Source organism: Lipophrys pholis (assembly GCF_963383615.2).
Source record: "Lipophrys pholis genome assembly, chromosome: 12".
Taxonomy (NCBI): Eukaryota; Metazoa; Chordata; class Actinopteri; order Blenniiformes; family Blenniidae; genus Lipophrys; species Lipophrys pholis.
In genome coordinates, this window is record NC_137641.1 from 8,890,507 (window position 1) to 8,962,595 (window position 72,089).

Genomic DNA, 72,089 nt, shown 5'->3' on the forward strand with positions numbered 1-72,089 from the left:
AGTACAGAGTATACAGTGCTCTCCCATTCAAAACCTGCCTTCCTTTCCCCATCGCTCCAATGCTCCGTGTTACTTTTGCTCTCACAGGTTTCATGTGGGGGTTCCAGCAGATTTTGTGATCAAGAAACACACCCAGAAATGTATTCTCATGCACTCTTTCTGTTTCAACTTTATCTATCATTACTTTTACTTGCATATTTACTTTACGTTTTCCAAACAGCATAAGTTTGGTTTTATTTAAATGTAATGATAATTTATTCAAATCGAACCAATTGCATCCTGTCATTGAGTTTGTTTGTTTTGTTTTTTAATTCAATTTTAACATTTTTCAATCGCCTATCTCCAAGGCTCAACATTTTCACGGGATCAGCGTCTATATGGTTGTTATAATGTTGGGGCTGGTTGTTGACACACTTTACTTTGGAATGTCACTAGACCTGAAATAAAATCTTGCCCCACCAAGTATTTACATCTAGAAACGCCACTGCACGGAGGGAAACATCTTGGCTTCTTATAAACTGCAACCTTCTTATATAGTGGGTTTTTTGTTTTTTTTTGCTGTAGAATTCAGACAGCCAGTCACCATGAGCTGCCATGTGCCGTCTTTGCTCTTCATCCAGACTAATGTGGAGTCATTGGCTTTTCCAAGGACACTGAAACCTGAGGAGGAGGGATGAAGTTCAAGCCGCTGGCCTCGAACATAAAACTCTGTTACTCCATTTAAGTTTATTACCATAAATTCCCAGAATGCCATTTTCCCGATGACGTATTGAACATGTGGAACAGACGGAACGAAAGTGTGGAATAGGGTGGAGGTCAAGGGTCAAACGTCAAAGCACTCAAGAAGCAGATTGAAGCGCGCCACTCTCCATCAGTATAGAATACACAGTGTATTGCTGATAAAGTGTAGGATATAAACCATTCCACTGAAAGTTGGGAGCTGAAATAGATGAGCCCCTTCGGCATGCGATCGGAGGACTGGTATTCTCAGCCTGCTCGGCCATGCGATCCACTTTACATTCATGGCAGGAGGCGTGAGCTGAATGTGTGCGCCATAAAACTTTAACCTCAAGTAACACGTGGCAACAGTGAGCAACTTCAGGCTCAGCGGCATCGACAGCAGGCAGGAACAGGTGACGCAACATCTGCGCCTGAAATGGTCTGAGTGACGGTGAAGATTTGAACGATCCATCGGACACAGTTCCTCAGCTACAGTCCTCAAAATCATAGATCAGCAACCGAATTAGCTGTGAGTATGAATTGCAAACTCCTCAGAAGAGTCTTGTGTCGTACATTCAAGTTTAGGAGGGTTTTTATAGCACCAATCGCAGCCTTCCCAAAACAATCACACATTTTGATAACAATCATGACGTAACATGATAACATGATCATGACTAGAGCCCCGTTAACACGACAACGAATTCCAGTGTATCCGCAAAACTTCCTTCACTTTTTGGGGGGTCCGTTTACACGGCACCAGTTTGCGGATGCACTGTATCCGCAAAGTTTTTAATCCGGCTCCCAAGGTGGAAAAAAGATTCTTTCACGGCGCAAATCCCTCCTGCGGAGACTGCCGGAGGCAATAGAGCCTGTTACTGCGCATGCACACCTCTCCCCCTCCCTCCTGCTTATTCAGTTGTAAACAAACATGGCGGCCGCGTAGTGGTGCGGTCTATATTCTAGTTTTATCGTCCAGATCAGCAGTTTAATAGTTGAGACTCACCCGTGATATCATCCGATGCATCATCAGTCCCATGCGGATGTCGGGTTCTCTCCATTTTCTTCACGTTTACAGTGTGTTGTTCTCTGCACACCCGTCTGTGTAGTTTCATAACAAAATCAAGCAACAGCGCCCTCCAGTGGCCCGGCATACTAACTACATCGTTGTCTCTGTGTCCGCTGCTGCAGTGTAAAAGCAATTTATTTATTTTTTTTTGTGGATTAGGTGTTGTCATGTGAAACGTTGTCGTGTAAACAGGGCCTAGGTTAGAAAAGTTTCAGAATACAAATGAATCGAAATCTGGGTTTGTCCTGATTTGTCCTGATTTGTCCTGATTTGTCCTGCCAGGCCTCACAGAGCAGCCCTCAGCTGGACCAAGAGGTACAGACGATGGATGGATCATTTTAGAGAGCCTGTGTTGAAATATGGTATTGAAATACATGTTCAGGTAACGTGCGAACATTTTCTAAAAATCAGGAACATCTTCGTCAGAAACGTCTTGCTGTCGGAGGACACATGGGATTTTGTTCTCCTTATCTCTTCCTCTGGGGATTGAACAGGTCTGCAGCCCATGGCAGGACAAGCACAAAGAGACAAACAACCCCGCATTCCCACCTCAGGGAGATTTAGGCTCAGCAGTGAACCTCGCGTGCCTGTTTTTGGACTGCGGGAGGAAACGGGAGCACGCAGAGGCAACCTATGCACACACAGGGGGAACATGCAAACCCCACACAGAAAGGTCCAGGCCAGGCCTTCTCACTGTGAACCACTGCGTCACCATGCGACCCGCCAATAAACACATTCAAATGTAATTGGAGAATACGTCAAAAGATCATATCCGAGACAGTCATTGATGGAAGTTATTTTTAGGACCCCGTTCCACCCGAGCTCGATTCAGGCTGCTGATGGGACGAGGACACAACAGGAGACGTCCATGCCATGAGTAACCCAATTCTAACCTGATACTGTATGTACACAGTTGTGTCGCCCACTCCAGTCATGACATCTGTTCTGCTCCCTTTGCATGAACGTCATGTCATTGATCTGTTGTGCTCCGTCAAGACACTGATGTCATTTGTGATCGAGTGACCCACTGAACCACAAAACCTATAAAAATAGAAATAGAATAGAATAATAGAAATAAGACGTTATCAACAGTAGAAGACATCTTGACACTTCCAGCAGTGTGCAAGTTACTGAACACTTTATGACAGTTACTGATGACTTTTAAAAGGTGGTGGCGTAACTTTACAAGTTGCTGAAAACAAACCGAAATTAATCACAGAGGAAAAGTAACTCCTTCGGTTTGGTCTCCCTCTGGTGGGCCTGTGTTAATCATGTCTGTATGGAGAAAGGCTGTCGGGCTGCCAACACATGACATGGTGCGCACGGAGGCAACGCTTTCAGCAAACAAAAAGAGGAAATGCAACTCAACTCTACAACCCTTCGCATGTCCAACTAAAGTACAGGAAACTAAATCTGGTAGTATAACTGGTATGATAAATCTGTTACTGCTGAAATCATCGACTCAACAGTAAGAGCAACCATGACAGCGTTACACAGACCAATGGGGCACCAACGGTTCTCTAGTCCAGGTACACAGAAAGTACATAAACACACACACACACGTTGCCTTCTTTTCTGGTTCACACAATACATTTCTTAATTTATATTAATTCACATTTACTCTAGTTTTTTTTTACTCTTGCATACCTTTCCAGGAAGTAGAATTCAGTTCAATTCAAGGTGATTTATATAGCACTAAGTTCATCAGCAAGCCTAAGTGATTGTGGAAAGGAAAAACTCTCCCTTTTTTCAACAGTAATAAAAGAGAGAGCGCAGACTGGGAGAGACAAGTGTTTGTGACATGTCATCGTGAGTGAAAAAGGGAAAGAAACTCAGTGTAGGTCGTCCGGCCGTCTAAACCTACAGCAGCGTCACTGGGAAATGATCCAGGGTGTCCTGAACCAGCTCGACCTATAAGCTTTATTAAAAAGATATTTTTTCAGCCTGACCTTAAAAGTAGAGACTGTGTGAACCTCCATCACTGAACCTGGGGGCTGGTTCCACATGAGGGGAGCCTGAAAGCTGAAAAGCTGAAAGCTCTGCCTCCCGCTCTACTTTTGGGAAAACCTGTGAACCTCCAGGGGGCAGCACTCTGAGAACTAAGTGTTCTTTCTGGGTGACATGGGACGAACAGTTCTTTGAGATATGACGGAGCCTGGTTGTTAAGAGCTTTATAAGTGAAAAAGGAGGATTTTCAATTCTCCACTAGACTTGGCAGAAAGCCAATGACGAGAGGTTAATATTGGAGTGATGTCAGGATTCTCACTGCAGCATTTTGAACGAGAGCAATCAGAGATTTCTGACCTCTGCCAAGGGCGGACACGGACACATATTCCATATTTAGGATCCGGGATTGGATCTGGATCACCACCAAAATGTAATCAGTCAAAGACTTTTAAAGCAGCTATGAGGACACCCTGATAATAGAGAGTTACATTAGTCTGCTCTGGAAGTAACAAAGGTTTTTCAGCGTCACTCTGAGTCGACATGTTCCCGGTTTTAGAAACATCACGCAGGTAAAACAAGAACAATCAGAGATTTCTGACATCCGACAAAGGTTGACCTGGACCTGGGAATTTGGTTAAAATCTGTCATGTAGTTTTGATATAATCCATAAAAGCCTAAAAAAAAGAAAATCCTGATCCAAGATCTGGATGCAGATCTGAATCACTTCCAAGTTCTAATGGAATACAACTGCCTAATATCTGTCTGTGGTGAAAATTTTGACAAAATCTGTGCAGTATTTTTGACATAATCTTACTGACAGACATACAGACAGAGAAATAGATCTCTCAGATGTTTTGGGCCAAATATTTAAAAAAACTTCAGAAGTAGAAAATAACAGCCCACCCAGACTTAGATGTCTTTAAGACAAGCTTCTAATTCACCACGTCGATCAATATCATCATGTTTAATTGATAAATAGATTTGTGCATCATTTGCATAGCAATGAAAGTTAATGGAAGTTGAATTAAAGTTTAAATTTAAGTTGAAGTTAATGTGTGTCAGTTTTGAAACCGTGTCAAGCATCATGCACCAGTTTAAAACAGTCCATCATTAAAAAGGTTGAGTTTGGTAAGAGTAGGAATGTAGACGTTCAGCAGAAGCAGGGTGTGTGGTAAAATGAAGCATGTGTAATTTAGGCCGGGCAGTAGATCTTCCTATGTGTGTGAGGGTGTCGGAGGGTGTTTTATTTTTAGAAGGGCCCGCCCCTCCCCAGCAGGTCTCACAGTGACAGTATATAGGAGCGAGCCGTAGGCATCATCTGCACGTTTTCAGATTATCACTGCAAAGGTAAAGCTCCTTCTGCAAATCAGAGGCCTCCCAAAACTGGATTTAACGGTACTTGTTCTGTGTGTGTGGGTGCGTGTGTGCAGGGGAATCCGAGAAGGTTGAAGATGTCGATGGACAAGAACCCGGAGGTGGTCGGCTGCGACGCCTCCATCATGAAGAATGTGTGGGAGATCCGAGCGAGGGAGTACGACCAGAAGATGCTGCAGGAGACATCACGCATCGAGCAGAGCGCTCTGCCCTCGTAAGAACTCCACCTGTTCACCTGTGTGTGTGTGTGTGTGGGGGGGGGGGGGGGGGGGGGGGGTGCAGCTTAACCTGTAGATGATCATTGACAGACAGAAAACTCAGCTATCACATCACTTTACATATAAACCTTGTTTATCTGATGAACATACTTTACACACACACACACACACACACACACACACACACACACACACACACACACACACACACACACACACACACAAATAGCTGTGATTTCCACTTAACTTTTAGTGCAGAACTGAAAACAGGACCAGAAACCAAACTGGAGATTAAATAAACCCGTAGAATGGACCTGGTTGGTGGAGCAAACAACCTGATTGTCATGAGAACTTCTCTGAGTCTCCGTGCTGTCGGGTAGTTATAGAAAGATTCCCTCCTGCAATGATGCAAACATAATTTAATTGATATAATCAACTTGTCTTGCAGCGAACACACGGTTAAGCACTGTCCAACACACAATCGCTTCCCTCTGTAAGGCGGCACCATTACCTGGCAACAGAGCAAAACTTTAGTCTGTTTATTGAGCTCGGCTTCATCACGTTGTTACTCCGGTAATCGTTGATGCTGTGTGGTTAAACGTCGAAGCAGATATCCTCACAGCAGCTGCAGCTGCTTCCATCATAGAGCCACAGTGGCAACTGTTGGATGTGACTAGGGTATATATTTATTATGTCACAAATGACTTCAGCTGCATGTAAACGTTTGAAACACACATGCACTAAAAAAAGGAGTCATGATAACGCGGGGAAAAAAATGTAGGTTTCAAAAGGTCCGATGCAGCAGTGCAGTTGTTGCACCAATAGGTGGCAGCAAAGATACTTGGCTTCACGTTGTCAGCTGGGACTGATGGGTGACTTCTAATGGTTTGAGACAAAGCATGCACGAAGTTAAAATGTGTAGTTCTCTTAAATCACCAGCTCAAAAACGTGGAAACTATTACAAGTTAGGAAAGAAAAACAGAAAAAACAAAAACAACAGTCCTTAAGTAATAGGTCAATATGCTCATGACATTCGAAACTAAGCTGCTGCTTCTTTTCAGACAAGTTTTTACTGGATTCTTTCTAAGCAGGTGCAGCACAAATTTGTGGTTTAACATTTCAAACCGAGGTTCGTCACACAGGTATTATATTGATAGATATATCGTCCAACAGTTCCCCCCCCCAAAATCCATTATGGCCACATTAAATCACAATGTTAGTCAAATTAAATCCCTGCTTGTGTTAATTATCGTCAACCAGAAGCAGGTAGCTATTATCAGAAGTGACTGAATCGTTTGAAATATTGTGAAATCCTTTTTATGTGTCCCAAGTTCCAGTTCTGTGTCGGATGAGGCCTCAGTGCACATTAACAGGAACAGTAAAGGTCACATTTTGTTTTCTTCTTTATTTTATCATGATAAACTAGATTTCACATGGGCTTATTTCATCTTGTTACATCACTACTGCTCCATGTGTTACATGGTGCTTTCACGCAGTTTAGATATTGTGTTGTTTTGATACGTTTTTGGTAATATACTAGGATTATTATTATAACGTTTTTTTGTGTGTTTGTGGTATACGGAGCAGAAAAAGGCAAGCGGTTTACAATTTTCACCTTCGGGTTCAAAGTAAAAGTGAACATCTTTACGCCGGTCATCTTTGAAGAAAAAGGAGCGAAACCCTTCCTGGTGAACATTTAATGTTCAACCAGACGCATCAGTTTTGCTTTTGAGGATGTTAAACTCCACGTGTCCACCCACTTTCCATCCCGCTTCTTCCACAGTTAGTTAATATGAAAAAGGCTCCACATTTCGCATGGAGCAGCACGTTCCAGCTGTCGGAGTCCTCCAACAGGCTGAGAGAGCTGGGAATCTCCTTTTATATCATGTGGGACGTACCACTGGGCCCGCTCCGTTTATCTCACTTCTCAGTGCAGTTCATAAACATATAGTATTATTTACAAATTTAACATTTTGATCAGCATTTAAATGTTTTATTTAGGGGTTAGACATAATTGAAAGAATATTTTAGATATGTCATGTCCTACTTTCCCATACATGAATAGAGACCCACTTATAGCTTCTATTTTTATATCGACGTATCACTCTGTAACATTACCTCACACTCGCACATACATAAATAAACCTCAATGATCTCGAGGGATCAAAAATGTAATGGTGCATGTCAGGGTGTGTGTGCCGAGTGTACAGCGTGTACAGTACCATAGCTCGGTTAAGTTTTTAAAAAATGTATTTTTTAAGAAAAAGCCTCCTCCAAGCCCTCGCTCAGACCCCCCCACCCCCATTGCAAATCAAAGCCCCCCTCTATCAGGTGGAAGTTGCAGCACTGATCCAATGACCCTGATCTAAGATCTTACGTCATGTCAAGGTGTAAAGATGAGACGTGCTCAGGCCCCCCCTCGCCCAATCAGAACCTTTCTGGGATGTGCAGTTTAAGCTGAAAAAGATCTACACAGCTGATTAGATTATTATTACACTGAACAATAAAAATGTTTCTAATTGAATATAAATTGGAAACAGGACGATTTGTTCATAAATGCATCTCCACTGGTAAAAGTTGGGGATGCTACTGAACGAACTTGATTACATACGCGGCTTTGTGCTCAATGGGTTGGTTAACTGGGTTTATTGAAATGTCGGTGCTTCACTGCCCCCTGGTGTCTCAAAGAGGCCAGACGCTCCTCTTCATAACAGGAGAGGAGATTCAATGGGAGCTGGATGTTGCTGTTCACAATGAGAAAGCTTTTTCTAAATTTGTCTTAACTAGCTGTTGATAAATCTATTCATTAACATCAACTCATATTCACACACAAATGATTTTCCACCAACTAAATCCAGCAGGTTGACCACTGACCAGCTGCAGTCTCCCGGGGTGACGCCTGGAAAATGTGGTGATGGCCTCTTTCATATTCAAAGAAATCTCTTGGTGTATGTGAAGGATGGATAGGCTGTTGTCGTAGTGGAACGGCAGGGAGGTTTTTTTGACGTTTCAGTTCACTGAATGATCTTTCCGCTGTGCATGTTGTTACTGGAAGACGTCTGAGGATCCGAAGGCGGATTGCAATGTTGAGAAAGATCTTGATCGTGTACTTTAGAGCCTCATGAATGTTGCTGCATACTGTCCACTTCTGCTTCCAGCAGTCAATCGCTGCTGCCAGGGGCATAGGGGAGGTGACCAGGACAGCCGGAACCTTAAAAACAATAAAATAGAATTATTACACTTTTAGAATGTAATATTTCTTCCATTGTTACTTAATGTTAGTGACATGATATTAATGTATTTTTTACAAGAAAGTTCAATATCTGGACAATTATTAGATTCAACAATACACACTGATATTACCAGTGCCGCTCCCTGAATAACCTTTGAGTTGTAGAGCAGCTGGGATGAATGAAAGTGGGTGAAGAAAACTATGATGACTATGTTTCACTGATCTTTCAGTAATATCAAAACAAAGTTGCTCGGAAATTAGAATGATTATGTTTACATCTAAATTCAAACTTTATACATATTGAAAACATTTGAATCTTTAATGTGAAATATGTTATTCTCTGTTGTTATTGTCAACATTGGAGGCTAAAATCATGAACCCACCTCTGTTAAATTTGGTGGTTCGCCTCATTTTAAGATTACAACCCCAAGTTGATGGGAAGGTGAATTGCTGGGAGCTTCATTTAAGGAAGTCCACAGCCTCGCTATAGTTTATCAAAGGGAGGTTTTTCTCCAGCACACTATCTAGTGGTAGTTCCTGTGGCCAATCATGTGAGTCTAACATCTGTACCAGTCAACGTCTCGCATGTACTTTTGTGAGAGGAAGTTGTGGTATAAAAAAGGGGTCAGAACATAGTAATTTTCTTTTCCTTAATACATTTTAAGAATTGATTTGAAGACAGTTTAAAAGACACTGGATATGTGAGAATACCAAGTGATGACTTCTTTAATCAAGTTATAGTTGCAGGGGCTGGAATTAATACAAGGGGAAAGACAGGCTACATTATTGACGTCACAAAGCTACTTGTTCTTCTGAAATGAGATGATTTTCATTTTAATTAACTTTTTTTCACAGTTTCTTTAACTTTTCTTTTTCTTTTTAAATGTGTTTTCACAGCATTAACCAGGACTGGGCAGGCCGCCTATCTGCCAGACTTGGAGGACACAAAAGAGTGGAGGCTAAACCCCGTCAGCGCGTGGAAATTAAGGCAGACGACATCTGGAAGAGCAAAGAACCCATGAACTCTCCTCGTGGTGCAGGTCAAAGTCCACTTGGAAGACCAGCGGGATCACTCGGTGCAGGTTCAGGTCCCCATGGAAGGCCAGCAGGTCAGAGCAGAAGCTTTTCCACTGCATCTCCAAGCTCCAAAGAGAGAAAGGTGCAGGACAAGCATTTCAACAGGCTTCAATTACTGATGTCCATCGCCCAGAGTCAACCTTCTGCCATGGTGTGGGGGAAGTCATGGAAGTTCAACAAAAGTTTGCCGTCACCAGCAGAGGGCTCCACAGCTGGCTGGGGCCACTGTTGGATGTTTGCCATCCAGCAGCCAACCTCTGAGGAAGGCAAACCTTGGCCAAATGGGCCTAACAAGATGGATCCTCACAGCCTTCATCTCTGGAGTAAGACTGGCTACAGGATGATGGAATCACTGGACATGGACGTTATTCTTCCCAGTAATGAGTGGCAGATGTCCTGGAAAAGACACAACAAAGACGAATCGAAACAAACCTCTAAAAATGGGGATAATATTGCCGAATTTGGTTTCTTCACCACACTGGTGGAGACGCAGCAGCGCAATGAAACCAGGTCTTCATCAGAGTGGAGCGACTCATGGAGAGCCACCAAGCCAGGAGATCAGGATCCCGTCATTGTTTCAGACGACGGTTCAATGAATGAATCTAATGTTAGCGAGCATGCAAAGAATAGTGGGATACACTCCAAGTGGGAAGAATGTTGGAGGTTTGTCAACTACCAGGGAGGCAACAATGCCAAGCCTAAACTTAGAAACCATGCCTCCCAAGAATGGCTTCATTCATGGAGAGCTGCTATGGCAGGCTTCAACAATCACAAGAAGTCTGGTGGTCATGATCTCAGTCACACCAGTAATGATCACACAAAGCAAAAAGAGTCAGATTTCCCCCAAATTATGCCTCTGTCACATGAGCCAAAGTACATAGATCTTTGCCTACAGCTCTGTAATGAAATCCAGGTTCTCTCTGAGTGGAGCGAGTCCTGGCAGGTCACCAAAAACAACTTGGAACCATGTGAAGAACTACAGAAGATCCTGAAGCAATCACCACCAAATATGGAGACTGCTGTCAAAGCGAAGAGCGTGAACAACAAGGCAAAGGCACATCATTCACAACCAAAAGAAGCTGATCCATTCTATGAGCAGCTGAAACACAATGTATTATATCAGCCAAAGGACAAATTTACCCAATCTGGATTTCTTCTCAAGAACCTGGAAAAAATGCTGCCTTCCTCAGAATGGAGGGACTCCTGGAAGGTAATCAAACATAGAAAGAGGCAAGAGAGGCGGCGGATGAGGATTAACCCTTTGCAACCTTTTGGACAATCAGAGAATTCAGGAGACATGAAGCCCGCTGCCTCAGAGTGGAAGGACTCATGGAAATCTCCCAGACACTCTCTGCACCAGGAGCCTGACATGTGGCAGCAGGGTTGGCCCACCGTAGTCCCAGTCCGAGTGAATCGAGCAACAGACCAGGAACACTTCCCTGTTCTTGAGCGTCCTAAGAATGGGCCGAGTGGGGAACCTGGTTGGGGTGAATCATGGAGGTTCTTTAGGCGGCAACCTGGATCACAACCTGGAAGGGTGCTAAGCACGCAAACAACATCAGACCGGGCTGGCCACCATCCTGACAACTCATGGCGACAAGGAAGACGCTTTAGGGGCAGCGCTGACTGGCAGCCAGCCTGGATGGTCTCAGAAAATCAGTTCCACCACGACAACCCTTCGTTTACTCAGTGGAGGGAAGCCTGGAAGTGCTCCACTAACCACCCACAGCACTGGTCTGCACAACATGCTCGAGAGAGCTGGGTGGATAACATGATGGAGATTCATCCCCTGAAAGAGAGAGTTTCTCTGCAGAGCGCTAAAGCGAAAATGAGGTATTTTGACGACCAGATGTTCAGGGAAAGATACCCTGAGAAAGAATGGAAGTCATCATGGAATGCTTCGCCACTTCTTGCCCACCAAACTTATAATTATGACTCTTCAGCAATAACTGGGGGAAAACTGAGCAACAGCAACGAGCAGCAAATTGCCAACACAACTCAAAATGGAGCAAAGTGGGGAAAATCATTCCGGCTTGCAAATCCGATGCCCCAGATGGAACAACACTGGGTGGAGTCGTATCCTAATCCTTCTTGTTATCCAGTTATGTCGAGGGGAGGAAAGAAAATGCCAGTAAAAGTCTCACTCAACTTTAGTAACAACCCTGCAACCTTCAAGGCTTGGGTAAACTCCCATCGGCTACTGCAGGGTGCCAGCGCACATAATAATAACAAAAGAAAGTCTCAGCAACATGTCGACCCCAGAGTGATTATAACAAATCAGTTCAAAGCAAAGAAGCATTTATACTCCAGGATTGCGAATGACAAACAGTCAGAGAAGAAGTGGGCAGGATGCCACCTCCTGGGCAAAACACAGCCTCGACCCAAGAAGGGTCTTGGTCCAGACAAGAAGATGAAGCCTCAGAACAACACAGAGGACAAGTTCTTTGAGGAGTGGGCAGCATCATGGAGGCTCTTTGTCTCATCCGCTAATCTGAAGAAGCAAAAGTCATTTAAATCACTCTCAGGTTGGAATGAGTCTTGGAAGTTCCTCCTTCCACTTTACCAGCCTATGAATGGACCCAAAACCAGATAGTAGACGTCAATTAGTCAAATAATATGAATGATTTACTCAATAAATGTAGAGCAGAATATTTGAATGCTTACAAGTTTCCTTTATTTCACGGTATTTGAGAAGGTATTTGAGAAGGTATTTGAGAAGGTATTTAAGAAGGCATTTGAAAATAATTAACATCAGAGAACCACACGGTTAATATAAGCTGACAAGTGATTTTGTAAACTTTTTCAAACTGAATCATGCAATTCTTGTCACTGCCAACTTCAAACATCAATTGAAGGACGTTCAATCTCACAACAAACGTCTACTATTATGCCAGAGTGTGTTACGCACCGTTGTTATTACTGAATACTAGGTAATAAGACTAATGTGCGTGTAAGTGACGAAGGAACTGTAGTGTTTAGATAGATTGGAATGACATGTAACACTATTTTTTGATTAAATCTTTAAAAGATCAACGATTTGTTTGTGCTTATTTTTCAATATTCACAGGTTCATTTGAGACTTAAAGAGTGTCGCTGGAAAATGTATTGATCCCTGGGCCAATGATGAACAGAACCTTGTTTAGCAAGTATAATATATCAACCAAGTTCCTCCAACAGTTTCTTCTCGGGTGTTGTCACGAAAATTCCTAGTAAAACCTCGAGACAAAATTGAGAGAAATCGGAGCACCGAGTTAGCATCACTAGCGTGTTAGCCATTGGCTGATATCGATGCTAACTAGCCTGCCAGATAGCGACATCACTGTGCGAATCACTGAGCAGGGGCACACAGACAAACCACTGTCCGAGTCAATGCGTTCACACCGGTGTTTCTGGATACGAGCTGAACCGAGATATTAGCTGCCAGCTCCCTGACAGAGTTAGCAGTGCGCTAGCTTCGCTTCTGTGCGCCAACCATGGCTGATGGCTCACAGCGGACCTCCAGTGTGGAAGAAATATTTTACCTCTCCAGGAGCTGTTCGATCTCACAATCTAATTGGCTGGTCCTTGGATGATTAAAAATCATCCCTGAAGATTTCATACAATTCAGGTGAGTGGTTTTAGCAAAAAGTTGGTAAAATACATCCGTACATCTGTTACCGCTATCAGGTTATAACTCCAAACTGTAGTTAGGAGACCCGGTTAATTACTGAGCTTTACCTACTCAGCCGTGACTCACGTCTGCTGGTAACAAGCTTTCAGTCAGGGTAATGCTGCATGTGGAGTTGGATGGAGGGAAAACAGGGAAGACATCTGGTCATTTATTCTTCTTCTCTGACACTGAACTTTCTACTGATCTCAGCACTGGTACACACATCTGCTGCTTCGCACCAGGTAACAACTACCATTTCCAAAGCCAAAACAAGTAACAAATCCACTTCCCACAATGCATCTGAGACTTAAAGTGACAGGCGAAGCATATAACACATCCATCCGTCCCTCCATCCATCCATCTATACATACATACCAATAAATACAAGTGGACAAAAACACAATATTCGCCCCAACATTCATTGGCAAAGGTAAAGATTCAAAAAGCATTTATTAAAAACTTGACAAGTCACCAATAAACCCTCACCTGAGAGCTGTGTTGGAGATGTCTCAAGACTTATTTTCCAGCAGTCCGTATTAAGGGATTGAGACAAACCATTGAGTCTGTATGAAGGTGTAGCAGGATGGGCTCTGCTCCGTCCTCCCTGCTCTGTATTGTGTTTCAATCAGGAGGACGGCGACTGCGTGCCTTACAAAAACTGTCTTTATTCACAGAACCACATTACCCAGGATTCCCTGGGAGTGCGGGCTTTCGCCTACCAACAACAGTGACAGTTTATGAGTTATACGTCTCACTGTCGTTACACACACATACATACACAGGTCACTGTGGTATGTAACATTTACCTAAGACATCCTAAGACAAACAGGGAGCCAGTGAACCGATGCTAAAACTGGTGTGATGTGCTCGTGTTTTTTGGCTCCTGCTAAAAGTCGAGCAGCGGCATTTTGGATCAGCTGAAGACGTGAGAGTGAAGACTGGCTGAGCCCAATGTAAAGTGCATTGCAGTAATCTAAATGAGTGGTGATAAAAGCATGGATTAAAATCTCAAAATGATGCAATGACAGAAAAGGTATTACTTTGGCTAATTGCCTTAACTGAAAAAAGCTGGACTTGACCACTGATTTAATTTGTAGATCTAATTTAAGATCAGAGTCCAGTCTGATGCTGAGGTTTTTAGCCGAGTGCGTTAAGTGTTGACTTAAAGGACTCAGGTCAACATGTACCATGATGGAATCACTGGACCCAAACAACATGACCAACATGACCTCGGTCTTATCATTGTTTAAATGTGAAAAGTTCACGGACAACCAAGCCTTGATTTCAACAATGCAGTCAAGGAGTGGATTCACGGAAAAAGCATTTTCTTGATCCAGAGGAAAATAAATTTGGCTGTCGTCAGCATAAAAATGAAAAGCGATGCCATGTTTCCGGAGAATCGATCCAGGATGAAGTAAGTAGAGGGAAAACAGAAGAGGGCCAAGTATAGAGCCTTGAGGCACTCCACATATAAGAGGTGCTGCAGAGGACTCTACGGTTCAAACATTGACACAGAAACTTCTATCTGCTCAATACGAGCTGAACCAGTTTAAAGCACTGCCCTTTATGCCCACCAAGGTCTCCAGACGAGACAGGAGGATCTGATGGTCCACTGTGTCGAAGGCAGCTGTAAGGTCCAACAGAACCAGAGAACATAGCAACCAGAGTCTGTGGTCAGGAAGAGATCATTAAAAACCTTCAACGGTGCCGACTCAGAGATGTGAAGGGTTTTAAACCCCGACTGAAACACCTCCGCAATGTTGTGCTCATCCAGGAATGACTTTAACTGTTTATCATCAGTTTCCTCCAAAACCTTAGAAAGGAAAGGAACCGTCGAGATAGGCCTGAAATTTGCGAGTACAGAGGTGTCTGAGCCAGGCTTTCTAATCAATGGTGTCACCACTGCATGCTTAAAACTCATCGGTACTCTCCCATTTACCAAACTGCTATTTAAAAAGTTGAGGACAAACGGTGCCAACGTGGGTTTTATAAGATTTATTCAGAATGCTAATTTCCATATAGAACAGGTAAATGTGCTTATTTTGGATACACATTCAAATATTTGGACACAGGACACATAATGTCCATATAACGTTCACCAGCATGTGCATTTTGTAAACTAATTAATGAACAATACTTAAAACGTACACCTATAAATGCATGTTCAATGCTTCAAAATCGTGAAAAGGGAACTTTACAAGTTGAAAAACTTAAACCAAAATCACTTGCATATGCACACTGTTCTAACTAAATTTTAGACATTCTCAGCAGTTATAAAACTGTAAAACAGGTCACTTATATAATCAAAGAAAAGTCAGGAGCATGCTGAATTTGTAACGATGCTCATATGCTGTCAAAACATTTCTAAACAGTGCAATAGTGCAGCCTCCTGAACACACACATTCACCATCATATCGTCACATCCATTTGTTGCAGTTTCAGTCAGTGAGAAGACTGGCACTGCATGCATTCAACCGGAGAGCTGTAAGCAGAGTGTATCTGCTGAGGTGGACTCTGATGCAGTCATTTAAATGTTCATCGGTCAGCTTCTGCTTCTGAACTTTGATTTTATTATGTTCATGTCTGAAAAGGCTGATTCACACAAATATGTTGACCCAAATAAAGCTTCCATTTTTTTAGTGCAGCCCGATGAAGATTTTTGTAATTATCTGGCTCAACCAAACTCCAGAAATGCTGTGAATGCTGCTGGGATTTTAGCCGGACATCACTTTGGAGATTTATGACCTCCATCGCCACAGGATCAACACAAAATAGTTCAGCCATCTCTCTTGACAGCTCACTGATGTGTACATCCAGGAAGGGGTTGGCAATAAATGTCACACAAGGCTCCAGTTTGTCAAAGGGTACGTCCGAATTGTCCCTCCCAACTCCTTATCTATCGACTTTACCTTAACCCCGTGGATGACGTTATGGGGGTTAAGGAAAGGTGTTAGAAGGCTTCCTAAAGTAGTTAGTGAAAGACGATCATGTTAGTGTGGCAGTTGGACAGCACTTTCACTTAGTGACGTCATAGTAATGCGACTGTGGCGCAAATTAGTGACGTTCGCCTTCGCCTTCGTGGTGGGGAAAGAACAATGAGTTTCCAAAAATGGACTACAAAAAGCGCATTTGGGTTTTATATGATTTAAAGTTGCTCAAGGCAGATTATTGAAGTTCCATTAGGACATGCTTTTCGCCCTCCTTAGTAGCGATAGGGGAAGATTGGATTCATGATTGTGTTTACAGGGATCCACAAACAAAAGGCTTTGTCTCATTGGTATATGGTAAAATCCAAAGGCGAGCTTCTCCTTCCCTTCACCATATAAAGACCAGATGGGAGGAGGATCTCAGCCTACGGATATCAGATGTGACCTGGCAACTGGCAGTGAGTAGAGTGAACGCGTCATCCATTTGTATTAGACATGGTCTGATTCAATTCAAAATATTTCACAGGCTTCATTTCTCCCGGAGCAGACGAGCTAAACTAGATCCAAATGTTGATCCAAGATGTGAAAGATGTCACCAGACCGAGGCCACCCTTCGGTCACATGTTTTGGCTGTGTCCTGACAAGAACCGGCATCAGAGATCACATCACTCCAATACTAACCTCTCTTCATTGGCTCCCTGTTCAATCTAGAATAGAGTTTAAAATCCTTCTTTTAACTTATAAAGCTCTTAACAACCAGGCTCCATCATATCTTAAAGAACGGTTAGTCCCATATCTCCCTAGAAGAACACTTCATTCTCAGAGTGCTGGCTTACTGGAGGTTCCTAGGTTTTCTAAAGGTAGAATGGAGGCAGAGCTTCCAACTTTCAGGCTCCTCTCATAAGGAACCAGATCTCAGTTTCAGTTAGGGTCAGTTAGTCTCTCATTTTAAAACGAGACTCAAGACCTTTGGTTATGGTTTTGGATCACTGGCTAATTAGCTGGGTCCCATCCACTTTTGACCCCACCCTAGGGTTAGGGTTACAGGACCAACCCTAGCTGAAAGTGGCTTGCTTTGCTTTATCTGAAAACCACCCCCACCATCCACGCCCACTATAGTAGCTCCTTATCTCTGGAAACCAGAATAAATAGGGTTAGGGTTGGGGTTAGGTGTTGGCCTATATGCCACAAGCTACATTAGCGTTTAGTTGGTTTTCAAAATGAAAGCCCAACACATTTTTCAGAATAAAAGTAATTTTTGTTAAAACCTTCAAAATTTATATTTGATCAATATTTAAATGGGCCAGAGGCCATGATTAGGCCGACTCCAATTCATTCTGGAGTGGTAGTTTTGTAGACTTTGTTCTTTTAAGAAAAAAATCCATCCAGACATTACAATGACTGGGAGAACACTGATTTGTTACTGTTGTTTGAACACATGTTTTATTATGATAAAGTATTTTCTGTTTAAATAACTTTTCCCAAATTGTGTTCTAGATTTTAACTCTTAAGAGAACCTCAAGAAGTGGGGCCTTGTTAAGGCTCAAGTTGAACTGTTGCTGTTTTCTGCCATCAACAGCAGGGTCTTGTTACATTGGGGGTTCTCCCAGAAGGAAATGACCTGCCAGAGTAAAAATTCTGCATGTCTCTATGTAGACTTCAGAACTAACAATAAATATCTGAGACAGCTGATTGGATCATTGTACAGATTTGGTGCACACATCATCAGTTTGTTCTGCTGAGTCACAACACACATTGACCCACCTGGCTTCGTTTGTAATTCATTCCACTATTCTTCTAATATATTGCTGTTTACAAATGTGTAGTATTAGCCAAGACTGCTGCCAAACCCCAAGTCTGATAAATGATGTTGACACATTTCGATAGTATCATGTCACATCACTATTGCATCAAATGGTATCATGTCTACTGCCAGTAAAAACAGCTGTGAGAACATAATTCATACTCCAACTACTTTTGACATATCCACTGAGCAATCATTAAATGTCCACTACAGCCAGTAGAGTGGAACCTCTGAGGAGTGGACCTGATAAGAGCAGACACCCTGTACTAGGCGGACACGTCACTGTGCACGGACACATATTTTACTGTTAACACACCTTAATGAGTGGACAACCTGCCAAACGTGGACAACAGACTTGTTTTCCTGGCAAATTTCAAGCTGAGTCACACAAAACGGGCAAAATATTTGGGCTGGATCCGATGACGTTGTGGTGCCAGGAGATTAGTTTTGAGCTCTGAATAATTTAGTTTATGTTTCACTTCAGGAGTTCTGAGCCTCTGGCTCTTTATTTGCTTTTAAATTATGATTGTTCAGACGGGGAGATGAAGGATCTCCTCACACAAGTGCCCAGTCGGCTCTGGCGCACAGATCACACGGTCACAAAATTTGGGCTGCGAGGTCGACCTCAGGGGGTCGGAGCGGAGCCTAGCCAACAGGGGCAGATGACGATTTTGACGCCATGCGTCCTCTGCGCACACAAAAGTTTCACTTTCCCTTAACAGCAGACAACGTAAGGCCTGTGGGCCAAAACCGACCAAGAGGCTCCAATCTGGTCCAACAAACCCACCAAGCAAGGAGGTTATACAGGATTTATACACGTTGTTTTTTTTTTTTACATTTCATTGTATTTTGCACCAGAATGTTCCATTAAAATTGACTTCATGTTGAGATTGTAATAATTTTCAGTACTAACTGTTTGATCTTGCAAAAATATAGACTTATTTCATTCCATACACAGTGACCACAACAAAGAAAAATTTTTGAAGTGTAAATTTAAAGGTTACAGCAATATTTTACCAGTCTGGTACACTCAGGATGAAACTGGACTGTATGTGGTCCCTGAAGTAAATTAAATCTTATTTAATAATTATTTTGTATACATCTTATATACATGTATATATATGGTATACATCTTTCAATGTATACAACGTTTAATATCAACTGGTCCTACAATTTGTCCTCGTGACCCTCCAAAGAGAGGACACCTGTCTTCAGGGGACATTTGCCCTTGGATTTTAGGGCGTCCCTACATCAGGTTTTACTGTATCAATTATAAAATACTAGAATTCCCAGACGTGGTACAATTTCAAACTACACAAATGACATATAAAGCAATAGACAACAAACTTCGTAAAAATACTCAAAACTTGTTTTTAAACAGAGATAGTTTTTTTGTTGTTGTTTTTTACAGAGATGGGGGTTATAGCTGGAGAGGGGATTTATAGTTAAAACAGGGTAGATTTTACACAACACTAAAGTCATTCAGTCTTTCAATATGTGGAGTGAGGTTGTGGAATGGATTAGAAGTGGCGCTCAGGCAGTGTCTGTCACGTCCCCTCCCCATGTCTCTGATTGTTGATGTTCCCTGCGTCGAGATGTCCTGCGTGCTTAGTGTTTCCCTTATGTGTCTGCTTTCGTGTTTTGAACCCTCTGCTTGTTTTTGGACTTCTGCTTAGATCACACCCCCCTGGACTCCTTCACCTGCTCCAGAGAGACTGTAAATAAAGACCTATTTTTGAACCTGATTCCATGTGTGAGCGTCTGCTCTTGGGTCCCATTCGGGTGTCCAAACACGACCCAGTTCAAAAAACAGTAAAAAAAAAAAAACGTTTTCACTAAGTACAGGGAAGAAGATGGGCTGTAGACATTGGCGTAAGAGGATTTAGTACCTATTTATAATTTTTCTTATCAATTTGAATATATATATATTTGTAAATATGAACAGATAACCACTGGGGTGTAGAATGACTAACTGTTGAGGTGGAGAAGGGGTAGGAGTATGTCAGCTTAGGCTTAGTCCTTCTCCTTTTTAGATATGTTGGGGCATTATTTATTTAATTACTCATTTTTTTAGCTTACCTTAGCTTTACGTTTATTTAGTTTGTGTGCTTTGTATTTATTTGTTTTTGTTGTTGATGTTTTGAGTGATTCATATTGAGTCCACATCTCTGAAATAAACTTTTCAGTTCAAAACATTCTATGATAAAATCTTCTGTTAACGGTCACCCCCAGTTCAAATCATTCCTCCGTCCTGCGTCTGCACAAGGACAAAACAACCGTTTCCCTCTGTGGAGACGAAATCGACCGTGCCACTTTATGTATGGAGGGTATCACATGGAAAAACTGTTGAAATAATGTGAGCATGAAGGCTTTTACCAAAGGATCGTAGAGGCAACGGGACCTCAGTACGCAATCAAAAACCTTATTATGCCTACACACACACACACACACACACACACACACACACACACACACACACACACACACACACACACCATAAACATTCTGAGCGTGTAAACTATAGTTGAGATTGTCAAAGGGGAATTGTACACATCTTTTCTGACCCTGACTGCCTGCAACAGTAAACTGAGAGCTGTCTCAATGATTGGCCGATTGCCAGCCTATCAGTCATGTGTGGAAGCGGAATCTTTGTCAAAATAATGTTTGTGTCTCTGTTCATAAAATAAACTCACAGCAGTATTGACTATAAAACTGCTATGCAGGCTGACAGCGACCATGCCTGTTGTTACTGTTGCACCTGTTCATTCCAGATCTGTGTCACTAAAAACTTCTCATTGAGTTTATGTCTCCCCTCCACGTGCCAGGCTGCTTTTCCTGTGGTGGCCATGCCTCAGCATGGAACTAAATTTAGGTAGCTGCAGTTATGGATCCGTTAACGTGTGTTGTAAAAATAGTGACCGGGGGAAACCAGCCGGCCACAGAGTGACTTCACAGGATCCTCTCAGTGTGCTGGTAAAACCTGACGGCACACGCAGAGAAACACAGACAGGTACCAGTATAGCTGCTCTAAAGATTGCAGACAGACAGAAAGACAGACAGACAGACACATACTGTCGTCCATCTTAATGTATTTGGGCTCCTGCCGGGAATGTAAACACAAAGAAACGCTGTGAGTGAGACTCAGACTAAAGGTGAGATTCATTTCTTTCATTGTTTTTAACTTGAAACCATATATTCTTTTACACATTTACATTTTTGTTATCTTCATTATTGCAACATGTCTTTTTTAAAAAAAAAAAAAAAAGGAGGCCTATTTATTATGATTTTGCTTGTATGTTTTGCTGGTATTGTTGGAACCAAATAGATTCTGCGTAGTTAAAACGCATGCATGCTTAAGGCCATATGATCCAGGAAGGAACTTCAGGAAAATAGAAATGAAAATCAAATCATGTGAATGACAAAGAGAAGTTACACAATTGACGTAAGAAGGACTTGTCAGAGGTCACAACCATTACTGGAGGTGCAGCAGAATGGTTTCCTGTTTACAGTCAGTTCACAGACGGAGTACAGTCGTCAAATTCCATGCCAGGCTTTTAAGTAGTTATTTTTTAATGTGAAAATGAGGCTCTGTCAGTGGTGTAGTCTGATCAGCTGTTTGATCTGCTCAGCTGTTTATTTTAACAGTAATGCAGGTTAAGCCTGTAGAATGGTCCAACATAAAGTATAATTTGTTAATGTTTGACAAGAATAGCTTCAGTAATTACATGGGTTAAAAATGGTCCGTGTGGGGTGAGGTGGACTCATTGGATGCCAGGCACTGCTGTGGAACGAAAAACTCCTTTATTTAAACAAACAGAAACTAAAAGTTGGAAAAAGCTCAACAATCCTGCACGTGAGCAAAGGTCCAAGGCACGGGGAAGCTGCAGCTCGAGGGAGAAACCCAGAAAAACATGAAAGCTGCAGCACAAGAGGGCAAAGACACAAACTTACGAGACACAGACAAACAAGACAAGTTCTTTATATACTAAAAAGCACCAGGTGCAGCTAATCACACTCAGGCACAGGTGAGAGACATCAGGGTGGACAACAGCAATCAGACATGAGGGGAAACCAAGGAGTGAGACATGCGAGAGACAGAGTGAGAGAGACATGCCCAAAAACGCCAGAACAAACACGAACGACAACTCAAGAGAATTAATAATGTGGTTTGATAGAATGTCGTCAGAGACATTTATCAAACTCAGAGATTTTTTGAAATGGGGAATAACAAGCCGAAGCCTAATTTACCCCTGGGATTAATAAAGTGTTTCTCTTTTCTTCTCTTCTCTTCTCTTCTCTTCTCTTCTCTTCTCTTCTCTTCTCTTCTCTTCTCTTCTCTTTCTATATATTAACTGACAGACTCAGTCATAACTCTAAGTTGATGTTTCTCTATGTATGTCTAAAGACTGACTCAATCTCATCCTACATAATAGTTCTGTGGTGATTTAAGGTGAGTCATTATGAGGTATTTCACGTTAAATGATGTTCAATCAATTGATGCATTTTCTTCATTCATGTCACAAATACAGATGTAAATTAGAGGTTTTGCACATGGCACATTTACAATTTGTATATTTATATAATTGTTCATTAATGTGTATTGTGCACATCAAATAAATAAATAAATAAATAAATTCTCAGAGAGGTAAAAGGGCTTCTGCAGGTGAAGTCACATGGGAAAATAATCAGAAACACACACACACACACACACACACACACACACACACACACACACACACACACACACACACACACACACACACACGCACACAACTTCACTCGACACTGATAATACAATTAAGTAAGAAAGTAAATCTTGCTTCACTTTTAATTGTTTCTTGTGGTTATGTCTTTATAATCAATGTCCACGTACTTTTATCATCATCATCATCATCATCATCATCATCATCATCATCATCATCATCATCATCATCATCATCATCATCATCATCATCATGCTGTGTCACTCTGGTAAATGGCCACTCTGTGGGTTGATTGCATGTTCTCCCGGTGCGTCTCCATGTGTGTTTGAGGTTATGATTGTGAATGGACGGATGGGCGGGCGGGCGGACGGACAGACGGATGGATGGATGGATGGATGGATGGAGAGATGGCTGGATGGACATTTTGACAGACCACTGGATGGATGGATGATGGATGAATGAGCTGACTGTTGAATAGATATACAGATGGAAGGATGGATGCATGGACGTTTGGACGGGTGAATGGCTGGATAGACGGATGGGCGGTTGGCTGGTTGGAGAAGACATCTTTCATGGTTCTGTCAGTATTCTATCAGGTGTATTAGTATTATTGAGGAGTTTAATGAAAAGACATAGAGCTGGTTTCCACTGGAGACACAGCTTTGCTTGATGCTGCTGGCATACAGCTCTGGGGGCTCGTCTAGATAACATTGCGTAGGATTCCTACTAAAAATGTACGTGCGCCCAAAAGCTTGAAATGGCGTGCGCCAAAATTAATTTGGAGCGGTAAAACCATGAGTACGCACATCTGCACGCACTTTGCTTTTATAGATCACAGTCCAGCTGGAAGGTTGTGTAGTCATGTCCTGCCCTCAACACGCCCACTTTCTACCATAAATGGTCAAAGCAAAGTGACTCGTCAATATTTTTGCATCTCAATCAGCCTGTTGATCGGCGGCATTTGACACTGAATCCTGGTAGAAAAGATAAGAGAACTTTTACTGAGAGCAAAATAGTCATGGAGGAGGTGGAGGTCAGGAAAATGATATTATTTGGCTGTCACAGTAGTGGCTCCACCAATTAAAGAAAAAAACAAGTGACCGCCAGCACGTCGTCACCGCTGTACATAGTGTGAGAGCCACAGAGAGATCAGTGACTGCAGAGGTGGAGAAGAAGTGTCTGATGTGAAGGTGGAGGTCAGAGGAGCGTGACATCACGGGTGTGACGGCCACCGTGCGTGGCGGTGTCGGAGAGGGAAGGAGACATTTTGGTGGAGACCACAGCAGAGATCGAAAAACTGCAGTTTTATCTGTTTAGTAAATGTATAAATTAAATATTTGAACAGAGACTTGTGAAAAGGATCAGTGGACTTTGTGTCGGGTGCAGAGGATGACGAGGAGGTCGTCTGTCTCCAACAGCAGTGTGTCCAGAGCGCAAGGTGCTGTAGCGCATCCATAGTGCGGCTTTACTCACGGATGTCACCGCGCTATTTATATGTTTCCTCTGAAATTAGAGTGATTGTTACACACTTTGTCACAATTGATAATCAATCAGTTCTATCCACCGCTCTGCATCAGTAGAAGATAAAAGTCTGACATATGAACATAGAGCTGCTGATTCAGCAGTAATGATCCACTCAAGAAACATCTGGAACACTGCAGCTTGGCTGTTTATGATTACGTGGATCTGTAAGTCTGATATTTGACGATATTAAATGTATGAGATGAATCAGGCTTCAATTCTCCACCTCACAATCAGTGCCGCCAGTTTCCCCCGTGTCCAAAATGTGCGCGCTCAAAGTTGGAGTACCGGTACGTACATTCTACTGCCAAGTTTATTTTTTTACATCACAAAACTTTGGTGTTGGACGTGGCATCGTTCAGGACCGGTTTTGTGCGTAAGTCACCTTTATAGATGAGGCCCCTGGACTCTCCACATGTCAGCTACAACAGGAATAACAAGCGCACTAAAACTTCCGGTTCATCAGTCATAGAAACGCTAAAGCTCATGATTTTCCTCTAACCAAGGTTACTTTGTGAAACTAGTGTGGACATAGCTGAGGTCCTCACTGTCAAATGTTTTAGTCTAGGGTTTTCCTGACTAAGTAACTTCTTGATGGACACAAACACCTTGATTGCTGCAACTGCTTACTTTGCATGTTCATAGTGAAGCTTTCCAGCAGATGTGTTGGAGGAGGTGGCGTCACCCAGGAGCGGAGACCACATATGACAGTTTAGCTCCATTTAACCATCCGACGATTCAATGATAGTCATTTGATTCTCATTAGATGTGTGTTGTACCTCCCTGTGTATGGAGTTGGTGGAGAAAGCCATTTGAGCTCATTTTCTAATTTTATATCATCGTTATTAAATTAAGTCACCCCCATTTATCAACTCAGACACTGTTAAGTCCCAGACATGCAGGGATTAACATGCTTCAGAGAAGCTGGCAGATGACTTCACTATCATAATATTACCTTCCAGAACAGAATCCTCCTGCTCGTGTTCAATGACATAATCATATGTTTGCGTTGGTCATGAGAAATGACACATTCCTGAATGTAAACCCCACATGTCTCTGCCTTCTCAGGAGGAGTGCAGCCAGCAGTGTTTTCCTGAGGTTGTTGTTGCTCTTTGGGCCACGTTGCCGAGCTGCGTTTAAATTTAGCATTACTCTGGTCATCTCGTGTCACAGTGGGACATTCAGTCTGAAACAGGTCGCCGCTCTGAGTGCACCAAACGCAGGTTCAAATCACACTTTGAACTGGCTCTCTTGTACTTGTTTACGGAGACACAAATATCGATAAGTATGAGTACAAACATTTCGCTACTTGTTGATACCGTAGTGCTGATACGAGTACTATGTTACACCAGGTTATGTTAGGTCATGATGCATGCCATCTTCGTTCACCTCTTCTTCTTCTATAGCTCAGCTACAGCATGTCTCACTACCAAGTCCTTCCCCTTCCTCAGAAAATCATCTGTTTTTCTATCTCATTCTTCTCTTTCATCAACTCATCCACTACTTTCTCCGCCATTGTCAAGGCAGCGTTCCACTACAGCATTTTTCAACACATGCACAACACATCACACCTGAAGATCGCATGCTTGGTGGCCGGTGTCCTTCAACTGCAAGTCCGCCACACTTTAATACAGGACAGAGCAGTGTTTGGTGTCTATTTACGCACCAGCTCCAGCTCACTAATGGCTCTATCTGCCTTATTTTATTAACGTTTATTACGTAACCTTTCTGAACACATTTGAAGGAAGAAATAAGCTGTGGAGTTGATAAGTTATAACGTCGCTTCACATCCTCTCGCTGTATCATCGAAACATCGCAATCAATGTGCCTGCGCTGAGGGGCATGAGGGGGCATGGGCTCCGACTTCGCACTGCTTCTTCTTGGACGATGAAATGTCCTGATGAAAACTCTTTAGCATGTAGCATGTAGCACGGCTCAGAGTTATATGCTGAGCAGTTAAACTAATGAGTGACATCGGGCGAACTCTGCTGGTCCAAATGTCACTGCTGATTAACTTGCTGGTGTTGTATGAGCCTTTTCTTAGTACTATGAGTACAAATACTCCGTGCAGTATCGGATACCCGACATTGGTATTGTATCACTCACATTGCATTCCTCCAAATGTAATCAACCAATTTTTTACATGACAATGTTTCAAGTGAAAACGCATTGCTTTAGCATTTTCATTTAAGAAAAGTTTAAGCACATAAATGTAGTTTTCATGTCGGGCCACGAGTGGGTACTGTGTTTCTGTAAACCACCAACGAGTACACGGGTACACTGTGAGCATTGAAGCTGGTTTAAACTCTTTCTTCATGGTCTTTGTTCATTCGGTGTCTGTATGTGAGAAAAAAAAATGTGTTTCCACATGTGATCCAGATGATGGTGTCGTAAATATACACTTGGAGAGGTGCAGTTAAATCAAAGAGAGAATTACACAAACCACACCTGGACATACTTCATGCGCATGCACAGAAGTATTTGCTATGGCCATGGTGCTCATGTGCAGAACTGTTTATTACAACCAGAGTGCATACGTGTAGTACCAGCGTTTCAGAAAAGTTTTACCTGTGTACACGGAGACCTAGTCAAGAGTGTTTTCAAAAAGTCGCACTTTGGAAGTCACTTTTAAAAAGTTTCGTTTTCAGTGAGTTTGAGCAGCATTGTCACGTAAACACCCAAAACACAATGAAAGTTTTATCTTTTTGACTTGAAAATGTTAAACGGTGCCTTAGATATCTTGTGGTGGACTCATAGTTCCTCATCTTGAGTACAAGATACTATTGGAGAAGTACCAATGAAGACTAAAGCCGCGGTTCCACCGTGCTTTATGTGCTGGAGCGTCGCGGGGTGGGGCGGGTTTTCACGTGGTCCGACTAAAAAGGTTGTGGATGGTACGGAAAGAAACCACGACCACCGGGTACGATTTTCCTTCACCGTTTTTGAATGGTGCTCTATAAATACATTTGCCTTGCCTTGCCTTGCCTTATCAGAGATCTCATTGGGGCTTGAAAAAACCAGAACAAGAACAGTACTTTTTTTTAATACAGTCAAGAGGAAGCCTAAGAAACTGGATCTGGACAGATTGCCTTCCTTAAAAGCAATATTGACTTTTCTTGAAGGCAATCTATTAGGCGCTGTACGAGATTACAATTTTGTTGCAGTTGTGAAAAAGTTCCGTTTTCTCAGCAGTGCAGTTCATTATTGTAGAAAGGTAACGACTGGGCTTGGCACAGAACAAACCTGTCCGACTCTCAGCAGTGTCTGGTCAATTGAACAAAGGTCTGAGATTTTTGCAAGTGGCACTACGATAAATACTTACTTAAAATAAACACTCGTGTAAAGTGTGGATGCTCAAAAAATAAACCGATGAATTCTTTTGTAATCGCTTTTTCAAAGGCAGGTCTTTAAGGGGTGATGTTCGCACAGTATGTAGGAGTGGTTCTAATAATGTAATAAAAACACAAGTTAGGTCATTGGTGCGACCTTCTCTTCATTGGAGATTACACAAAGTCAACCTTTAGTACCATTGAACACTGATATCTGGAGGGATGATCAGAGAGAAACCGATTAGAGAGACAAAATGACATATTTGGGCAATAAAGACTGTGTGCTTTCTCTAGGTGACAGGATGTTTTCCAAAAAGGAGGAACAGAGGTCTTTTGGCAACGGACGGCTGAGAGACCAGTGGGAGAAGAGAGCGGCGAACATTGCAGAGCAATGCAAACAAGATGCTGATCTGAAGCAGAAGAGTTCCCTCAAACTGTGAGAAACAAGGGTGTTTGCCAACATCACATTTTTACAGCTGACTCTCATTCCGTATTCTGTATATGGTTAGTTTAGAAGTATTGCCAGGTAAAGAGGTGAAAACACAACTTTAATAGATGTGATTGACTTGGATGTGTTCTGGTAGTCAAAGTTGGCCCAAGGCTCTCAGGTAACAGAACCCCAATTTCAAAAAGGTTGTGATTATTTGTGATCTCACACAGTGAGAGATGCTGGTATCTTTCCTCTTTAGTTCACAAAACCATAAATTTGCTTTGATTCAGAGAAGACAACAAAGTGTTTGTGTTCAGATATCTCCTCTTCTTTAAGTACAGTCAACCACAACACCTTGTTTCAGCTGCACGTTTTGATTTATTACAATAGAAAAATAAAATAGTGATGGATACTGTTGACCCTTTTCCTTTTTAAGCAGTGGACTGTTTCAAAAAAATGAAATCTATCAACGTAAACCACAAGACACTTTTCAGAATCGACAGCACATGTGGATCTTTGCCTTTATTTTGAAGGCTTCAGGTTCTGCATATCTCTCAGTGTGGACTCACTGTAATGATTTGGAAAATCTGAAAATACGGTGAGGAGGACTCTCTCAGCCCCAACAGCCAAAAAAAAGTTCAGGGATCATTGATTTAAACTGAATATAATTTATACGCACAACTAATATTATTGATCAGACCTGTTCTCTGCTTTGAGATGTACAGTGAGCATGAAAAAAACCTGCATTAGTAGTTTGTACTTCAAAACTGGTTTGTCTTTTTCTCACATGTATTAAATGTTCTGAAATCTAAGTATATAAGTAGCCTAATGAGGAGTTCCTGTTTGATTCACCACTCAAACAAGCAAAATCTTTGATGAAGAATTAAATACAAGAGAGTTCTTTTAACCTTATTTTGCTTAATAAATTAATATATTTGTATTTTAACCCACAGAGTTTCCTCAAAGTGGAACTACCACTGGTCTCTTGTTTCCAATGAAGACAAAATGAAGGTAGAAATGTCGGACTTCAGGAGGGTGACCAGTGGCGCAGATGAAGAAGAAAAAAACAAGCCCAGGATCAGATTTAAAGTGGTCCCTCCTGCTCCCAAAGCCAAACCTATGCCCACTCCTCCCCCTCCTGCTCCACCCAGGAGGTCGGCTTCGCCCAAACTTCGCAGGGAAAAACGTAAAGTTGAGGTGGATGTTTTCCGTCTGTGCTGGAAGGAATCCTGGATGAGCTTAAAGCCTCCAAAATATCTTTTCCTGAGAGCCAGAGAGTTGAAAAGCAGATTCCTGGGCTTCACCGTCGTACAAGTGGAGACCAACACCAAGTACAAGACAAAGAAGAGCGGATTAGAACCAGAATTCATGTTTCCTGCTCATAAGTGGTGGCAGTCCTGGAAACAGGTACAGTGACTGACACAAACTAAAGTGTCAACATAAACTACAAATGTTGTTGATATCTGTCGAATTGTATGATATCAGGTGGAACATATAGATAATGTGAGCTGGGTTTGATTAAGAATGACACAGCTTTGTTAAATATTGTGAGCTGAAGTTTGGTCTGCTGTTATCAGTTCTTTGTAGATTCTCTCTAAGGTCAGGAAAAAATCCACACTGCAGCAGGACAATGGGTGTGACAGTAATATCTTCATTATTTACTATAAATGAAGATTCTTACACATTTAGCTTCAAATAAAACTTTGCATCACCATGTAAAACCTTCAAACTTGAGTTAAGATGGCTTTAAAACATGCATAGTTAGCCGATTAAAACTAAGGGTGCTTTCACACCAGGATATTCAGGGACTCGGTTTAACTGGGGAGGATGCAGAATATTTTCACACCTCCATTGGGTTTAGTTTAGCTTTCACACATTTGAGAGCGGACAAACCGCCTGGACAATGTCACACAATTACAACAGCGGCTCGTTTGGGGGGCGCTATTGCCCAAAACTAACACTGACCAGAGAGGAAGAAAAGCATGACAAAGAAGAAACCTGGCTCATCCCCAAAAGGGGAAATCTGGTAGCTAATTACTTCCCTGCTAGTGACTAAAGGGGCTGATTAGCTAGTGGCTAATGGTTAGCCACAAGCAACCACGATATATAGTCTTCAGACCACATGTCAATGACGCCTTCCTCACTGCTTCTTCCTCAATACTCCACATCTGCCCGCGAGATATTCTCCAACTTTTTCTTTCTGCGTCTGCTTCTTCAGATTAGCGCTGTTGGCTTTGTTTGTTTTCTCCCCAGAATGCACTGCACTCAAAGTCACATCCTCTCGTTCCGTTCCCCGGAAAGCCCACTGATAGTCCCTGATGTATTCACACTGTCCTTCAACCAGACCCCTGTGAACTTGCAACTTGAGTTCTCTTCATGGACTTCCTGGGAAAGTCCATTTTGTTTGGGTGTCTTTGAATGTTCACTTGAGCTCTGATCCTCTTGGAAACGTCAGTCTCAGTTCTCATGCAGACTTTCCTGCAGGGGTGAGAGGACGTGATGGAGAGGGCAAGGCATTTTGGGTATTAAATAAACAAAGCTAACCTCACCGCGCAAGAGGAAGAAGTAGTGAGCATGGTGCTGATTGATATCTGGTCTGAAGACTATATTTTGTGGTTGTTTGTGGCGACCCATTAGGTTCGGTCCAGACCAATCAGTGAGCCGTGTTTCTTCTTAACTTCCTCTGGTCAGTGTTTGCTTTGGGCGATAGCGCCCCCAAACGAGCGTAAACTAAGGCTTATGAGAAGAACTTCAATTTAGTCGGTACTTTATAGTTTAGTTGTCTGAGCCAAACCAGCTGTTTGTATTTTAGCCATTTCAGCAGTTTCAGCAGTTTTGCCCTCTTCAGATCTTTATATATCTATATGTGTGTGTGTGTTTTTAGCAGTTTTGAATGTTGTCATTGTTTGGCTGCTTCAGCCATTATGACTATTGTATCTTTTTTTTTTAATTTTTATCTGGTTTAGCACGTTCAGACTCTCAACTTGTTAGATGTTCAGTTAAACTTTATTATATAATTCCTAGCATTAGTTGAATATCACAAATTTTCCAAGTGATAATTTGTCTTTTCTGTGAATGTCTAAGGTCAGAACCCTTCAGTCAGATTCTGTAAATGGTTATTTGTTTTCATTGTTTTTCAGATGAAGAGTCCAGCCCAGTTGAAGTGCTCAGAAAATGAAACATACCAATGGGAGATCCTTTTGGATAGAAATCTGGTTTGCAATGCTGTGATAGACATATACTCTCTTCCAGTCTGGGCTGGTACCTGGAAAATCATGAACTTTCCTTTCAGCCAGCAGAAAAAGGACTGGGATATTGTATGGCCTGATTACCAACCAATTCTCAGCGACAAGTCTGTTGAAATCGAGCAACTGGAGGAGCAGGTTGGTAATATGGTTCTGCGGCAATGAGGAAGTACAACAATATGTAAAGCTAATATTGTTACCAAAGAAAAAGGCTTGACGCCACCCTGGGAATTTTACTCTGAGCCTTTTTGACACAAGGCACAAAGGTATTCTAAAATCTAATTTCCACTGCACAGTATGTGACGACACAGTACGGTACAGGTTTTTCGTGTATTACCAAAAGTAAGGTACCCAACCATTACATTTTTTTTAATCATTTTAATGGGGGAAGTAGAAAACCTCATCAGGGCTGAGGCCTTGGGTGGGTGGGCAAGCGCTAGTGCAGGTAGGTGAGAAACCCCCCCCCCCCAAAAAAATCGACCTAAATAATCCCTATGGTTTCAATAGGGTCAGTTCTCGGACCCTAATTACTAGGCACACGTCACAACACACACTCTCAGTGAGGTAATCCCACTCCAAGGGACACGGCAAACAGGACAGACACGACATGAGGATGCCACCACCAAGTCATCAGCACCATTGCCACCGAGAAAAAGAACCAAGAACAATAAGACGGAGCAGTGAAAACATTCAGGCCATGGTGTGGCAGCAAAGCAGAAGCAGAGATAAAACTGCAGCAGGCCCAATAAGCTGGTTGCAGTAGCACACAAACAAGAAATATACTATAGGCATTCATAAATACACTGCTCCAGGCAGCCACCAGTGCTTTACCTGCGACCACACTAGCATTAACCACCTGATAGCATCGACCATACCACAAAGATAGAGGACGCCTACCACAGCCAAGCAGCAGAGCAGCACACAGGCCGTCTCCCTACAATGCCAATGTCTTGAGCAAGCTGACAGAAACAAACAACCAGTGAGGCGAAGCAGCGTGCAGCTATACAACCTGCAACTGGTGATGACGGAGGTGCAAAAGAACTGCAATGGGAGGACTGCTGTCATCTACGGCCACCAGCCGCGCTCATTACAAGCAGTGGCAAATATAGACAAAGGATACATAATACCACATGGAGAGTAAATCATGCTGCAACACTGCATTACTCTTGTTGTTGGATTCTTCTTTCTGCTGTGAGTGGAGTTGCTGAGTGGAAATTGCATGATCATGACAAAAACATCACATTTTAATGACGATATGTCCTTCAAATGTAGTGTCTGTATAAACTGCAATTGTTTTCATCATTTTATGTTTAAAATGGTCAAGTTTGTTTTCATGACACGCAACAACAAGCTGCTCTCCCTCATCAGATCGAACAATTCTGTACAAACAGGACTGAACACATTTCATGAGCTTTTTCAAGGTTTGTTTCCAAGGAATAGTTTATGTCCTGTATATACTGTATGTCAGTAAGACATTTAGTTTTTCTGATCTGATGCAGAACGGTAATAAAACTAACTATAACTAACTACAGGGGGCCGTACTGAGAAAACATTCTTTCCTCGACTTAAGGACAAGGGAATGACCATGCAGTAAAAAAACCCAGCAAAAGATTCACACTTTCAAAAAATTATCAAAAATATCCAAAACTTATCTCTTAAATCTGTTAAAGGTTTTAAGTCACTAGTTATAGAAATCTAATTTTGGCATGATTACAATATTTACAATGTTTAATTTTCCCATTTGAAAAGGGGGAGTGGCTGTATGAATAAATAAAGATGGCACACATTACTAGTTTGTCCACAGGTAACATACAGTAAACAATGCATAAATAATCTCCTGTGTTGTTTTTAAGATGTGTTGTTGTTAACTCTGACAGGACGAGCTTGAAGACTGGGAAGATTCGTGGAAGCTGTCAGACCTGGAAACAGATGACGGGATGCTCATGGCGATAAATGAAGTGTGCATGCCGGGATGGAACCGGTCCTGGCTGGTATCTGCAGCCCCTCCAGAGGAACGAGAGGAGCAGGAGAGAAGCTGGAGCTCCTGCTGGGTATACAGTCAGCAGTTCAGGTCAGTCTGTGCAGGATAGCTATCAAGTCTGTCAAAGTATGAATGATGTGCATCCACAGCCTGATTCATCTTTCACATACAAAAACGTTGTTAATACATACTGCTTCGCTATAAAAAGCAAATAAAAGGCATATATCAGTCCAATTAATACTACTTAAATCAGAAAATGAGCATTTGTTCATTTCAATTGCAATTGAGAGCAGAAATGATCCTAATTCATGTTCAAGGGCCACATAAATGCCAGTTTGATCTGAGTTGGACTGAGCTGCAAAATGAACAAAAACAATCAAAAAATACAAGCGGCTTTGGAAATGCTCACACTTAAATGAAGTTTTCTACAACAAAAGCAGAATCATTTGAAATATCTGAACAAAGGTGTTCAATGTTTTTTTCTGAGCAGGATGTTTCGCCACAGCTTACATAACTTTGAATTCATTCATTATTAATTCATCTTGTGAATTGAATTGAACAGTTTATTTATTTTGAACATGAAATAAACAATGGATATAAAAAAGTTAAAACAACAAAAAACAACGCTTGAGAAGGAGCAGGAAGAAGAGTTATAGTTAAATCCCTACACCCTTCTAACCATACAAACTAATCTTCATCTCCACCCAGTGCCTATATAACAATAAATAATTAAGCTGCAAGCAGCCGTGCTTGGTACCGTCGGGTTTGGCCCAATCATGGCCTCCGGCCCAGTCATGGCCCTGCACTATGCCCGATCGTTGTAACCATCTTGTGGCTGTGATCAGATGTGGTCTCTTGTGCAACGTGTAAAGTTTCAGCCAGATCCAAGCAAGTACACCCGACTTCCAGCAGGTGGCACTATGCCCAATGGTTGTTATCATCATATGGATTGTTATCATATAACTCTCATCAGATCTGGACACGTGGAAAGTTTGAGCTCCAGCGAACAATGTTGAGGGTATTTACAATATCAAAGTTGAAAGTTTTATTCAGTCCTGACAAGCGTGCCAAATATAGTGAGCTTTGAGAATGTTTAGGGCGTCAAATTCGGGTTCAATGCCGCGTCAGGAGAAGAAGGCAAATTCTCTTTTGGAGGACTTCCCTTCCGGCTCGGTCCCTAATTATAAAAAAATGTATATAGAATGTGACCCCTCAATTGAACCCTGCATACCCTCTTAAAATGATCCTTCTATAATGCTTTTTGAATTGCTCTGTGTGGCGCTTCCCTTTAACTCTTCTGCCCCACAAACGTTTAACAGTTTAACATGTCGCCCTTTAAAATAGCACATAGAATAATAATTATCGCCTAAAACAATGCGTCAAAAAAGTAAACAAACTCTTAAAATATTACATTTTATTTTGAAATAAATAACCGATCCATTTAAGTAGATTTACATGCAGGTGAAAACAAATAAAATGTGATAAATACTGGTGTAAAGAGCATTGGATTGAATTGCAAATATATAGTGGATACAAGCTCAATTAAAACCCTGACACTATTATAATTAAATATAATTGGAAAGAAAATACTTTGCCAAAAGTGAAAGTAAAACCTGATGCATCTTATTGTGGCCAGTTTCTCAGTTTCCCAGAGGCTCAATGCTTCCTTTAGAACCTCCTTTAGCCGAGGAAACACTGATGCAGCCTTTACCAAAGAAGGCCAGATCATGCTGCCCCACAATTCCTTGTGGCGACAACATTTAAAGGGATTTAGAGGAGGCCCATGTCTAATATCAAACTTGAATGATGAGCAAGAACTAGTGGTCAACTGAGACTTGATAAATCAATCTGCAATTTGTTTTTAAATGATATATTCCTATACAGCCTTTTCTTTTCTTCTTCTTCTTCTTCTTCCTTTTCTTTCCAAATTAATTCATTTATCCATTTATTTGTGTTTTGTTTTGTTGTTGTTTTAATTAAATTCACTTTTTAAAATAGGTTAAGAGTACATAATTCAAAACTAAACGTAAGGTGCTTCCCTTTAGCTGTTACACAATGGACCGTAGCAATTTGCCCAAAATAATTTCATAAAGAAAATGGTTCGGTTGAAAAATCCAAAGTCAAAAAGGCCACCCCCAAAAAACAACAACAACAACAAACAAACGGTCGATTGATATTTCCAGAAGATGTCTAAAACTGAAGCAAAATATAGGGGTGGAATATTGAGAATATTGAATACTCCATAAGAACAAGAAGAAAGTTGCGTATAGACGCCTCCCGAGGTCACGTGACGATACCAAATGGCTTTGTCGGCCCGGTATTGAACGCACAAATTTTAACTGGATGTAAACTGGAAGTTAATTATTTTTTGCCTTAGATATAATTATTGCCGATTTAAATTTGAACAAATCCTCACATTTCAATGCATGTGGTTCCTCCCAGAACCCCACATGATGCTTAATCCTGATTGCCTTCTTTTGTAATGTGAATAAATGTAAATTAACTTCACACATGTTTCCCCACACCTCAAAAAGCAGCTCACGTGTGGTAAAACAGGCGAACAGTAAACACGAATCTGTGACTTCTGCTTTAGTATTCTTCTGGCTTATGGCAATTCTCCTCACCATCTTTGACTGAATACGTCTTCTTTATGATTTCCATCTGATGTTGTGGTTAACGATCTATATTCTATTATAACTATTTATATTCATACACTTTTTCCAATAATAACATTATTATTTTTGATTTGAACTTGTTTGTCTATTCTACAGTTTCCAAATAACCTAAATTTACACAAATGTAATGACAATGTGTTTCTTCAAACCACCTCTTTCATTTAAACAGTTCTGTTGGGATTTCTTTCTGAAATTCTGAAGAAAGATTTTTTATGCTGTGTGTACACAAAAGTTTCCAATTCCATTCCATCACATACTGTAGGTGGATGATTGTTCTCCGACTTGAGGCATGAAAGCACAACCAAAGCATGTTACATTGTGTTCTTACCAAGAGACAAACGTCCTGTCTGACCTGAATGTTTCTCGGAATGAAAATAAACTTGCCGCTGACATTGATGATAAATGATCTTGAATGTATGTTTGGTAATTTTGCACCGTACCTGTTGAAAGTTGTGTACATTGACACAGCTGGAGACATTATCCATCACTCTTGGGACTTCACCGATAAATTCCATTATGCCTTTAACTCTGTTTTTCAAAGGAGTCATTATATCTACAGTATTTCGCTGCTATATGTGGGAGATGAGGCAGATTCTGATCATATTTATAGTGAAAGGAAATAAGTGGAACAGTTTTATTAGTTTATGTGTTGCTTCATCTTGCGGTGCCTGGTGAAGTTAGTCCTGTAAAGAAGATGCATGTAGTAAATTATTCAACAGTTCTGTTTTCTTCACAGTGGAAAAAAAACTGAAATGACAAAGTGGAATTCTGCAAATCATTAGGTTGTGATTTTTAGGGTCTCGCTCAGGGACCCCTGGTGCATGTTTTTGGAAATGTGGGCCACTTTTCAGAAGTGTTTTTATTCTTTGTAGGACAGGACCCCCCCCCCCCCCCCCCCCCCCCCCCCCCATTTGAACACTGTATTTGTGTATAGATTTACAATGTTTGGGCCTGAAAATGAAATCAGTGACATTCATTCCTGTGAATCTTACAACCATGTCTAACAGGAGAACCATTGTGAGTCTCCTCAGTTCTTTAAGGAAGCAGGACTGGCATTGCCATGCACTGATACAAGCAGGTTGTTTTCTGTGACAAAAACTGACCTTTTGGCCTCTGCATGGCTGAATTCTTCTATTTCCATTTCTAATCATCACACCCGGGCTACAAGAAATGAATATTTTCAATCACATTGAGTACTGTGAAGCTGTCAAAGTCCACCGACATTGTCATGTGAAAGTTGAAATTTGACCTCACATGAAAAACCCCAATTAATGTAAAATAACCCCCCAAAATGCTGAGAATTCATCTGAATACATCTGGACAAGCTCAGATCTGTTCGCATCTGGTGGCCTTGAGCAGCTCCCACGCCCCCCGGCTGCAAGGGCTTCGGCCCTTCGGCCTGTTGACCCAAAATCTCACCCTCAAAACTTAGCATGTCTGCTTCAGATGTACAAACCGTCGGGTTAAAGCTGCACGTTGTGTTTTCACAGGTGGCGCGCCGCTTCACTGACGTCGCAGCAACAACACTGCGCCGTGCTGGAGAGGAAACGCCGAGCGGAGCACCTCTGGTTCGCCTCACAGCTGCACGACGATGACATGATTGACAAAGTGGAGTGGACGGAGGCCTGGAGGTGTCCCAAAGGAGGCTCCGGACCAGCAACCGACAACAAGGAGGAAACAGAGGATGAAGAGGAAGGTGACGAGGAGGATGAAGGATTAGATGAGGAGACAGATGAAGGAGTGGAGGAGGAATCTGTCAGTGAAAACAGAGAAGTACAAAAGGAGGAGAAAGACAAAGACATATTGAGGGAGAGGACAGACAAGAGAACTCACGAGGACGAGGACGAGGAAGAGGAAGATGAAGGAGTAGATGAAGAGGAGGAAGAGGAGGTGGATGAAGTTAGTGAAGATTTTGATAACGAGGAGAAGGAAGACAGTGATAAAAAGAAAGACAAACATGCTGAGCGTGATGAGGAGGAGGATGAAGATGATGAAGAAGACAAAGAGAACAAACATGAAGATGACAGTGTGGAAAATGAAGGAAAGAAGGATGAAGAGAAGGACAATGAAGGAGATGAGGAAGAGGAGGAAGAGGAGGAGGAGGAAGATGAGGAGGAGGAGGAAGATGAGGAGGAGGAGGAAGAGGAGGAGGAAGAGGAAGAGGAGGACATAGGCAAACAATCAGAGAAACAGGACAGGGACAAATTACATGAGGGGTTATCGAAGGAACAGGAGGATTCTGAAGAAGAAGACATGAAGAAGGACGAAGAGGAGGAGGAGGAGGAGGAGGAGGAGAACGAGAAGAACACAGAAGCAAAAGAACGGGACACAATGATGAAAGTAGTAGAAGAGCAAGAGAAAGACAAAAAAGAGGAAGAGGGAGGAAAGGGTGAAGAAGAAGATGTGGAGGAAGATGAAGAGTCATTCCAAGAGCTGGAGGACAAAGAAGAGGAAGAAGAGGAAGACGAAGATGAATTTGTTGACGCAGAAGAGGACAATAGTGAGATGAATGACGAATGTGAAAAAGATAAGAGCAGAGACATAACTGAGGATGAAGAAGAGCCAGAGAAGGAAAAGAACAAAGTGGACAAAGAGAACCACAACAAGGAAAATACAGAGGATGAAGATGATGAAGATGATGATGAAGAAGAAGAAGATGATGATGATGATGGTGATGGTTATGATGATGATGGTGATGATAATGATGAAGCTCAAAAGAAAGATGCTGATAAAGAAGGTGATGAAGGCCCAGAAAAATACAAAGTAAACAGTGAAGAGGATGAAGAGAAGGAGGAAGAAGAGCAAGAAGAAGATGATGATGAAGGGCCTAAAACGAAAGAGGAAAACGACGCGGCGGAAGAACAGGGAGACAAAAGAGAAAACAATACAGAGGAGGAAGAAGAAGTGCAGCAGGAAGAGGATGAGGAGGAGCAGGAGGAAGAGGAAGAGGATCAGGAGGAAGAGGATGAGGAGGAGCAGGAGGAAGAGGATCAGGAGGATCAGGAGGAAGAGGAAAATAGAAAACTTAAAAAGAAACAGGTAGAAAATAAAGACGATGGAAAAACTGATCATCTAAACGTTGGGGTAGAGGATGAAGAGGTTGTGGACAAAGAACAGGAGGAAGGAACAGTGGAGCAGTCGGAGGAGGAGGGGGAGGTGGAGGTTGACGAAGATGATGAGGAGGAAGAGGAAAATCAGGAGATGGAAGAGGAAGAAAGTGTGAAAACCAAAGCGAAGGTCCAGGAAGTAAAGAGCGTGAAGACGCTGTGTGAAGAAGCGAAGCCGAGGGTGGAGGTCCCTCTCCATCTGCAGTTCCACAAACTCAACTCCTCCTTCTCCTCCTGGAAGCAGTCCTGGATGGTGGCCGTGCCTCACAGGGCGGGGCAGGAGGAAGAGGAGGACGAGGAGGAGGAGGAGGAGGAGGGGCTGGAGGAGAGGAAGGAGGAGTGGCAGGCCTGGAGGCAGTCGTGGAGAATCTGCCGCTGGAGGAGGAAGGTGGAGGACGAGGAGGAGGTGGTGACGTGTTTCTCCACAGAGCATCGCAGCGGCAGGCTGATGGGAGTCCTGCAGGACGGCATGCCGAGGAGCGAGTGGACACTCAGCTGGAAGACCAACACCGTGCAGGGAGAAGAGGAGGAAGAAGAAGAAGAAGACGACGAAGAAGATGAAGAAGAAGAAGAAGAAGAAGAGGAAGAAGAAGAAGAGGAAGAAGAAGAAGAGGAAGAAGAAAGTTGAATCTTTCTGATATGAAGTGGAGCTCAGAATCTGATGGAGGGACTTGATCAACCAGCTGTACAGTTTAGAGAAAAACCGGAACACGTTACTATTCTGAGTTTTTCTCCTGAGCAGGAGGCGACCTGCTGAGGAGACCTGCTCTCTGCCTCTGGTTCAGGCACCACGTCTGTCTGCGACACTGGACAACATCTGCTGAGGAGATGAGAAGAGATGAGAGCGACTTCACCTGCAGCCCACAATAACACACCAACATGTTTCCTGGAGTCTCAACCGAGGCCCAGTCCACGCCAGCCCAAACAACCTTTCTCCTCCCCGTCGGTCTTTAAATGTTTCCCATCGACATGAGAGACTTCTGCGTACGCGCCGCCATCGCACCGTGAAGATGACTCAAATCGACGTGGTACACAGTCGGGCCCGTAGGTGGCAGTGTAACTCTGCTGCAGGAACACACCAGAGAGATGAAGAAGACACGGGCGTGCACAAACGGAGAGACGGACAAATTTAACATCTGGCCTGATTAAACCCGCTACAATCAGTGGCTCCCGCGGCTCCACCTGCAGCACGTCGTCCGCCATTGTTGTTGTTGTTGTTAAGTGACGTCGCCGCGGAGAGGGTTCCATAGGTGGGGCGATGACATCATCACTCTCAGCCTGTGTGTCTTGTTTTCAAATCCCTCCACTCAAACGATGACATTTTCAGGCTGTGGATTATCGGCCCCAAAAAAACCCCGACGCGGTTCCATGAAACGGCGTGTCGTGTGGACACACACGCACACACACACACACACACACACACACACACACACACACACACACACACACACACACACACACACACACACACACACACACACACACACACACACACACACACACACACACACACACACACACACACACACTAATTTAAAAGATAAGAACTCTGCAGTAAGCAGGTGACGACTACACGAAGCCACTGTTACCAGAGAACAGTGACCAGACTTTAAGAAGCACTTTAAGAGGCGACGCATAGAAACGACTTGTCATGGTGCAGAAAACGTTTCCATCACGTGAGGAATGTCTGCGTGTCCATGTTCACTGGTGAAATGAGGGAAAGACCACAGAGCTCTTCAGTGTTCAGCGTCCGATGGATGATGTCTGTCTTTACTGTTGATCAACTGTACAGCTAATAAATTTTAAAATGCGACTTTTATTGATGGTGTAAAAACTTGTTTTGCTTGAGTGTGTAGTAACATTTTCACCTCATTATGTAATAACACCGCAGTTTCTATTAAACTTTGCCGGATTTTGTGAAAACTTGTTACATATTGCAGTTATTACAAAATGTGGGTGTTCCCCGCTTTCCTTTTTTTTTTTTTTTTTTTTAAAGAAAATAAAATAATTTGGTGCATTGTGTAATAAATTTTGACCTTTATCCATATACACGATTCTATGAGGAAAAAAACTAAGATTCATTTGGACTAGAATTATATGTCATTCTTTGCTTTTGCTCATGTCTTGCCAACATAGCGACGGTGGAATCTAGGGCTCTAAATCAAGTTTAACTTTTTAGATGACCTGGCATTGTGGCTGGTAGATTTTTAAAGTTAGAAGCAAATCAGTATTTGCGCCGGCCATTTCTATTTTCTTGAAAAGATGAAACCCGATTCTAAGTGTCGCTGCAGCAAGTTATTGTGTTCAAACATTGTATTTCAAAATGCTGCATTATTACATAATGTGTTGAAAATGTATTACGTTATTACATATTGCCCCGTTATTAAATACAGGGGGTTTTGAAATTATTATCAAAAGCAAAAATGTCATGTCGAGTCACAAACATCCTGTGTCTCTCCAAGCAGCCACCAGAGGGAGCCAGAGTCACACTTTAACTCGGTGTTTGGCTATGCAGTGACGCTCTCGCCTTTTATTTTTTTTTTGTATAAAGACAAACTGAGAAAACAAAATACATGAACTATTTCCCAAACTAATTCCAGTGAGCTGTTAGGTTTCACTGAATTCTGCTTTGTGCCTTTTTAGTCACTGTAGTGAAGCCTTGGACCAGAGTAGAAACGTATATACGTATATATATCTATATGTAGATTTATCCAATGTTAGAAGATGATGGGTGAACTGCAGGTCACACACACACACACACACACACACACACACACACACACACACACACACACACACACACACACACACACACACACACACACACACACACACACACACACACACACACACACACACACACACACACACACACACACACACACACACACACACAGAAAAGCCCCTAAGCTCTAGGGCTCAAACACATGCTAATGGACTTACATAGTTCACTTTCACCACCAGAAGCTTAGTCTTGGGTTTCAGTGCCTTGCTCTGGGGCAATTTGACACTTGGAGGATCAAACCTGCAACTAACAACTGGACTGATCCACTGTACCGACAGAGCGACTCTCAGATGAGACGATGTGCTCCCAAACAGTAGATATCTGTGATTTCTGTCTACAGATTTGATATATTTCCTTCAGATACATGATCCATTTGATTGAGACCAAATTCAAAAGTGACAGAAAGTACAGATTATGAGGGGGGGGGGGCACATGTGGCTACGGCAATGGACTTAATTGGATTGATGTAAAAAAAACTTTTAAAAGCCTTTGTGAGCGGAGACTCGGTGAAGCTTGGAGTTGTGCTGAGTCTCGGGCAGCTCATCAGCTTTCAGACAGCCTTCCTGCTGTGTCCACATCAGACTTCTTCCTGCTGCCCGTCATTAGCATGAGATCAGACCATATTGTGATGCTACACAGATCGCAAACTGCCCATTTCCACCCGTGATTGTTCCTCTGCTCTCACAGCAGAGGCAGATTACCTGCTGGGGGGGGGGGGGTTCCCCGTCGCCCCCTTGAAGGGCCACAATAGGCATTTTGGAAGAGATTTCCTAATGCCATACAAATGAAAAGAAGTAGTATCGTTCCAGTACTGGCCCACATCTGGAAAACATGAGCCTTTCTTAATGAAAGAATGTGACCCTAGACATCGCGGGTCCCGTGTGGCCTCCAGCCTCGTGACATTGACGGAATGTCAGCTCCACAGTTAAACAGTTGGCGGTGACACGGGGAGGGAAAGCTGCTGAGTTGCATTTAATCACAGAGATTAAAAGCGTCTGCCTGACAGCTGAAGCTTGAACAATGACACCGAGACTCAGGAGCAGGAGGAAAGGAGGAAACCTTTTTTCAATTCATCGGAAAGACAACCAACATTACAGCGTCGGTCAATATTGCTGTAGATTACCACATTAAGGCCTCGTTTCTACGACAACACTTAGAGTGAATACGGAGCGGCTTTGTGTTCTTTCAGAAAAGTTTCATCTTCGCACAGCAAGTTTTTGAAAATGATGTCCGTTCACACAGAAACAGCAGAAACGCTGAAAACTGTTGTTCTTGTAGTGAAACCACTCACACACACACACACACACACACACACACACACACACACACACACACACACACACACACACACACACACACACACACACACACACACACACACACACACACACACACACACACACACAGAGCAATGCGCTATAAACATTAACAATGTGGAGGCCAATCCTCAGGTGTGGATGGTGAGATGTTCCACGCAAATTGATCCAGGTCCGAACACGTTCCCATTTAATTATCAAAAAGAGTCTTTGCATTTTATTCAGTTATTCCTGGTAGTGACTGCCTCTGTGGTGAGCTTGGCCGAGGTAAGAACCGTGTTTCTTCCCACCTTCTCACCTGTCCCTCACCTGTCCCTCACCTGTCCCTCACCTGTGTTACCAGCACCTTTAATGACCTAAACCCGTGTCACATGCAACCTCACTAAATTCCTCCCCCCCGTGTGTTAAAAAATAAATCAACTTTAAACTAAGGCTTCTCCACACTGTGTTGAGAATGTGGACACGGTCGTGCTCAGAGAGACAGAGAACAACGACTGTAAGGACGACTCGTCCACGGACAGCACCCTCAGAGGACAACTTGTCCATGAATGAGATTTCAGAATGTTTTTTGAGAAAATATATCCTGTACAATTTACTTTCACATATTGTTTCTAATTGATATTTTATATATATTTTTCATATATCTAGTATATGTCCATATATATTTAACATAGTATCATATGGCTTTGTTGATCACAAAGAATGGTCTTCTTTTAACGAGCACCTGAACGCATCACTTGAAGTCTTCATCTATGAAGCAGCGTTTTAACTTTACGGCTTATTTGTTTTCAGAAATACATTTCTGAAGACCGTATCTGAGCCGGTGCACGGTGCACCCTGGTGAGTTTGCGCTCTGGGCAGCGGCCAGTGTTTCTGTTTTTGTGTCAAATACACTTAATAATCCTTCCAAATGTGTCAAATATACTTTGAAATCCAATCCTTCAAATCGATAATGCTGAAAAAAAGGTTGTGGACAAGTTGTCATCATCCCAAACAGAGCCGAAGTCATAGATAGATAGATAGATAGATAGATAGATAGATAGATAGATAGATAGATAGATAGATAGATAGATAGACAGACAGACAGACAGACAGACAGACGGACGATAGATAGATAGATAGATAGATAGATAGATAGATAGATAGATAGATAGATAGATAGATAGATAGATAGATAGATAGATAGATAGATAGATTATTCAAAAATATACACCATAGGCACACACGTCAACATGAAAATAAGTATATAAACACACACATTACAGAGTAATAAAGTGACAATGAAATGGGTGTTGCAATGAAAAATATTACATCTGGATTTGAAAGTTAAAGATCTCTTTATTCAGATTTTGTAATTGACTTGCAGTTTAAAAAGCAGGATGGAAGCACATTAAAGTAGTTGGATTAAAGTCTCCTTGCTGTGTACTTAAGTAAATTTCCACTGAGTTTCCTCTCAGGTCATTAACATGTGAAGGTGAGACTGGGTGGAGGAGAGATCCTCATATACATCTGTATAGAGGGTAGAGGTGGGGAGGGCGGGGGTGAGGGAATGTGAGAGGGGAGGGAGAGAAAACAAACAAAAGACCCGAGAGACAAAAACAGCAAATCAAGCCCTCAACTACGGCCTCACATCACGCATAATATCATGTTTGACCTCCTTTTTGACCTTGTATGATCAAATTTCCAGTTTCAAACAAAAAAAACTGCAAAAATAGTCCATTTTGACACCGAATCTTAGTGGAATTGAACAAATATCTGATGAACATGAACTTAAAGTAAAAATGTCATGCGTGTATCAACAGTATCCAAACATGTGGAAATGTAGAGTCAGTGTGTGTGTGTGTGTGTGTGTGTGTGTGTGTGTGTGTGTGTGTGTGTGTGTGTGTGTGTGTGTGTGTGTCGGGTGGGGCTCTTCAATGGATTTCTTTCCCTGTTGTTGTTTATTCCCACCCAGACAGACAGAAACAGAAAGGAAACGGGCCGCAGTAGCCCCGCCCCCTTCCCCGTAGCCCCGCCCCCTACTGGAGACGCACCTGGAGAGCAGAGAGGAGGAAGAGGAGGAGGTGAAGGACTGGGGAGAAAGTGTATCTCGTCTGCTGCAGTTCTCCCAAACCCGAGAGACGACATGTTTTCTCTTTTCATTTTTAAAGCTTTTAATTGGCTCTCGTGACTTTTAGTTGTAAATACGATTCAAATTGAGTCCGTCTTTGATTGTAATTTCTTTGACGTGAGTTCAAACGGCACCAAATAAGTCCAGAAAGTGGCTTTAAGTCCTCCTGATTGAGGAAATGACCTGGATGCTGCTGCTCAGGTGAGTCCACACGACAAGTTCATTTGCGCAGGTGAGTCTTGCTGCTTGTAATTTCTAAGAATTCTTGTGTGCGTCTCCAGGACTGTGCTGTGCGCTCTCATGTGGCTCCACCGTGCTGCTGCTGCTGCTGCTGCTGCTGCTCCAGGTCTGTTCATCACTGCCTCCTGATAGTCTCTCTTTTGTGAAAGACATCACTTCTCCTTTTGTCTGCACCGTGTTGCTGCTGCATCTGAAACTCTGTGATTTCTCTCCTGGGTTTCATGTTAGAAGAAAGAGGAACGCGTTTAAAGACCTGCACAAGTAATGATTTAGGGTTGTATAAAGGGCTTTTACTGCCACATTCAAGTACCTGCTCAGATCTATCTAAAATATGTAAGATATTTATGATTTTCCACACATAATATGACCACAACTCAAATGTTGCTGCTCCAAAAATATATCTGATATGATAACTAAAAGGTTCAAATCTTTTCCTGCAGTCTGCATTACAGAACAAGGCCTCAGTCCTTTCAGGCTAATTCATGCAGGGGTGGATAGTTTGATTCGAGAAGAAATTGAAATTTTCAGCCATTTTAACCAAACAAGCGTACCATAAAGGTGCCATGAAACACACATGAATGCTGAAGAGGAATTGAGAACAGTGACATGAAATACATGGCACATGTTGATTATTTAGAATTAGAGTTGGAATAAACGCAGGACATGAAGCGAGAACATCGCCAACACGTGTTTCCTGAGTGTGACTCGTGTTCTATAGTGTAAAGAGAGTCCGCTCAGTTTGTGCAGGAACTCGAATTCAGTTAGAAAATATTAAAACCAAAACAGATAGAAAACAAAACATCCAATTAGTTAAAAAAGAAAGAAACAAAATTGGGCTGAAGGACCTTCTAGAAGGAGGGACAAAATGTCCAAAACCCGATTTAACATTATTATCGTCAGAGTTGACGTTAGACATGCTTATACATGCATTGAGTTTGCTGCAAAACATTTAAAAGATTTTTTTTTTACATAAAACAAATGGATTTATCTGTCCATGCAGCAAGTAAATAGTACTTGATAAAAAGTCTGGAAATTAGATTTGTAAATCTAAATTTAAGATGATACTCTAAAATTAAGTAAACAACTTTTTAAACAATCGAAATTATTGTGTCTAAAAAGAAAAATTTTCATCTTGACAAATAACTTAGTGTATATGTCTTCGTGTCTTTGGTAGAACAACATTAATAATGTAACTTTAAAGCTGTAAGCAGCGTTGAACTGGGACTTGTGTCCGTGCTGTTCAGGGTTGTAAGCATGCCCCCCAGGTGGCGCTGTGACATGACAGTGTATTTTGGCTTGTGGATGTGATGGCGGCCGAGTGGGATCATATATGGAAGGTTTCAGTCGGATTGCAGCACGTAAAGCAGAGTCACATGTTGCTTCTGTTTCCTGGTGAAGCATCAGATTTTAACGACTCCACCCTGTGACCTTTAATAACTCTTCATCAGGAAGGTATGTTGTATATCAGGAGTGCTCAATTCAAATCTTCACAGGCCCCGTCTGAAAAAAAATCTTGATCCAAAAGTCCAGAAGTTCAGAATGCATAAGCATTTACATTCTATAATACACATTTTAGTGTGATTATATAAGTACACTCCGGTTTCCTCCCACGGACCAAAAACATACATGTGAGGTGAATTGGTGACACGCGAACCCGAACCCTGCCTCTCGGTGTGAATGTGAGTTTGTGGTTGTCTGTGTCTGCATGCTTGTCTTATGATGGACTGGAGACCTGTCCAATGTGTATCCTGTCCTCGCCAAGAGTGAACTGGGACAGGCTGCAGCGTCCCGCGACCCTGACTCGTTTGAAAGCATTTAGAAGATGGAGGGATGAATATATATTGAAGTCGCCTCGTAGTTCTGCCAACATCTGCATGTAATCAACAGTTGACTGACGGATCAAGTGAATTCAGTGCCGTTCAGAAACAGTTTGACCACAATTGTCATCATGTAACATTGAACTGAAAATATATGTATGACTGCTGGTCAAAATCAAGCAACAGCGCCCTCCCATGGCCCGGCATACTAACTACATTGTGGTCTCTGTGTCCGCTGCTGCTGTGTAAACGCACTCCTTTTTTTTTAGCGGATTAGGTGTTGTCGCGTGAAACGTTGTCGTGTAAACAGGGCCTTAGTTTTGATTATGTTCATTGTGGGGAAAGTTGTGTGTTATGTACAGAGCTACTTTACTCAGACCTGGGAAGGAGACTCAGAGACATTTGGAGTCAGGAAGCTGACGCAGCAGTTCTTACAAACTGCTCTTTCAAGGCCACATCTGCTCAGAGATCAAGAGGCCCAGCAGTCACCCTTTCAAAGCTGTCAAAACGGTTGTTGATGTTGACAATCAGCAACAAAAAACAACAAAAAATCTCAATGAATGTAAACGTGTGAAGGATCCTGGTCGTACTGGACTCTCAGACGACTGATTCTCTGTGATCTCACTTCTGATTTGAGCGGGTTAGTCTGTTCAAAAGCTTTATGTTGTGTCTCATAATGCTGTTTTACATTGACATTTTTTGTGGGAAGAATGAACAGAATAGACTCCATTCTGGATTAAGTCCGCGATTTTCACTGTCAACAATTCTTTCTTTGGAGAGCGCCATGTGGTTCCGGTTTTTCCTCAACTTCCTCTGTCCCATCCGTTTTTTCTCTCTCCTTTATTCTGTCTTTTGTCTCTCACTTTGTCCATTGTAAAGTGTCTCCATCTGTCAAAGTTTTGCCCCTAAAATACACATATTAGATTGGCTGTGTGCTTTCATGTGTGACGGCTTAACTCGCATGCAATTGGTCTGTGCGTTTCTTCATCCACTAAACTATTACCGTAATGACCATAAAAGTCACACCGATTCAAATAGAAGCGCCTTACCTTACCGTAAAAACTGTAATAGCCGCGCCAGTTACAAATGAAGCTATCCGTCAGTAACCTTCTGTTTGGGCTTTAGGTTGGTCTGGATCCAGATGGGACAGCTTCTGGGTCCGGACTCAGCCCGTGGTCTGCCATTTTGTGATGCCTGTATATAATAATAATAATAATAATATATGCAATAATGGCCCGGCGTGCTGCATGCACCGAGCAAGTCCCTCGGATGCCGGTGAATCGTACTGCCCGTAGTAGAAATAGTAGGAGGCGTTATGGAGCCATTTTGCCAGACTCATGCTCAATGCCAATAAAATATAGATTTATTTCACCAGTTCCGATGTGTGTGCAAATGGTTATGCAAATTTGAGCATGTTTAGCCATAAGAAATGCAGCAGTTCCATATGGGAAAGAAGGCGGGAGTATAATGATAATTATTAATCCAAAAGGTCTTTGCACCACTTGGTGTTCAGACTGTGAAACGGTATAATTAGTTTTTATACCTGATGTCAGAGGTACAACATTGATCAACATTAGTCTGTATGATAGTCAGAGCAGTGCTTCTCTCCACCTGTTCATCCACCCATCCATCCATCCATCCATCCATCCATCCATCCATCCAGCCTCTGGATTTGCATCAAACGTGTGACCACCTGGGGGCTCACTGGCAGCAGCTCCCATTTTATCAAACTTAATCAAACATCTTTCCAATTATGCAGACTGTGAAGGAGAAAAGTGCGGGGAGAGTCGGTGGCTCGCCTCAGTCCCGACCGCATCTTCGTCTTCCTCCCCCGTGGGGGTGAAGTATGCTGGACCCTCCCAGGACTTCCTGGATCAGTTTACCCAGGTGAACTCTCCAAACAGCGGCGACCGTAAACACCGCGACGCTAGCGCAGTGCTGCCCTTCATCGGCCTCACCAACAGTAAGCTCACAACACACACACACACACACACACACACACACACACACACACACACACACACACACACACACACACACACACACACAGAAAATTTGGATTCGCTTTGTATTTTCTGTTATTGACAACATAATAAAAAATTATTTTCTTTTTTTTGGTTATTATAGCAAATGAAAGGTAACAGATTTAAACAAAACTTATACACACAGAGGTTGTTAAGCATTTTTTTCCCCCCAAACCCCAAATTCCACTTCTCCCTTAAGGAAAGCAAGTGACCCACCAGCTAAAAACAAAACTTAAGGCAAAAAAAAAAAAAAAATGGATTGTTATCTTTTCTGTCCACGCTGGTTATTTTATGTATTATAATGATATTAATGGTGGACGAGGACGCAGCGTCACCAGTTCCTGTCATTTACCACCACTGTGAGGCTGTGAAAGAACCATAATGGTCAGACTGGTCACTCTGCTGACGGAGGTTTGGGACAGACCCCAGTCCTCACCGCTACACTGCTGCAGCTCACCTGTAGACGGATATCTCAGTGTTGTTATCGCCTTCAGCTCGGGCGTTATTGTGTTGCTTCACTGTGGGAGAAGTAAGATCCTCCCTGATGAGGTCGACCACAAACATTATTCCTGCACGATCGAGCCGGTAGCGTGTCATTAAATCGTCGTCGTTAAATAAATTGAGAGCGTCTTTCCTTTCTCTTTGTCTTTCCGTCATCTTGTCTGTTTAAGAAACTTTTAGGCTTCTTAAAAGTCCTCCTCACTACTTTTAATTATTTATCACCTTCGGCGCTCTGTAGGGGCTTAAGGTGCTTTGCGAATTGAAAATATTAAGAAAAACCTAGAAATTCGAGGAATTCGAAGATTTATTTTTTTTAATATTGATGTCACTCAGAGCTACTTTTAGTCTTAGGATGCTTTGTGAATATGAGCACAGGCCTTTAATATTCCAGCTTAAAAACCTGACCACTGAGCCTAGGACTTAGTTTCCAGATTTATTAGTAACTTTTCATCATTTAACAGGAACAGTTATGGCAGAAGGGAGGAAAAAACACAGGGGAAAAAAAGAGAAGAAAGAAGAACAAAACGAAAGAAAAAAACAAAATAGCACCTCCAGCGTCCAATCCCCAAACAGTGGGAGTGACGGTGCGGACTCCTGAAGCAGTCAGTCTATGAGAAAACGTTACTTGTCCAAGTCAGTGTGAGTTACTATTGTAGCGTGACGCAGAACAAGTTTCTTCTTTGTAAAGCCGCTTTATTATCAAACAGAACCGGACACAGACATACGCAGCGCATGCATGCAGTCTGCACGCTCATCTGACCCGCCCATTTCTCCACTCTCAGCCAATCACAGGTCAACTCGCTCTAAAGCGCTCAGGTAACACAACAGACTGGGACCTTAACTTTGAACCTTAACTTTCAATCAATCAATCAATCAATCCAAGACTTCATTTGGGGGTGTTTTGCATGGCAGCTGCTGAAAGTAACTAAAAAGTAACTTGTAATCTAATGTAGTCACTTTTAAAAACAAGTAACTAAGTTACTTTTTAAAGGCGGAACTAGTAATCAGATTACTTTCTCAAGGTATCAAAAGTCTTCGCACAAGAACACACAAGTCAAATATTGTGATTTTGATGTCACGGTTTAATTTTCTAACACTGCACCTCAGTGTGTTTAGATGACTACTAAATTAAAATCTCTGAGATGATTCCTCGGCGCCTGAAAAAGTCTTTGCTGCATGTACTCACAGGAACATGAGATTTCTGACAAACTGGCTCAAAGGTCAGTACAATCAGAAGTAGGAAATCCAACCACGGTTTCTTAGACCGTCGTATGAAATCATGGAGAGTGAAGTGCAGGTAACCTATAAAAACAAGCCAAGCCTTTGAGAGGTTGTTTTAGTGGGCTCCTGTTATTTTCTGCTGTTTGTTCTCACTGTTTGGTGATGCGAAGCAGAGAAGCACAGGAATGTGCTGCCACATGGTCTCTGGTTTATCTCAAAGATACAGAGTAGAGGCTCAACCTGAGGTCCGAGGCCTTGTGAGGGGACGCTGGAACCAACAGTCAGTCTGGTTCTGTATGTGAGAGAGGCGGACAACTGAACCTTTTCCTACTCTGCAACCTCTTATTTTGTATTTGGAGCTTGTAAAAGTCTCAGTTCGAAAAGTGTTGTTGCAGTTTGAAAGAGTTGCTGTTGGTCTGGAGCGGCGGTCTCCATCATTTATGACCAAGAGAGTCATAAAGGTCACTTTGCACCAAATCAGATTTAACATATCGAACCTTTACAATCAGGCGAACACGGCTTATATCGTTTCATAGATATAGTTTTGATGTATGTACAAAAACTTTTATCTTATGTTGCATTTATAAACGTTCAGTTGTGATTTAGGATGGTAAACATTTCATGGCATTTCCTGCTGTTTTGAATAGAATAGAACCACTTCATTAATCCCTGGGGGAGGTTGTAGTGGTCTCACCCTCTATTTCTAAACATTATAGCTGTTCTAATCATATTGGCTCTTTCTTTGAGCAGTTTTACAATTTTTAGGGTTTTTCTTTTTTTTTTTTTTTCCTTATTATTTCAGGTTGTTTCAATGTGGGTTTTTTTTAGGTGTTTTAGCAGTTTTTCTCATTTTATCCATTTTACTTATTGTGTCATTTCTAAAGCCGTTTGTCGCCAAGAGTTCAGAGTGCTTTTGAAGATGTCTGTTGTATACATATGCTAAAAAAAAAAGATGAAATGTTCACTGATGTAGAAGTGAGTGAAAGCTTCAGGTTGCAGAGCCGCTGGTCTGGAGAATTGTGGGGTGGATTGGTTACTGTCTGAAGAACTAGACTTTATGTCATTTGGATGAATAATATGCAAGAGAAAGCAAAGAGCAGCTGAAACACGGTGACAAATTCACCACATTCACTGTTTGGTTGCTGTCGGTGCTGCAGAGTTTTGACTCCATCTGACCCAGCAGAGCCTCTGGTGTTGTTCTGTGACATGTTTCACCTCCATGCCAACAGGCCTCACTGCTTTCATTCTCCATTCTTTTCTGCTGAGTTTTATCTTTGAAACGTATCGTTGGCCACAGCGGGGAAGCCGGAGAAGATGTCTCCGGGGAGATCTGCCGCTAACACGTTACAGGTTTTGTGGCGTGATTACATACATCCACACGTCTGCGTGAAGTGATGCTAAATATCTTATAAATATTCAGAAAGTGATGCTTCGCTTGATGCTTTTAGTTTGAGTGACTGACTTCTGCGATGATTAACCACAGAAATAAATCTCGCGTAGCCCACTACAAGCACCCTTGAATGCTGCATGGTTTTAATCAAACCGTGTGAAGTAAGACCTGGAGCAGCCTCCTCTTCACGCATTGAAGCTTTCAAGGCTTCAGGAAGTTCATGTTGAGTCTGAATACACGGCGCAGGGACGCTAAATGCTTAATATAACCTCCAGATTACTACAGGGCGCTACAGGGCCTCCACCTCCGGCAGAGCTTAAAAAGGAGTTATTAGATTGCGATTAAAGGCTTCAAATGGATATGAATACTCACTACAGTTTCAGGGACATTGTTTAAAGATCCTCGTTTCATATGTTGATACTGGATTTAACCTTTTACACTGAAACTCGCCTGACCTGAGCGTTAACATTTGTTCAAAACCAAGTTTTGTTGGTGTGTTTCCGGCCGATGAAACTCCAGAACACACGCTGAACTGCGGTGACGGTTTGAGGCGCTCTCAGTTGTGACTCTTCTTGGTTCTTCAGGTGCTGAGCAGAGTCGTAGCTGCTGTAAGAATGGAGGAACGTGTATCCTCGGCAGCTTCTGCGCCTGTCCGCCTTTCTTCACCGGGAGGAGCTGCGAGTACGACAAACGCACCAGGTACACACGGGCAGGCCGGCCGGCAAGAAGACAAGACAGCATTGCAAAAAATAAGATATAAAGATATATAAGATTACGTCAAGCAAGTGTACTTATCTGTCCACGCAAATGTTTATCTCGATTAGAAATCTTGAAATAAGTTTTAAAATCTAGATTTAAGATTATACTGTAAAAATAAAGAAATAACTTTTATAACAAGCCAAATTATATATCATGTCTGAAAATAAGATTTTTAATCTGGGCAAGTGCTACATAATTATTAGGCAGACAGACAAGCAGGCAGAGAAAAGATCTTTAGAGAGTTTTATCTTTCATTCCTCACTCTTATCAAGTCACTTGTACAGACTAGATAAACCTTTACAAGTTTGAATTACCACGGAAATGTTTTGCATTTTCCATGACTGAAATCTGATGTTAGTATGTATGTTGTTTCTCAGTGTAAAACTCACATCAGAAGGCATGTGAACAAGTTTTTTGTTTTTTTTTCTCATAGTCAAAGTGTTGGACGGTGCAGTGTTTGAACTGGATTTTCAGGTCTGTCAATTTGTATTTTCCCGTGTGTGTCTGCAGGAGCTGCGGTTTGATTCCTCACGGTGAGTGGGTGCAGAAGGGCTGCTCGTACTGTCGATGTGGCTACGGCGCCCTGCACTGCTTCCCACATGTCTTCTATAAAGACTGCGGTAAGACACCGCACGGGCTCGCAAACACACGACGATACCGCGTCTGCGTAGAATCTGGAGTTTGGCTGCATCCCTCTGGAAAGTGTCGGGACATTTGGAAGCTGCGTGAGACATCGCGGCGTCGGTCCACAGCAACACAACGTTTTGAACCAGCCGATATGTCTGTAATTATGATAACCACAAATCTTTGAGTTCATAGTAGTTTCATACAGAAGCCCTAAAGGACATGATTAAATACTTTTTTATATAACGAAGATAGTTTTTTTCATTATTATAGAATAAATTATCCTGATAAATTTTTATTTTGAATTTTTGAATTTTTTTGAGAAAATATATCCTGTACAATGTTATTTTCACATATTATTTCTAATTGATATTTTGTATATTTTTCATATATCTAGTATATGTTCAGATATATTTAGCATGGTGTCATATGGCTTCTTTGTGCATGAGAGTGGGCAGCTGCCCACGTCGCCCAGAGCAAAATCCACCACTGCTTATGTTTTTGTGTAATAAAAAGAAGAAAAAAATATATATATATACTTAATATCTTATATTTTTGTGTCAAATATACTTAATAATCCTTCCAAATGTGTCAAATATACTTTGAAATCCAATCTTTCAAATCAATAATGCTGAAAAAAAATAGTCGTGGTTGAGTTGTCCGTTCACCTAACAATACTCTCTAAACATTAACAATGGAATTACACAGACATTCATATGGACTGTAGACAAAGTGGATTGTCATTAGGATGACTGTAACTATAAAACTGCCAAGTCCCAGGAGAATCTGGACTGGGAGTCATGACCCTCATGAACTTCTGATTGTCCATACGCAGAAATATTTACTACGGCGTACACAGTCGCATGTCTCCGCCATCTACAAGAAGGTTTTTTGCCCCGTCATTGTTAAAAAGTTCCTTCTCGGGAGGTGTTCTCAAAAAGTTGCATTTTCAGTGGCTCCAAGCACCTTTTGTTGTGTAAACGGACGCCGAATACCAACAAATGTTTACACCCGAAATTGTTGTTGTGTAAATGAGGAAGAACATGCGTCTATCACAAGTACATCCTGGTCTTTACAGTGTCTGTTTGTATGTTCTGGTGAAACAGCCTGCCACTTGAGGACCCAGAGAAGTAGATCAGATAAGATAAGTCCTACTGAGAAAGTGAAAGAGGCTCCTGATAACGGCTTTAGGGGCCGTCCACACGAGAACGCTGGTTCACATAAACAAGATGTCTTTGGCCGATCTTCCACACGAGGCAGGCTTTTAGGAGCCCAAAAACGTATATATTTTTTGAACACGGGTCCCAGAGTGGGGAAATTCTAAAACCCCGACTCGGCTGCGAGGGGTGGACGGCAAAGACGATCATCTGTGGAGAAACGATGATGTCATCACCACCCCACGACGGTCTGCGATGTGACCCAATAACCTTGACAATCACAGGACTACGTTCTCCGCAAAAGCTGCAGAAGCTACTGACGCTAGCTGGAGGAGGAGCAGGGCCATAGACCTATAGAACTCAGAGTTACGTATATGCAAGTCAATGAGCAGGAGTCTAATTCTACATTTCTATGTGCTTTGTCGTCCTCCGCGTTTTTGATGTATTTGGTGAGTCACAGCGCCCCTAAAGGCCTGGCAAATGTACTACATGCCGGAAGCCTTGTGCTGATCCGTGTTCATAGTGATGCGTTGGATGGAATTTGTTTTTGAGAACATTGGGGAGGAAAAAAAAGATCATTTTGGCTCGTGTGGATGTGGCCTTAAAGAGCCAGAAAACTATTCACAGAATGGAAATCAGGGTGCAAATTGCCAGACGCTATATAGCATGAATAAGAAGGTGGTGTTCCACAAACCACAGTGACAATGATCACGCAAAAAAACACTATTAACGTGCTTGCAAATCTTTTTGATAAAGTCTGATTTTCATGGTTTGTGTTTCTCAGATGACTCGGAGGAGGTGCTGTGGTATCGATCATCAGCCAGGAAGAGGAACTCCACCAGCTTCCTCCTGTTTCTCACACCCATTCTTCCTCTGATGGTTTTATAGAAGAAGAGCGTCACAGAAACAAGATTGACCCGTCTGAATCAGCAGCTTATTGCCGTTAAATCTGATGAATGTTCACTCGTGCTTCGGTTTACATCCAGATCGTACAGATGTGTTTCAGACAGCTGGACTGTCCGCTTGGTTTCAGAGAGAAAAACTTTCATATGGTAAAGTTGAGGTTTAGAAGGATTCCCTCAAGGTGTGTGTGTGTGTGTGTGTGTGTGTGTGTGTGTGTGTGTGTGTGTGTGTGTGTGTGTGTGTGTGTGTGTGTGTGTGTGTGTGTGTGTGTGTGTGTGTGTGTGTGTGTGTGTGTGTGTGTGTGTGTGTGTGTGTGTGTGTGTGTGTGTGTGTGTGTGTGTGTGTGTGTGTGTGTGTGTGTGTGTGTGTGTGTGTGTGTGTGTGTGTGTGTGTGTGTGTGTGTGTGTACATAAGATTTTATTGAAAATATGTGTTTGTAACTTCAGATTGTCTCACAGGGTGCCGACAGTTTTTTTTGACAAAGATGTTCAGAAGTGATTTTCACAGCTGAAAGTGTTTGTTTTAAACTACCTACACACATCGAAGTTTCAGTGTTGTGAATTTTGTTGGAAAAAACTGAATATAAGAGTGGGTGTAAATGTTTGGGACCCGCAATGCCTCTGGGAACCGAATCGTCTGTGTTCTACCTCCCAGTGTGGCTCTCCAACCCTCTTCACTGCTATCTGGAGGTATTTTCAGAGGGAGCTGCTGGCTTATCTCCACAGTATTGATGAGGTTTGCATTGATTATCCGCTGCTGCTGTCTTATCTTAAACAAACGTCTGTCTGCAGCCTGCTGGCTAGTTCAGGTCACAGCTCCACAATTAGCTGGCACGTCAAAAGAAAGGGTCTCCATTCACTTTAATTCAACTTTAGTTATGTAGCACCAAATACAGCATAGTCCTTGTATGGTACAGTTTGCAAAGCAGCTCTGCTGGGTGACAATTGGAACGCTGTCTTGTCTTCAACTGACTCATTAATATAAACTGTATTTAGTAGGAAAGGCTGGAACGGCTGGAAAAGCAGGTTTGTCAAGCTCAGTGTTTTCTAAAGTGAAGGAGCCATTGAATAGATTTCACACTGTTAACTGGCTGAAGGGCTTTTTGTGTTTTCTAAATCTTTTCACGTTTTCTAAAACTTTTCATGTTTTTTAAATCTTTTCAAGTTTTCTAAAACTTGTCAAGTTTTCTAAATCTGATTCTTGCAACACTGACGATGTTCACTATTTCTTTTCGTATTGCTTTTTTCATTGAATACACATATGAAATAAGATAAGGCTTTATTGTGTGAGCTGGTGATTATCTTTATAAATTTGACTTTGTATCACTGTAGATGTTCTAAAAACAAAGAGCTGTTAGTTCCATGTGTAATTCTCAAACGACTGTTTGGTGAAAGCTGCTCCACGTTACAAGATTCGCGCCTCTGTGACGTTCTTTTGTACTTTGTGAATAAATGTTTATTACCTCCTCCAAGGGGGTTATAAAATCATGCACGTTTATTTGTCTGTCTAACAAGATATCTCAAAAACTAACGAGCTGATCGATATAGAAATCGGTAGACGGGTGCATTTTGATCAAGGAAAGAACCTGTTAAATTTGGTGGTGATCCACATCAAAATAATTGTTACAATAGAACATCTTCATCTTGTGTTCTTTCAAATAATGAAATAAAATCACGTGATCACCAAACTAAATACGTGAATAAAGGCAGTTGATCTGGATGTGGGATAAGTGTCAGTTCTCTGTCCATGTCGACCTTTGGCGGAGGTCAGAAATCTCTGATGGCTCTTGTTATTTGCACTTTGGGGTCCAGGTCTGACTCAGTTGTGACATGATGAACTGTCCAGCATCGACCTGTCAAATCCACCTGACAGAATCTATTCATACCCAATAGACGGGAGAACCTGTGGTCCTGGAGTAAAGAGGCTGCTGAACTTAGTTCTATGTTCAGATCATCATCCAATCCTGGCAGCTCTGGGCTTTACACATCTTACCAAGGATCCCTCTCCTCCCACCACATAGCCTGTTGCTGGAGCATTGATGGTTCCCATGTTCCTCCCCACAGCATTGGACCCTGCACAAAGGTTTCTGGACTGTATGCATCTTTCGTCATCGAATGTGAAACGTAGCCTTTTCCTTGAGATTTATCCAAGGTGGCATTGATGAGCTATCGGCTCCAGCTCTGTGGCTCAGGGTTCATAGATCCGCGATTCCCTGGATGAGTTTATTAAAACCTGGCGGCGGCTGTTGATTCAGTCTCATCTAATGGAGACAATGGAATTTCAAATCAGATTCAGGGTTGGTTAGCTGTCTAACGTCCTGCATAAACCAATGCTGAACAGAATAGTGCCACAACTTTCACACCCTAACAACTCAAGCTACCCGTCACATAGGATAGGATCTGTGGAGGAAGGAAAATAACTCCTGAAGCTGGGAAGCTGCTTTTGCCATCTGCCGGTGCATCTGAAGGCCTTATTGTGGGCATCAGTAATGGGGAGATTCACGATTATACAGAGGGGCAATCGTCAGCCGTTGTTCTTTCACTGAAACGCCTACTGCAGCTCAACAGTGAGGAGGGTGAAGCATCACGACATAAATTCTATTACAGGACTTGATGACTCCGGCTGATGAGAAGATCATGAACGGTGGATTTGCTAAAACGATGTGAAAACTGAACAATTACCTCATTAGACGTCTGTGCTCCTATTGAGACCCATTTGTTCAAGGTGAACACGGAATGTCTGGATTTTAACGAAGAAGACCTTGAACACTGAACCTCTGGCAGTAGTTGTAAGGGATCACCATGAACTACATTAGTTGTAGGGGATCATCACGAACTACATTAGTTGTAGGGGATCACCACGAACTACATTAGTTGTAGGGGATCACCACGAACTACATTAGTTGTAAGGGATCACCACGAACTACATTAGTTGTAGGGGATCACCACGAACTACATTAGTTGTAAGGGATCACCACGAACTACATTAGTTGTAGGGGATCACCATAAACTATATTAGTTGTAGGGGATTACGATAAACTACATTAGTTGTAGGGGATCACCATGAACTAAAGTGTTTCCACCTCTTCAGTTCAGGGGATGATGGGAGGCTCCTCTTCCCATCATCCCCTCATTCTGGACTTCATAACTGGACAATACGTCACATATTGATTCTAACAGAAAATGCTTAAAGTTATGTCACAGTTGTAATGTGAAAATAGATTTTTATAATATGAGCTTAACTCACTCTGATACAATCTCTTGACCTGATTTCTGTCTCTAATTGTTAACATGGTCTGGTAGAAGAATTTCACAAAAGTAAAGCCACTTTTCTCTCTCCTCAGGAATCACGTGACTGGCTTATTGATCGCCGGGCCGACGTTTCCTCCTCTGGTCCTAAGAGGAAGACTATGATTTTATTGAGTCCTCGCTGAAGATTCTACCTCCTCATACCCCAACTGGAGCTGGAGAATTTATCAGAAAGAAAGACACAGTCGTCCTCTCCAGCCATGCATTGAATACAGGCCACTACAGGAAGTGGCATTACGTTAATCAGGGCGCCCCCTGCTGCTCATGTCATCAGCATTTCAACAGCATCTTCATCTGAAGAACCACATATCACCTGTTTTGAATCTGAGCGGGAGCAAGTCCATCTCAAAAGATAGAGAAACACACCGACTGGCCACTATAAATACTGGGTCTTAACATGAAATCTGTTAAAGAGCTTTACACAGACCAGCATTCACAAATATTTCATAATTTCTCTGTTTAAAAGTTTTGGACTTGGATAATTGTTTGGTTGGATTCTTCTAAAACATATTAAATTCATATTTAAAACATGTCCATAGCTAACGGGTAATCCTCTGCTACTGAATGTTCAGCATAATGGTGGTAGTTGGGGAGTATTTTCTCAGGTGGTGTAAACACACTTTGAAAAGCTTTAGAACCAGTGATGTAGATGATGCTGCATATACAGGCACATACGAGGCTACAGATATTACTGGGCGCCGTGTTTTCATGAGACTCCAGAGCCCTGAACGACGGTGAGCTGTGCTATTGAGGAAGACGGTTAATCCCAGATAGATTCTTCTCACATAGACGCTTCCCACTTAGACACTATATAGATATATATATATGTGTGTGATTTCTTTTCCCACTTTGAGCCTCTTTTCTGTGAAGGACCATGCAGCTTTTTCTTTTTTTTTCTTTTTTTGAGCTATTTTTTCAAAGGAAATATGTTTAAAAATACTTTACTGTTCATGCTCGGTCACTGAATAGTTACAAATTATTAACTTATTAAATAATAAGGTGCCTAAATGGGAAGCGAACGTCTATCTGGATGACACCAGGAAGACTACCGGGAAGAACTGGAGGAGGGGAACTGGGATCAATATGAGGGGTTTTGTTATGAGCCAGCAGGGGCTCTTGTCATTTAATCCCTAAATAATCTAAGTGTAATCTCTCCTTTATTATGCAGACAGCTCCATATAGCAACTTGTTTAAACAGAGAACATTCTGATTGATCAGGGAACTGAAAAAATAGGCAGAAAATGTGATTTGCTGTGGGATCCTGTCAGACTTGCAGCTTTGTTTGCTTTGTCCCACCACAGATGTCCAGCCGTGCATCCTCCTTAAAGGATCGCACCCTGCACTCTGGAAAAAATACAAATAAAGGTTGTAGTTGGATCCTCTGACAGAGGGGTTCAAGGGATTACAGAGGACTTCTGACACAGCAGGAGGAGCAGCGGGATGTGAGAGATGATTTAGGAAGGATTACAGAATGCAATTGAAAGGAGAAGTGATTTATTTAACATTTTGCTCCTTCATCTCCTCCCTTCCAACGGGGCTTGGCTGGAGCTTTAAGACTTGTCTTGACTTTAGAGCAGAGTCAGTGATGAAGTGAAAGAGGCAGCGTGGAGCATTGTGTCTGCTTCTTCTTTTTTTTTTTTTAAATCAATCTTTTTTATTATTTCATAATACAGCATCAAGTGAACACATACAAAACATAATAATAATAGTAATAATAATAACGATAATGATAATGATAATGATAATGATAATGATAATGATAATGATAATGATAATAATGATAATGACAATAGAATAAAGAAAAATATCACAAAAAAACGTCAAACCTTTTCATTTACACATGTGGTAAATGGCATGTTTATGTTATAAATCAAAATGAATCTGATAAAACTTTCTGTCAATGTATTCACCAAAGATGAAAATGAATAAATTCATATAATCTCTTATTCTGTTTCATCTGAGAGTCAAATACAAATCACTTTTTTCCATTCCTCCAAGTATAGAGCAAGGGGAGACTTTTTTTTTTTTTTTTTTTTTTTTTTTTTTAAGAATTCAGAGAGTAGAATTCTCAAGATATATTTATGTTGAGTAGTTGTTTGTACATATTGTATGTTATTGTTGTGTCTACAGACAGTGTTGGGTTAGGGTTACAGCGAGGCGACAACTTGTGCAGTTTTTATTCGCAAACGGCAGTTAAACACCAACAACACGCAGGCATATTCCGCTCCCTACTGACACATGCAACCTCTGCCTGGAGCTCCCCTTGTGGGTTCCAGGCGCCACCTATAGGCCTAAACAGGCTATAGCAATTTAGTCAGAACAGCGTTGGCTTCGCTGTAAACAAATGTCCTCTCCTTTGTATTCTTTACTGTTTGTTTCTCTTAAACAGTGATTCACTGCAGTTCCCCCTTATCCAGAGCACCAACAGTACAGAACTCAGTGTCCTTAAGTTTAAGAGACACTGCATACAGGGGCTGTCAGATACCTTCAAGAAGATGCAGGAGAAGAGCCTTCTCAGGTATCTGACTAGAAGGCAGATGGCCTGTTTGGATCCTTCAGACACGTACCAAGAGACAGATAGTTGCAAGACGCAAACGGCCAATGTAGTTTCAATTCATTATTATATACTATTTTGTTCACCATTATAATCAGTAGTATTATTGCAATGCAGCCTAATCATTTATCAATATATGTTTATTTTTTTAACTTTTCTTTTTCATCTTTTTTGTTTTGTTCCCAGCAGACATGAGCCGCAAGAGAGCGAGTATAACTGGGATGATCACCCGGAGGAAGGTAACGCCTGTTTGATGCGCGCTCCATCCTGAACACTCTACCTGAAATTATATTTTGTTCTAATTTGTTTTGTTCTAATTTGTTTTGGAGTGGTAGTTTTGTACACATAGTTTTATCAGAGACTCAAAGTCAGCGGTTTTAGTGCATGCCAGGGTTGGAAAAAAAGTGTCTGTACACACACACACAAATCAAGAAATCTTTGCTTTTATTCAGGGCCCTGTTAGTTTGGGTTGCATAAATATACTTTGACAGAATTACAGTAGATCAATATATTTTACCGGGAAAAAAAAAATCCTTCTTGATCTCAGGGAGGGCGTCGCCCTGGCGCCCTCTATTGGCCGGCCACCACTGATGCGCGTACACGTGTGCGCGTGCACTTTAGTTAATCAACACTTTATGAAAACAGCCTTGAATTACAGTAAAAACTCTTGCTTTTATTGGATACTAAACTCCACATTGAAACAACTACCCATTGAATTCACACAGTCATGAGCCCCTCAGCATCCCATGTTCCCTCTTGTATGAATCCGTTTTTATCACAGAAACATCAATGTGTAATGTCTGTTCTTGAAGTTCACATTGTCACAAACAGTTTTATTGGCATTCAATTTTCCAAAACTGAGCAGTATCCAAATCGATTTCTCCAATCATCAGTACAAAAATTGTACTACTATGTATTTCATTTGTACGCCTCCATTATTGATCTCTTAATTTCTTGTGCGTTATATTCTCAGTTTCTTCCATTTTAGAGAACAGGTGTGTGTGTGTGTGTGTGTGTGTGTGTGTGTGTGTGTGTGTGTGTGTGTGTGTGTGTGTGTGTGTGTGTGTGTGTGTGTGTGTGTGTGTGTGTGTGTGTGTGTGTGTGTGTGATCCATGATACTCTGTGCATTTAAGCCCTTTATTCTATACATTGTGTCAAATAGTTATGACATTTCAGGTTTTATAAAATCATTTTCAAAAAGTACGAAAAACCCAGTGTTAATCCTTGAAGTTACCTCCATAAGAGAAAATCCAGAGCGGTAGGCTGGGTCCTATTAAGTTTAAAAAAAAAATATGAACTCAGGCAGGTAAAATTCCCTGTGATGCATTTAGAAAGCAAACTGTGGAAAACAATGTTTTCCCCTTTTCTTATATGAGTTACTTTCACTCTGCTAATTAATACGACAGCATCGTCTCCTAATTAGATGTGAACAACACAATTAAAGGGTGACAATGAAAGATAAAAGGAGATAAGGCTATAAAAAATATATATTTTTGGTAATTATTTGTCTAACGGGTTTAAAAAATAGCTCTTCAGATTCCACATTTATGTGTGTGACGAGGCCTCAGACTCCCACCCCTTCCCCCCAGGAGGGGCCGCTGCTCTAATCGCCATCAAACAGGATGAAATATACAGATTCAATTTGCGAGCGCTCGTTTTTTTTTTTGTCTCACAGTGCCGACAGGTCATCACACGGCAGTACGTCATGTCATTGCAATGACATTATATGATGTGAGGGTGTATTATTGGGAACATTCACACTTGTGAGTCACTACTGTGGCATTAGCAACAGCTGTGGCGTTAATGAGCACGTACTTGTGCCACTATCTTTGTGAGGACTGTCTGAATATGACAGTTTGGGAAGTGGAGGATCTTTTAGGGAGGTGAAAAAGTGAATGTGTCCAAACAAGACCATGATTTTAGAGTTGGAGCGAAACCTTCAGAGTAGAATAACGTAGTAAATGGGGTTGTTCATTTTTCCGCTCCTGTTTATCCGAGCAAACTGTATTTTATACACGGGGGTTTATTTTAGTAACGCTCCATGTTGATGGCCGCCTCAATAGTAATCATTTCACTACCTTTGATCGGATAAGATCTGTGGATTGACTGAGAGTCGAGCGGAAACAACTGTGTACGTCACACAAATATCTGACAGGAGGATCAAGCAAGTAAAGTTGACTTTTTGAACGGGATGACCGATAATCTTCACAAAACGCCTCTTGTGGGAAGAGCCACACATCATCCTGTGATCCACAGGATGATGTGTGGCTCATAGGATCATGATTGGATGTGTGAATACCTTCTCTCTGCAGTCCGCCGTGAGCATTAGGCTCGCCAAGGTCACAGAGGTCACAGTCTTCTCAAATCAAAACATCATGTACTCCGCGCTCTCCATAGGTGACAAGCCAAGTTCTCTCAAAAGTTACAATAGATTAATGTTAAGGTTATATAACATCATATAACACACACACACACACACACACACACACACACACACACACACACACACACACACACACACACACACAGGGAGTGTAAAGACGGCTAAGCCCCGGTCGAGATCCTGGTGCCTTTAGTTTAAGCCGTGTGACATCTGTGTGTTCAAGTCCAGTGCCGTGGACATTATTCTGTGTGTGCATATGTGAGTGAGATAATCCCACTTGAACCTGCTGGAGATAAAGGGCATAGAAAAGGGACGGACGCATAATACTACCGTGGACAGATGAGGAGAAACGGGACAATCACAATGACCTTATTTGTTTGACCCGTGGGACTCACCTGTACTGATAGTAATGTTCATCGTCTTTCTCTCCCCTCGTTTAACAAACGTCTCTGATCTGTTGTGCTGCAGGTGGTTTTCAGATTTTGTTTCAGCTCCCTGTGGAACCCCAGTCTGTGCTGCGTCTTCTCCACCTGATGGGGGACGTCTGTAGTCCAGAGGGCATCTGCTGAAGCATCAACACAGGAATTCAAAACTTTCCACATTTGGTGCAGGGCAGAGTGCACAGTGTGCTTCCAAATTGTAAATTCTAGTATTTATTTGTAGTTTTTTCACGGTGTTTATGTCCAGGTTGTTGTCAAAGCAACGGCTTTTAAATGATCTCGGGCGGGCATTCACAGACTCACTGACAGGTTAAAGAGTGAACAAATCAATAAATAGAAGGAGCCACCAAAATATCATTATGACAACTTGTTGATAAAGTTAAAAAAGGAACAATAAAGAGATAAAAATTCAGGTGGTAATTCATTACATAACAAGACCCAAGAGTAAGGTGCTTTCAAGTTTGATTTAAAAAGGAAATGGCAGCAGGAACAAAGCTGCTCTTGTAGCGGCTCGTCTTCAGTTTTGGGGCTTTAAATCTCCGTCTAGATGGCGGGAGCTGGAACTCTCTGGCCAGGGGATGGAGTCATCTCCAGAGGTGGAGCTGGAACTCTCTGGCCGGGGATGGAGTCATCTCCAGAGATGGAGCTGGCCAGCCGCTGTAGCTGCCTGTTGTACAGCGACTATAAGCTCAGCTGTGACTGTCCAATCAGCCGACTGGCCCATTTTATTAATTGACTGAGAGACAGTCAAGGACAGACGCACACAGGGACCTGACACCTTCACTCCATTATTAGTTGGAGCAAAATGTTCATCCACCTTGTTCATGAAATCATTGTGTTCTGTTTTGTTTTTTGACTGAGTCATTATGATCATCCCAGTCTCACCACATATTGTGTGACAATCAATCATAAAATTGCACAAAACGGCTCTGAAAATGTAACTCGGGTAGGTTTCATCTACAAACTTCTGGTCATGTGACTGCTGAGTTACTGTTTGAGTTTCATAACATTAATAAATCTTTAAAAAAATAAAACTCATTAAAGCGTTTTAGCCACAATACAAACCGTAGAATGTAACAATACTGTATCGTGGTTTTAGGCAGCGAGCCGTCCAGCCGTCATTTAGAGGGTCAATTTTCGGAAAAGACGGCCAATAAAATAGCGGACGCGTTGCTCAAAGTCGTCTAGAATATGTGTGTAATGGCCATCACTACTTGTCACCCTCTAATTTAGTCTAAATACATTTTCCTTTGCTGAAATATAGCGAATTGTCGGCTCAAGTACACAACTTGCACCTGACTTCTGGTTTTGTAGTATTCCCAGCAACGAGCAACGTGATTGGTCAATTCATACCATGTGGTATATGCCTTTGGAATATACCTGATTGGTACACAACTCTGTGACTCTTCCTGATGCGTTCAAACGCTGAAGCAGAGAGGAGGATTTTCCTTACTGAGATGCTGAGGAATTATACTGTATATCTGCAGAATCCACACAGGTGGTACTAATTCTATGGACCTGTGATCTATCTAGTTTTTGATTTATAAATTGTTGACACATGGTTAGATATCTGTACATCAGTCATGTTTATCATTGAAGAATAAAATATATCAAAATCAACATTTTCTATGTGTGACTGACATTCTAAGGCTTTGAGATGGAGCTATAGGTGGCACACTGTTGGTGAAGGTGCCGGCCTTGATGCTGCTGGGTGCTGCATGCATTTTCTGCTGTCTCACAAGCCGCCGTTCTTGCCATCTAGTCTCTCTGCTCAATTCTGCTTCTTTGATTCCGGTTTTCACGGTGGACCGCCAACTGACTTGGTCTGAGGATTCTTTTCCAAGGTCCACTGGATCGACGCCGCCTGCCCTCAAGTCGCGCTTACAGACATCCTTGTAGCACAGTGCAGGCCGTCCTGTAGGTCTGGAGCCCGTGGCCAGCTCAGCAGACAGGATATCGTTTGCAATGCGGCTGTAGTCCATGCGGCAGACATGCGGCAGACATGGTCCAGCCAGCGCAGTGGTCTCTGCGTTAAGCATTGTAAACATGCTGGATATCCCTGCTTGGGCCAAGACGTCCTTATTGGTGACAGGATCTTGCCAGGTGACGCCCAGGAGTCGTATGAGGCGAGGCAAGTGGAAGACATTGAGCCTGTGTTCTTGGCAGGAGTAAAGAGGAGTACTCAGCACACATGCTTGCAATTCTGTTACTATAATATGTGATTTATGTAATTTTACTTATAAAAAGATAAACCTTACAAATTAATACCATCTTTTAAAACAGGTTCGATTAAAGCTCAGACTGTGATCCCATATGACAAATTCATTTCTGCTCAGTTTGTCTATATATTATCCTGGTAGTTTCATGTCATTTCTTCTCATGAATGGATTTTCTTCATTCGGATGTGTGTGTCCATATTGCTACACTTCTGTTCCCCCTCTCGGCTCAATCAATCAATCAATCAGTAAATCAATTTGTTTGCGTCTGTCAGTCGTGCATTACAGCAATAACAAGATCAAACCTTTTCAAATGTTGCTGTTTTGTCCATACTTCATAGTCTTCAGAAATACAATGAAAACCTTTGAAAATGTTTGATCTTATATTGTTATGATGCAATACACAGACATTTATTGAGCTACCCCAGAAAGGGAAAAATAGAGATATTTCTTCATGTGGAGAATAACTCGACAGTCACGTTGCCTGATGTCTGTCTGCAGAAAAGAATAGCGACACAGTTTTGCTGTTTTATCGCAATGACAATAAAGTTTCTGATTCTGATAGTGAATCTTGTGAAATGACGCCATTTTTTCCGCTGTGGACAAATGTAGGTATTACACAATTTGGAGTGAGACTGGGTTGTTGTGGTAAAGGTTTCCTCTCTCCTTCAAGGAACAAACTGAATGTGTGGTGGTTCGGTTCAGTAAAATCTGGAAATACTTCCACTGTTTTGTGTTTGTTTTGTTTTTGTCTGAACTAATAAAAGTGATGCAGCACTTTTCGTCGTACCTTTATTTACAGGTGAATGTCAGGGCGGCTGTCTCTTTCTGGCTGAGCACATTGGTTTTGTCTACACATGTTAGATATTTGACATTTCAGGTTCTATTCTGTTTTTTTTCTTGGAATTTTTGTAATTTTCTTTTATTTCATAAAGATATATGTCCTTTTTAACAGACAGGAATGTAATCACAATTATAGTTTGTAAAAATTTGATTCCACTCACTCCACCCGATAGAGGTTTTGATGTGTCGGCTGACCAGCATTCATACTGTTACTGATTCTGCTGAAACATGGCCAACTCTTACTCATCTTCTAAGTTAATAAAGAGAGCGACATGTCAAGGAAAAATACAAATGGAAAACATATGAGAGGGAGAGACAAAGTGAATCTGATGGAGGGTAACAGTGAAAGAGAAATATGGAAGGAGGTAATCTAGAGGGAGAGGAGCTGAAATGGAGAAGGGGAGGAGTCATATCGGAGCATAAAAGAAAAGCAGCAGGAAAGAACATGAGAGAGGAGAGAGTGATGAGGGAAGCTGATCGAAGGGAAGCAGAATTGTTACAGAGGCAGAAAGAGACGACAGCAGAGTGAGTTAAAACCAAGAGTGGACCAATTATTGTACTGTACTGACCTTCTTCATACTCTGACCTTCTTCATACTCTGAGCTTCTTCATACTCTGACCTTCTTCATACTCCGACCTTCTTCATACTGCTTCCTTCCATCAGGGGATGAACGCGGCTCAGATTCATGACAAACACAAGCTCATGTCGTTCTGGGAGCAGAGGGTTGTTGAGCATGGCGAGCAGCTGGAGGAGGAGGAGAAGCGCAGGAGGAGCAGCGCTCTGACACGGTCAGCTCTTACAAAACCTGCACATCTCACCAGTCAGAGCACTGGAGGATTTCTCACACGTTCTTTTTTTTCCAAATCATTGGTGTAATCAGATTATAAAGTGTGTGCGTGTGTTGTTTTTTTTTTTAAACATACACAGAAAACTCTTTTTACCTTTGTATTTAATTATAAATTCGCTCAGGACTCACAAACATATTGATAGTTGTTTTTAGTTTGATCATCAGAGCTGATGAAGTGAGTGATTGTTATTGGAAAACCAGACGATTCTCTTTTAAAAGGGTTCCATATTTGTAAGGAATATTCTTTTTGCGAGATGAGTGCTGGCAGTGTTCATAAAAAAGTTTGCTAAATCTCTGCAAATGTCAAACAGCCTTTCCCTGCTTGTGGCTCTTTGGGGTTTTTGGATGACGAAAGATATTTCTCTTGAGCTGAACAGCTTCAGCTCCAGAAATATGAAGAGGTCACTTTACTTCAGCATGGTGATAATATGCTTGATATACGTGGTAATTACAACACAGATGGCTTGTCTAACAGTTAAATCTTTCTCCTTGGGTCTCCACACTGTGGTCCAAACATGGCGCCTCTTCAGGTGTGCATTAAAACTTCAAACTAACGATCACAGGTGCTTTAGATTTAATCATTAAAGGCCGTGTCATACTCCATAAGAACAAGGAGAAAGTTCAGCACTGCAGAGTCCTGTTGAACCAAATTACGTCATTGTCTTCGGCTCGCTCCCTCTGGCCCGAAGAAATTGGTTTCAGCTGTGCCAACCATCCTGGAAGAACTATGTAGGAGCCGCACTGCCGGAAATTCTGCACTGCCGTGTGCTGCGCATGCGTGTTCCAGCTCTCTAATGACTGTCAGACATGTTTTAATCATATTTAGCTTGTTACATCGCTACTGTATGAGCGCCGCAGCTCGTTGAAATGTCGGAGGGCGGGTTTACGTGATGCACATGAACGCATCACTCAGCTCCTGCAGTTAAAACTGGACCAACATGGCGGCTCAGACACAAACTTTCTCTTTTATTACTGAAACAGTTCAGCAAAATGTATTTCTGAAAACAGTGGAAGCAGGAAACAAGCTGTGCAGTTGAAAAGGTAAAACACTGCTTCACAGATGTGTGCCTGCCGTTAGGGGGTGTAGCCTACGAGTTCGACAGCTTCTTCACGGAGTGTGAACTCTCCTCGGCTGACGTCACAGCCCAACTTTTCTTCTTGTCCTTATGGGAGTATGCGGGGCCTTGACTCAGTGAAAACTGGTGATAAATTTCTCAGGTGGGGCTCTTCATCATTGTTGAAGTTCAGCCAAACGCACTGTATGTGCGTTTATAAACCACATTACAACAATCTTGCCTCAGTGATGGAAATGATTGTACTTTTAAACAGCTAGTAAAGAGAGAGCACTTATTAAGATGATTCTTTCATTAACATACTTGCAAACAAATACAATGGGATGCTTTTAGAAAACGAATGTGTTTTGGATCTGCTTTACTTGAAATGACAAATGAGGTATATCAGCTATATTTTCAAACAACACATCAATCAAAGTAATGGTTTTGGAAACTCCTGACTCCGTGCCTCTGTGGGTGAACCTGGCAGTGGTGTACTCGACCGCCACACTGGCTCCCCGTCAAGCACGCAGAGCGCGGGGGGAGCGCTCCTCCCCGGCAGAGAAGATGGAGGAGGCGTTCGCTCGGCTGCTGCTTGACTTCACCCGGCTGCAGCGGGAGCGTGCAGAGCACACCACCGTCAGGTTCACCCACAGAGGCACGGAGTCGGGAGTTTCCAAAACCATTACTTTCTTAAAAGTAAACCAAAACACCAAACCAAACACTGCTGCCGCTTTCAGACTCGTTTGCATGTCGTTTTGTTCACGCCCGCCTGTCACCCCGTGTGTCCGGGCGGCTCCACCTTAATGGGCAGAGAGGTGAAGCAGCACACCTGATTCCCATCAGGGGCTTATCACCCCTCTGCCACAAATTGGATGATGTGACTGCTGATGCGAGGCAGTGTATGGGGAAAGACAGTGACAGTATGCACGCACACACACACACACACACACACACACACACACACACACACACACACACACACACACACGCGTTTTTTTCTTTTCTTTTTAAGTTACTTTCAAACACTAACAGTTTTTAGCAAAATGCATTAAATATCAAGGCTTACAGCCAGAATCCACTCCTACACACACTTAAAATCAAAATGAACACATGTAAAAGCTGCACACACACACACACACACACACACACACACACACACACACACACACACACACACACACACACACACACACACACACACACACGGCCTGCTCATTCAGATTTTGAATGGGCTTCACGCTTCACCTACGACACTATTCCTTTAGTGAAACAGACGAGTTCCATACTGTCTTAATTAGTTTGAAAAAAATATAAAAATAAATTACACACATATATGTCACATTTTACATTTTTACCCAGTTAGGGGACATGTTATTTTGTAAATATAGATTTATTTCCAGCCTCAATGAAAATTTTATTGTTTAATTGTATCAAATGTTCACATCTTAATATAATGACATTAACGAGGTGTTTGTTATGTTGCGGTGTACGGAGGACTCAGACACTGACTTAAAGATGGAGTAAAGTGAGTAAAAGTCTATTTTGGACCTCGATGCAAACTGGAGCGGACGGATGGTGAGTGGGTGTCAGGCGGACGGAGCTGGGGTCGGGTGTAGCCACACACGCTGAGACCTCTGAGCAGAGTGCTGCATGCACTGAGTCTGGGCACAGGAGAAAACATAAGTTAGAAAATGGGTCATGGAGAAGCACAAAATTCCTTCCTGAACTGAGATTGGACAGGCAGTGTACCACATCACGTTAACGGACGAGTGTAGAATTATCCATGACTTTATGGAGGTGGTGACGATGATGGCTCTAATGCGGTGGTCCTGAATAGGTATGTGAAGAAGAGTAGGAAAATACAAAGAAAATGACACCAGAGCCATTCAGATATCTTAACAAATAAGGAATTTATAGGCAAAAGAAGTTTACTAGTTAGTGCAATTGTCTTAAAGGTTAAACTTTTGAGATAAAAACAGTTGTAGTTTCTTTAATAATCAAGTTATCTCAATGAAACTTTCAGGGAAGGTCTATCTCTTTATACTCTTCAATCTCAGGGAATAATAATATATATTTTAAGTTTGTTCTTGGTGTGAAATAAATTTGAATGTATTAAGATTGGAGCTGCCACACTCTACTACCAGACTACTACATACTACCTACTACCTACTACCTACTACCACACCATATTTATTGTATTTGTCACCTCTGCACCAACGACCGTAATCATGGCTGATGTCAAGACCAACACTTTGATCGTAGAAGCTCCAGAAGACGTTAGAATAAGCAGCTCAGCACTTTTCACCCATATTTTTGTGTAAATATGTAGATTCAATTAAATGAGTTAAAACTTTGTGTTAAGCTGCCAACATAAGGAGTTATAGTCATGGATCGCCATCAGCTTCATGGAATGTTTTAATCTTCTACTTTGGATCCATTTCCCCTCGAAACGCTGCAATGATAGAATCTCACACGACGTGAGCCGCATGATAAAGATGGATGAATTCTAGTGTCCAACATGTTGAAAGATGAGACATTTAAAAATAAACTTTATTACAGTCATGTGTCCCGCTCTTTTCATCATAACTTG

General features: G+C 42.0%; 3 protein-coding genes across 4 annotated transcripts; all 3 read left to right on the top strand.

Annotated features, from left to right (window-relative positions):
• Positions 1-5,061: 5,061 nt before the first annotated feature.
• On the top strand, positions 5,062-12,665 carry LOC308118070 (uncharacterized protein). The gene is made up of 3 exons (XM_080477292.1): positions 5,062-5,080; positions 5,164-5,321; positions 9,455-12,665. The coding sequence occupies exons 2-3, from the start codon at positions 5,185-5,187 to the stop codon at positions 12,225-12,227; spliced, it is 2,910 nt and encodes a 969-aa protein (XP_080333418.1). The 5' UTR covers positions 5,062-5,080; positions 5,164-5,184; the 3' UTR covers positions 12,228-12,665.
• An 8,262-nt stretch (positions 12,666-20,927) lies between these two features.
• On the top strand, positions 20,928-39,875 carry LOC308117915 (uncharacterized protein; the record flags this gene model as incomplete). Its single annotated transcript, XM_080477035.1, has 7 exons — positions 20,928-21,166; positions 27,862-28,003; positions 28,951-29,404; positions 31,138-31,380; positions 33,120-33,313; positions 37,389-37,924; positions 39,748-39,875. Exons 2-7 carry the CDS (start codon positions 27,870-27,872, stop codon positions 39,873-39,875), a joined length of 1,689 nt encoding a protein of 562 aa, XP_080333161.1. The 5' UTR covers positions 20,928-21,166; positions 27,862-27,869.
• A 5,246-nt stretch (positions 39,876-45,121) lies between these two features.
• tdgf1 (teratocarcinoma-derived growth factor 1) lies at positions 45,122-56,393 on the top strand. 2 transcript variants are annotated; one of them, XM_080476355.1, is made up of 6 exons: positions 45,122-45,417; positions 45,498-45,562; positions 49,033-49,236; positions 52,994-53,108; positions 53,679-53,952; positions 55,734-56,393. In XM_080476355.1, the coding sequence occupies exons 1-6, from the start codon at positions 45,395-45,397 to the stop codon at positions 55,824-55,826; spliced, it is 774 nt and encodes a 257-aa protein (XP_080332481.1). In that variant the 5' UTR covers positions 45,122-45,394; the 3' UTR covers positions 55,827-56,393. The 2 variants fall into 2 exon arrangements, with proteins under 2 accessions (XP_080332481.1, XP_080332482.1); XM_080476356.1 differs by having other exon boundaries at positions 45,136-45,417; positions 53,679-53,788.
• Positions 56,394-72,089: the final 15,696 nt, after the last annotated feature.

What these genes read in the sequence shown, in the direction of transcription:
- LOC308118070 (XM_080477292.1), top strand. Translation starts at nt 5,185, where the DNA reads ATGTCGATGGACAAGAACCCGGAGGTGGTCGGCTGCGACGCCTCCATC. An exon ending in GAGCAGAGCGCTCTGCCCTC is followed by an intron (nt 5,322 to 9,454) that starts GTAAGAACTCCA and finishes GTGTTTTCACAG; the next exon opens with CATTAACCAGGACTGGGCAG.
- tdgf1 (XM_080476355.1), top strand. Translation starts at nt 45,395, where the DNA reads ATGACCTGGATGCTGCTGCTCAG. An exon ending in TGCTGCTGCTGCTGCTCCAG is followed by an intron (nt 45,563 to 49,032) that starts GTCTGTTCATCA and finishes CCAATTATGCAG; the next exon opens with ACTGTGAAGGAGAAAAGTGC. An exon ending in GAGTACGACAAACGCACCAG is followed by an intron (nt 53,109 to 53,678) that starts GTACACACGGGC and finishes GTGTGTCTGCAG; the next exon opens with GAGCTGCGGTTTGATTCCTC.